We start from the raw sequence: 72089 nt of genomic DNA on the forward strand, positions 1-72089 counted from the left end.
AGTCACAATCAAGCAGAAAGAAAATCACCACGGTGAAGAAAATTATTTTATCAATTATGTGCGTCCTGACCATTATGATGGCCTTAGCAGTGGAAGAAAGATTCTACAAGTTCAATTTGGTTCAAGACATAACACCGCCATATATAAATAAGCCTGTTTTATTTTTTCCAGTCACAATCTAGCAGAAATACAATCACCATGGCAGTGAAGAAAATTACTTTATCAGTCATGTTATCCTGTCATCATACGGCTTCAACAGCGGAGGAAAGGCTTTTGCCTTTTTTTTTTTTTTTTTTTAATTCCTCTATCAGTACGATTTGTTCCTAGACATATAACCACCATATATAAATATGCCTCTATTATTTTTCGCAGTCACAATCTAGCAGAAAAAAATCACAATGGCGGCGAAGAAAATTACTTCGTCAATCATGTGCTTCTGCTCATCATGATGGCCTTAGCAGTGGGAAAAAGAACTTTTCTTTTTATCTTTTCTCTACCACTACGATGTGATCCAAGAGACGTAGCCAAATATGCCTCTATTATTTTTCGCAGTCACAATCTGGCAGAAAGAAAATCACATGCGAGTGAAGAAAATTATTTCATCAGTCATATCATCCTGACAATCATGATGGATGGAGAAAAGACTTGTTTTTTCATTTATTCCTCTACCAGTACGATTTGTTCCGAGACATATAACCACCATATATAAATGTATAAATATGCCTCTATTATTTCCCGTAGTCACAATCTAGCAGAAAGAAATTCACCATGGCGGTGAAGAAAATTATTTCGTCAACAATATGCATCCTAATCATCATGATGGCGTTAGCAGTGGATCAAACCCCCAGCGCCGCTGCTGATCAGGTGGCACCCTGTCCACTGTATTGCTATGATATGTGCTTCTCTGTTAACCGTCGGGACGGATCGGAACTTGCTTCAACTCGGCAGGACGACAAATCGAATGTTAATTTCAATAGCTTTGGTGGCCATAATCCACGAGATAGTTTGTGATAAGGTGCTGCGCGAAACTGGGGACATCTTCAATGCTACTGTGATTCTTTTCCTTCCCCAGGTTCACTCTTAAGGGCAAGTATATCTATATATATATATATATATACATGATGCGTGGCTGGAAAGACCTTGAATACTAGAGATAGGTAAGAGACAATTAGTGCTCATCATCTATTTGCACTACGACTTAGTGGTGTTATGTATATTTGTTATATGAAGAAGTTATATATGTTAATGATTTCACCGTAATTTTATATTTATGTTTTACCGGTATAAGTTACCCAAAACTATCATAAAATCTTTCGATCGAGATCTCAGTTTGGGTCAACACAAAATACAACTTTTGGTTTTCTGCCTGTTTTATATATATATATATAGAGAGAGAGAGAGAGAGTGAGAGGCTGGTTACTGTGGATGAAGTCGCCTAGCACATGGTGGCGAGAATCATTCATTCATAGTTACATTCATTTTACGTCGGTGGATGACTTTTCCCCTTCATATGGTGGATGATTTCCCTCGTTATTGAAATTTGGTGCATACGTATATATATAGTTTATATGTTGCTTATTTCAAATGTTTGTGAGTATTGTTGGAGTGTGTTAAGTATTTGAAATAATAATAAATTTGAAAAAATATAATTTTTTTTATCTCTAATTAATTAAAATGGCTAATTAATGGTAAATCTAATTCTTTAAGATGTTTGTCTAAAATATTCACGATATAGCTAGGAAGATATTTCAAGTATCACACATGGATTACCGGGCAATTCCAGATTGATATAGCCCATTTGATAATCCAAACTAGGAAAATAACAAATTTAACTTTGCATTGTTCGCGAAATTTTAGTTCTTTCGTTTGCCTCTTTGATTGCTCAAATGATATTTCCTCTTTGATTAATCAATAATATCCACAATCACAAATCTTACTTTTTGCAGGCCAAAATTTTCTTTCACAAATATTTTTTTTTCCCCTGAAATATTGATTTTGTAATGAAAATTGTTGGTTTTTGTTACTAATTCTAGTGGACAAATTACACATAATTAAGTAAACAAAAATTAAAAAAATAAATAAAAACATAAATAAAGGATCAATTGTTAGTAAGTAAGACCCAAATCGTCTCTAATTGAAAGCATAACTTGTTTTAAATGTCAAGCGTTATCAAGAGAGGGCAATGAGCTAATCAATATGGTGTCTCATAGTACTAAAAATTCTCTTCCTCAGTCCACAGAGAGAATTTGATCAAAATCAATATTGAGGACTAAGCTTAGTTAATTCTGCAAGTTGCCTCCTAGAGATTGCACTTCATGAATTCTATTCAAATGATGTATATCATACGATAAAGTTTGTCCAGCAAGAATTGGCATAGTGATCGCTTTATAACGTTTCACTGGCTTCATTGTTTTTCACTGTACTGTACTTTATTACTACTGTGTAGTCACTCTAAATTGAGAGTATAGAAGCATGTTGGCCTAGTAAAGAAGAAAAAGGAAGCTGCAATAGGTGTTTGGGACAGAAGCTTGGGCGCTGCAACCTTGCTCTATGGCCCTGCGATGCCATGATGAGTTACATGATTTGCAGGAACTTCGAGAAAGAAGCGTAACAGCCCAGACCATCCGCGTTCGATATTCTCTTCTTTGGGCCTGGAGAATCCTCTTACAATCTAGTCCTCAAGGTTTTATCAAAATGAGTCGTATGGGAAAGGTATCCACACCACCTTATAAGGCATGCTTCGTTTCCCTTTCTAACCGATGTGGAACTTCACAATCCTCCCCCCTTGGGGTCCAGCATCTTCGCTAGCACACCGATCCGAGTACTGGTTCTAATACCACCTGTAACAGTCCAGACCACCCGCGTCCAATATTGTCCTCTTTGGGCCTAGAGAATCCTCTTACAACTCAAGCCTCATACGACGTGTTTCCATGAGGAAAGTAAAACCATGAGGGGTAGAATTGGACTCACCACCTAGCTTCCAAAGCGGACAATATTGTAATTGGGCCTGGGAGGTCCGAGCCAGTGGAACTGGCAGGTGAAGGGGTGGGACCCTTAACCATTACGAAGCGTTTTGATAAAACCTTGAGGGCTGGGTTGTAAGAGGATTCCCCAGGTCCAAAGAGGACAATATCGGACGCTGGTGGTCTGGGCTGTTACACCAGCGCCGTAACATTGCAGTGAGTTTGTCTTATAAAAAATATCCAGCATTGCAGGCACTGCAGCACTTTCCCTATGGCAGCACAGCACTACTGTTACTTAAAATGCAAGTGTTATAGTAATGAATAGGATATTGTTCCTCAAGGATTGTCAATTGTAACTTCCAAAATTAATTTCAATCAAAATTAAAGGATTGCTTAAACTATAACAAATTAAACTAAATAAATTATCAAATTAAAAGTAATGGGCAATTCTATTATTAAAAGCTCAAGGGTTTTGGATTTTCTAAGATTAATCCTATTAGAATTAATGGACCAATATTTATTTCCTATGTTGAAAATGTTGACAATAAATTTTACTAAGGTGGTTACTAATAATATATTCTAATAAACAAACAAATTATATTTCTATTTCATTTTGAATTTATTAGAACTCATTAAGTACAAAAAATTAATTGTGTTATGCAGGGTCTCATAGATATCTCTATTTTATAATAATTATATGGTATTTTATTAAAGATTAATTTAATTATAAATTATTAAGTTCAAATCAAATTATAAATCATGGGATTGATGGCCAAACAATTATAAGCATTAAGAACATATTAAAATACTCATCAAAGATGTGGAATAAACACCAATTTCGCTAAAACTAGAAAAGAATTCAAGTATTCATAATATTTTGCACCGTAGCCCTAGAAAAGAAATTTAAAATATCATGAAGTTAAATAAAATCCTAAACATATTGAATAGTATAAAGAGAAAAAAATGACACAACGATTTAGGAAGAATGATGATGAATACCATATCCAGATTCATCTTCTCTTCGTTCTTTGCTTTCTGACATGTCTTCTATCTCTCTCCGACCATTCAAAAGTTCATTTTAATGATTTATTGATCCCTATTTATAATTCTCCTATACTAGGCTTTTGGTTCCTAATTTGATTAAGGCTCTCGCCAAAAATTCCCATTGTAGTGTCGTGGCGCTGGACGATGACGAAAAGAACAAAAATATATGAGAAGCCAGTGCGGCAACCCTAAGAATGTAGTGTCATGGCCCTAAATCTTAAGAATTGCACTGAAAATGCTCTCTGCACAGAGCTGTGGCCCTTGCTAGACAAAGCTATGACCTGCTGAAGTTCGAATTACATTCTTTTCAGTCCAAGACTCTTCTTAATGCATCCACCTTCACTCTTATCTTTTGATCTTTGATATTTCCTACAACATAAACATAAAAAGCTATGAAATTATTCACGAGAACTCACAAAATATTGAATGAAATGTGTTTGAGTTATGCACATCAAATCCATTTATTAGCTACGGCATTTCCAATTTCCAATTTTGTTAAATGACTTTGTTGACATTGTTGAGATATACCTTTTCTTATGGTATTTTTCACGGTAGTGTATGAGAGATAGGGTTTGTTCTTCACCTTTTTTAGAGACCCAAGGTGCCATTTGTTGGAGATATAAGCAAGCTTGTAATTTATTCTAGTGATTAATACAATGACCTTCTTTGTTGTTTACCCATGGACATAGATTGTTGCCGTGACGATCGAATGTAAATAGCTTGTGTTTTTCTTGTTCTTCTTGCATTTATTTTTCCTATTCTTGCTTTATGATTGTTGGTTGTTGCTCTAGTGTTAGGACCCGTGCAAAATTCCCCACCGGAACCCTAGACAAGCCCTGATCCCAGGGAAATACCACCGAACCTTCCAACGGAAAATCCGGCAGCACCTCCCCTAAGGGTAGGACTAACCAAAAATTACCTGCACTGAAAACACACTTCTATACTCATCCCCTTATTCCTCCCGCAAACTACAAATTGGTTCCACAAATTTCAGCACTTCAAAAGAAAACAGAGGCAACCCAGTGCATAAAGAACAACACGTCCAATACAGTATACAGAGCATTATACAAATACATGCGGAATTTATAAAATGACAGATAAGGAAGCAATACAAGATAAAGAGGAAAAAGGGAAGAAATACTTCTTGGACTTTGGCAACGAACTGAGACGTCGGGCTCACCCGGGACAATCAACGTCTCCAACCTAGACCTAGGAGAACGGAATTTAAGAGTGTGAGATGCTAATCATCTCAGTGAGTGACCCTATCTACTATACAATATAGTATCTGTAACACCCCGTCCCAAATCGCACCGGAATCCGTGCACGTTGACTGAGGTTGACCGTTGACCGAGCGGGTCAAAAGTTGACTTTTTGCTCCAGTTGGAATTTCGAGTTGACCAGGGTACCGTGACGAAGTGCACGATGCCCTGAGTTCGTAGACTGGTAGCACGTCGAAAACGGAGCTACGGTTTGAAAGTTATGGACGAAACAAGTTGCGGTCCAAATTGTCCAAGGGGTGCCGGGGTTGACTTTTTGTTTATGGGGACATGGGCTTTGACTCATGCATGGTTGTGAAGTGCTCGTCGATACGAGTTCACAGACTAGCAGCACGCTTAAAACAGACATCCGGTTAAAAAGTTATGGACGTTTGAAGTTTACCGGAGACCGTAATATTTTAATGTTTTTGGGTTGGTGAATAGTGAAACACCATGTGTCAGCTTCTGATGGGTCCACGTGGTATTAACAGTGTCACACAGGGGTTTTTATTTGATAAAATTCTCGGGGAAGAGAGAGAAAGAGAGAGAGAGAGACCGCCGGCCACCGGAATTTTTCCACTGTTCCGGTCACGTTACTGTACACGCACCGGCCAGAAAATTTCCCCTCCCCATTTCCGGGAAAACCTCCAAATTTCACGGCGAACGACCGTCGGACGCGCCCGGATCAGACGTCCGAAGATCGGCGGTGAGTTTTACCCCTCCACCACCGGCCACCGCAAATCGACCCACTTCCGGCCATTTTCCGGCCACACGGGCCGTACACGCTTGATCCTCTCCTCAAGTTCGGCAGACCCACCAAAAATAACGGCCATCGGACCACCGACGCCCCGGGATCGGAGCGTTTTCCGGCGAGGGGCCGGAAAACTTCAAACGGTGATTTCTCCGCCATCCGTCCTCCGTTTTGCTCACCACCGGTCCCGTTGGATTGCTCTCCGCACGATCTACAAATCTGCAAAATTTCACGACCAACAGCCACCGCACGCACCGCCGCTGGTGACGGTTGCCGGTGACCGCGGCGGCTCGCCGGAAAGTACTGTTCCGGCGAGTACCCAGTTTTCCGGCAGCTCCAGTCCGCTGTGTTCAACCTCCTGAACCTGAATCCGGCTTCCGTTTCCACCAATTCGCGACGGTTTGGGAGAATTGCGGAACCGAAACCCGTAAAGCTTTCGGGCGAGATTCCGACCCCGTCGGGTCCGATCATCGGAAAGTAAGACCGAATCCGTGATCCTCATCACGCGAGCTTCGATTCGGTATATAACTTGTAACCCTTAGATATTGTTTGGTGTTCGCTCCCCGGGTACCCATTTGGGAATTACCCGAATAAAATATTAATATTTTTGGTATTTGTACGTGGTTTTCAGTATTAATTTTTCCGGGCATAATTGGGTTAAATATTTTACGAAAATATTGGTTTGAATTTTATAAATTATGCCCGCTGTATTTTTATGGTTGCATCTCGTACTTCGAGAAAATTGTGGTTTGTTGATTATCGCTGTTTCGTACCAGGTTGTTGAATAAAAATATGTGGGATGGTGTTTTGTGAAAATTTGGTATACTTCCCACGGTGGTTATTGGAAAAACGGTACGGTTGGTTATTATTGTTTATTTTTAGACGCACTCATACAGTATTGGTGTTCTGGTGTATGGTGTATGGACACGTGGTAGCACGCGGTTATTATGTGGTTTAGCGTGCGGTTATTACTTCACCCGTGAGTTGCCATTGGACCGTGGGCAGGCAAGGTTATTGTTGTGCACAGCCGCCCCCCTCCTTGGCCGGGTTGATGGTTTTAGCAGCGGTACTGTCGGGACGCCGAAGTGACCGTTGCAGGTTTCTCTTTTTAACCCCCCGCCAGTCGGTGCTCGGGATGCTGGGTATCGGAGGGCATCACCAGTATATGGTGTGGTGCATCGGTGTAAATTGCAAATAATGGTTCAAACCCCAAAGGTGTTCAAAATTATTTACTATAATTTATTATATTTTTATTATATATTTGGGGTATGTTTTCTATTTATTTATTATTTATCAAATGGTTTAATCCCTTGGTTTTTGGGAGGTATGTACATTGGGTTTTGCGAAAGGGTTTTAAAAAGGGAACATTTCAAACGGAGCGATTGGTGAGAGTTTTAAGGGAAATTATTATTTTCCAACAGTTATTATTATTATTTATTTATTAATTGTTGGTATGTGTTCTATTCCTTAATTGCTATTACTATTATTTTTATTATCACAAAAGGCGTTCAGTAGTTCGGGTTACTCACGGAGATGATTAGCATCTCACACTCTTAAATTCCGTTCCCTTAGGTGCAAGTGGTGGTAGACATTCTTCCGAAGCGAACCAAGTTTTCCGCTGCTGTCGTGTTTTGAGAAGTACTTCTGTACTTTTTCATTTCAATGTATTATTTCTTTCAGCCTTGTTGTATTTCTGTTGTTTAGCACTTCTTAAAGCTCTGTATACTATTGGGATACTTCTGTTTTATTTATGCACTGGATTGTTGTTGCTTTTGAGAAGTGCTGAAATTTGTGGAAAAAGTTGTAGTTTGCGGGAGGAATAAGGGGATGAGTTTAGAAGTGTGTTTTCAGTGCAGGTAATTTGTGGTAAGTAAATCCCTTAGTGGAGGCTCTGCCGGATTTTCCGTTGGAGAGTTCGGTAGGGTTTCCCTGGGATCAGGGCTGTCTAGGGTTCCGGGGAAGGAATTCTGGACGGGTCCTGACAGTATCACGGTAATAAGTAGATAAATAATAATTATTTGAAAATAATGATTTCTCTTAAAACCCTTACAATTCTTTCAGTTGGAAAAGTTCCCCTTTTAAAACCTTTTCACAAAATCCTTTGTTCGTATTCCCAGAAAACCAAGACACCAATTAATTCACTAAATATCAAATAGAATATAATAAGTCAAGCATCCGACAATTTTAATTTAAAGGAAATTAATTTATTGAATAATTAAGTAAAGAGAAAATTAAACCAATTTAAGATCCCCAACCAAATAAATACCAGAACAGTAATAATTATATTTTTCGTTCCAATACAATTTCAAAACATTTTATTTTTAAAACAAAGTTCTGAAAATCAGTTGATGCACCCACTATATACCAGTGGCGCCAACAGTACCCAGCGTCCCCAAGGTACCGCCAGACAGGAGGTTATAGAAAGAAACCGGCATACGGTCGCGTGGCGTCCCACTGCGCCGCTGCTAACCTGGTGTCCCGGCCATGGGGGGTGGCCTACCCTCATCCGATGGCAACCACAGGACAATCTCATAATATCACCTGCGTGCTAATCACACCCACCTGCGCGCTAATCACATCACCTGCGTGCTAATCACACCCACCTGCGCGCTAATCACAACCGTGTGCACACTAACCATATCACAAACAAACAGAACACCAGTACGTGCACGGTGCATCTAAAAATCAGAAAATCCACATATTTAATTTATAAATCAAAACTCACATTTTGCATAAACATAGCGGGTATAGTCCATCCGCTTGAACCCGGAAATCCTCCGTAATTTCTTTATAATCAATACCATAAATTCCATGATTTTCAAATCCACCAACCCCCACATCCACCAATTCAAATATTCACATTGTCCCAATAGCATAAATAATTTCTCGAAATATAATAATGAAATCTCATAATATTCCATGGGCATATTTTATAAAAATTGAAATCACCAACATAACCAAATATTTTCTTTGAAATATTTGAAAATCAAATCATGCCCAATTTAATATTAAAACCACAAGAATTTCAAAGTTCTCAACCCATAAAATAATTTCACAATGCATAAATTTGTAAAATGCACATTTTCTTAAATCCAATAATTTCACAAATAATTCCACAATAAATCAAATATTTACTTGGCACATAGAAATTAAATTCCAAATATTTAAATCACACATAATATTCACCAATTAAATTCCCAAAATTAATTTGAAGGTGGGTCACTCACCTGGAGCACGCAAAAATCCTAAGATCCACCACGGGATCAATTCCATGACTCACCGGTGCTCCTAGAACAAATTTCACAGACAGTCAAATAAATTAATGTTTTAATCGGGTAAATAATACCCGGTACCGGGGGGGGGGGGGGGGTCAAACACAAACTTTAACCAAAATAGGCGAATAATATACCGAATCGAAGCTCGTGGGACGAGGATCACCAATCCAGTCTCCATCGACCCCAATTCCGCCGGAGGTGGCCGGAATTTGGTCGGGAAGCTTCGGCCGGTTTTGATCTTGAGAGATCTTTCAAACGGTGGGGATTTTGGGCAAACTAACCCCGGAAATGGACTTAGAGGGGTCAAAAATGGTTCGGGCTGGGTTGGACAGAAACGGAGAAAATCGCCGGAAAAATTTCACCTCACTGCCGCGACTTCGCCGGCCAGATCTGGGCGCGTCCGGCGGCGGCTGGCCGGGGAATTTGGTGGCCGAGATCGCGCGGGGATGGGCTACACCGGTGGCCGGTGCGTGTGGCACTTCGACGACTGTAATCCGGCCAACCGGTCGGTCAACAGGGAGAGGGGGAGAGAGTCAAAGGAGAGAGAAAGGGAGAAAAAATTTTCTGCATTTTGTTTTGACGGGCTCGGGGAAGAAGAAGGAAAGGAAGGGAAAAGAAAAAAAGAAGAAAAGGAAGAAAAAGGTGTTTTCCCACGTGGGGAAAAAAGAAAAAGAAAAAGAAAAAGAAAAGAAAAAGGAAAAGAAAAAGAAAAAGAAAAAGGAAAATAAAAATCAAAATAATTAAATAATTAAATAACAATATTATTATTTAAAATAATAATAAAATAATTTGATTTTAAACATGGTTGACATGTGGCATTTCACCATGGTGACAGATGGTCACCTTCAGTAAGTCACACGTGGCACATCGTTACGCGTTTAAAAATAATAATAAAATAATACAGTATTTGAAAAACTTTACAGGTCCATAACTTTCAAACCACATGTCCAAATCGGACGTGCCGCTAGTCTACGGACTCGTATCGACAAGTACTTCACAACCATGCATGAGTCAAAGCTCAACCTTGCATGAATAAAAAGTCAACTCTGGCACCCCTTGGACAGTTTGGACCTCAACTTGTTTTGCTCAAAACTTTCAAACCGTAGCTCTGTTTTCAATGTGCTACCAGTCTACGAACTCGTGCCAACGTGTACTCCGTAATGGTACCTCAGTCAACCTAGAATTCCAACCGTGACTTTTTGACCCCTTCAGTCAAAGGTCAACGGTCAGCCTCGGTCAACGTGCAAAAATTTCCGACATGGTTCGGGACGGGGTGTTACAACCTCCCCCCCTACAAAAATTTCGTCCTCGAAATTTCTTACGTCGCTGAAGTCGCTCTTGGAAAAATCATAACATAAAACAAATAATAAAATATAATAAAGTATGCACTCTCGTAATGGAGGTACGTACGATAACTTCTACACGCTACGTAATCCATGATTCCAACTGTCGCCGACACTCTGCTACCAATACAAACCAGGGTGGTTGCCTATATTGGCCGTCCGATCCCCTGGACTTGTAGGCAACATGATTATGGAGCTAGCTCTACATGGACCACATTGGTTCGCCGCTTCCATATGGTGCAGTATAATATCAAACAATATAACATACAAATACATGTACAAACATAAACAAAATACTTGAATAAAACACCTTTAATTTCAAATACCACTTTGAAAAGCATTTAATTCTGATAATCAATCGGAAAAATATTTTGACACCCCCGAAGATTAGACTTATTCAAACTCGGGAAACGAATTTACTCCGAGATGAAGGGAAAGAACGCTTTAAGACGGGTAACACGAAAGAATAGATGCGGATGGGATGCACAACAATGCACAGTCCCTTAGGAATACTAGAACCTAGAGCTCTGATACCAACTGTCAGGACACATCCAAAGTTCCCCACCGGAACCCTAGATAAGCCCTGATCCCAGGGAAATACCACCGAACCTTCCAACGGAAAATCCGGCAGCACCTCCCCTAAGGGTAGGACTAACCAAAAATTACTTGCACTGAAAACACACTTCTATACTCATCCCCTTATTCCTCCCGCAAACTACAAATTGGTTCCACCAATTTCAGCACTTCAAAAGAAAACAGAGGCAACCCAGTGCATAAAGAACAACACGTCCAATACAGTATACAGAGCATTATACAAATACATGCGAAATTTATAAAATGACAGATAAGGAAGCAATACAAGATAGAGAGGAAAAAGGGAAGAAATACTTCTTGGACTTCGGCAACGAACTGAGACGTCGGGCTCGCCCGGGACAATCAACGTCTCCAACCTGGACCTAAGAGAACGGAATTTAAGAGTGTGAGATGCTAATCATCTCAGTGAGTGACCCTATCTACTATACAATATAGTATCACGGTAATAAGTAGATAAATAATAATTATTTGGAAATAATAATTTCTCTCAAAACCCTTACAATTCTCTCAGTTGGAAAAGTTCCCCTTTTAAAACATTTTCACAAAACCCTTTGTTCGTATTCCCCGAAAACCAAGACACCAATTAATTCACTAAATATCAAATAGAATATAATAAGTCAAGCATCCGACAATTTTAATTTAAAGGAAATTAATTTATTGAATAATTAAGTAAAGAGAAAATTAAACCAATTTAAGATCCCCAACCAAATAAATACCAGAACAGTAATAATTATATTTTTCGTTCCAATACAATTTCAAAACATTTTATTTTTAAAACAAAGTTCTGAAAATCAGTTGATGCACCCACTATATACCAGTGGCGCCAACAGTACCCAGCGTCCCCAAGGTACCGCCAGACAGGAGGTTATAGAAAGAAACCGGCATACGGTCGCGTGGCGTCCCACTGCGCCGCTGCTAACCTGGTGTCCCGGCCATGGGGGGTGGCCTACCCTCATCCGATGGCAACCACAAGAATGAAATCTCATAATATTCCATGGGCATATTTTATAAAAATTGAAATCACCAACATAACCAAATATTTTCTTTGAAATATTTGAAAATCAAATCATGCCCAATTTAATATTAAAACCACAAGAATTTCAAAGTTCTCAACCCATAAAATAATTTCACATGGCATAAATTTGTAAAATGCACATTTTCTTAAATCCAATAATTTCACAAATAATTCCACAATAAATCAAATATTTACTTGGCACATAGAAATTAAATTCGAAATATTTAAATCACACATAATATTCACCAATTAAATTCCCAAAATTAATTTGAAGGTGGGTCACTGGAGCACGCAAAAATCCTAAGATCCACCACGGGATCAATTCCATGACTCACCGGTGCTCCTAGAACAAATTTCACAGACAGTCAAATAAATTAATATTTTAATCGGGTAAATAATACTCGGTACCCGGGGGGTCAAACACAAACTTTAACCAAAATAGGTGAATAATATACCGAATCAAAGCTCGTGGGACGAGGATCACCAATCCGGTCTCCATCGACCCCAATTCCGCCGGCGGTGGCCGAAATTTGGTCGGGAAGCTTCGGCCGGTTTTGATCTTGAGGGATCTTTCAACGGTGGGGATTTTGGGCAAACTAACACCGGAAATGGACTCAGAGGGGTCGAAAATGGTGGGATAGAGGTATGGGTCGGGCTGGGTTGGTCGGAAACGGCGAAAATCGCCGGAAAAATTTCCCCTCGCCGCCGCGACTTCGCAGGCCCGATCTGGGCGTGTCCGGCAGCGGTTGACCGGGAAATTTGGTGGCTGAGATCGCGCGGGGATGGGCTACACCGGTGGCCGGCGCGTGTGGCACTCCGGCGACTGTAATCCGGCCAACCGATCGGTCAACAGGGAGAGGGGGAGAGAGTCAAAGGAGAGAGAAAGGGAGGAAAAATTTTCTGCATTTTGTTTTGACGGGCTCGGGGAAGAAGAAGGAAAGGAAGGGAAAAGAAAAACAGAAGAAAAGAAAGAAAAAGGTGTTTTCCCACGTGGGGAAAAAAGAAAAAGAAAAAGAAAAAGAAAAGAAAAAGGAAAAGAAAAAGAAAAAGAAAAAGGAAAATAAAAATCAAAATAATTAAATAATTAAATAACAATATTATTATTTAAAATAATAATAAAATAATTTGATTTTAAACATGGTTGACATGTGGCATTTCACCATGGTGACACATGGTCACCTTCAGTAAGTCACACCTGGCACATCGTTACGCGTTTAAATATAATAATAAAATAATACAGTATTTGAAAAACTTTACAGGTCCATAACTTTCAAACCACATGTCCAAATCGGACGTGCCGCTAGTCTACGGACTCGTATCGACAAGCACTTCACAACCATGCATGAGTCAAAGCTCAACCTTGCATGAATAAAAAGTCAACTTTGGCACCCCTTGAACAGTTTGGACCTCAACTTGTTTTGCTTAAAACTTTCAAACCGTAGCTCTGTTTTCAACGTGCTACCAGTCTACGAACTCGTGCCAACGTGTACTCCGTAACGGTACCTCGGTCAACCTAGAATTCCAACCGGATCAAAAAGTCAACTTTTGACCCCTTCGGTCAATGGTCAACGGTCAACCTCGGTCAACGTGCAAAAATTTCCGACATGGTTCGGGACGGGGTGTTACATCTAGTGTGGACTATTGCTTTGCCTTTATTTTAGCTGCATAGCAATTGGTTTTGTATTAGATTAATTTTGTTTTGGATGATGATGATTATTTTTATTAATTCTATAACCCACCACTTCTATTAACCTTTTTCTTTTTTGCAAACATGAACATATATATATTCCTCCTACTAATCCTTTACCCATTTCCACATGCAATACTAATTGCCTCCTACTTTTCCTTTTACTAATTAAAGAGTGGTTATTTTTATAATTCTAAAATAATTTTTTACAATTTCATTCTTTATACACTACTATATAAATATATAAAAAATATAAAATTGCTCAATACAGTAGTGTTTATTCTTAAAATATTCCTAATACATACCATCCCAAAACTACATATCTCTTATAAATAAAAATTCTTTTTACAGTTCTAAAATAACTATATACAGTCTCTCTATACAATAGTATTTATTCTTAAAATATTCCTAATACATACCATCCCAAAATTACATATCTCTTATAAATAAAAATTCTTTTTATAGTTCTAAAATAACTATATACAGTCTCTCACTAAAATTTTTTCTTTTTTTTCTTTCTCATTATGAATTAGGGTTAATTTCCTTTTTTTTTTTTCCCTTACTTTTCTAATAGTATAACAGGTTATTTATTTGAAAGCAAAAAACCAACGAACAATGGAGGGTAATGGTGATTGAGTACTCGATAGTATGGTTCTTAACAACTTTGAAAATGTTCAGTCGTATACTACTGAATGTTTTAAAGTAGTTCAGTTTTGTACTATTTTTTGAACTTTTTTTTTCTTGTACAATGTTTGATCGTAAATTTTTAAATGTTTTTAAGATTTTCAATCTTATACTTTTGAACTTCTTTAAAATTGTTGAGTTATATTTTTTAACATCTTAAAAGTTGTAATTTATTATTTTGGAATGTTCGGTCATAAATTTCTATACATATTCAAAATGTTCGATTATAAACTTATAGACATATTTGGAATATTTGAATTTGTTCAACCCAACAATTTTGTAATTTTTTTGTAAAGTATATTTTTAGATGGTTCGATTATAAACTTTTGTTAAACTTTGATGCCGTTCAGTTGTAAACTTTTCAAGTTGTTTGGTTGTAAACTTTTTTACAACTGAAAATGTTCGTTTATAAGCTTCTAAAAATATTAAATATCTATATATAATGTATGGTATTTAATATCTATATATACATACAATGTTCGATAGATAAAAGCTAAATATCTTAATAATATTCGGATGAATGTTTCTGAACAATTAAAAAATGTTTAGTTTTAAACTTATAAATAAAAGATGAATCTTAATATACCAGACCAAATACAAGAATGTTGTTCCGACCTGGTCGTTGGTAAGTGATTAAAAAAAAAAAAACTAAAGTAATCATCACAAAATAAAAAAATAAAGAAAAAATTAAATACATCTTGCTGTTTTATATTTTTGAGCTTCCATAATTTTTGAATAATTGTTGTATCTGCAATCCTAATTTTTAATGGAATATAAGTTAGATGGATATATGTAATGTATTATTTGAGAGGAAGAATGAGACTGTATAAAGAAATTACTTAAATAGGTATAGTTAACAAATATCTTTAATAGTAATTTTAAATAGGGATAAAAATATAAATCAATGATTAAACTATATAGAGTTCAAATGGTAGTGCAACTAGAAATTCCCCCAATTAAATCCAAAACAACACCTATTAACCCAAACTACCTAATAAACCATCAAGTTATGCATTTACATCATATATCGTGCTCTACAAAACGAAAAACCCTGTTACATATACCAACAACTCTGTTAAAATTAGGAAATCTGTGATGCAAAAACATTCATAATATATATACACACATTCCTATTTTCAAATCTCAACATTCCTATCAAAGATGCCCGCTCCAAATGTGGAAAAGAAAATCTCAACTAGAAAAGGAAATTGCATCAGTACAAACAAAGTGATTGGAATGCTAGCAAGAGAAATGAAAAGGATGAAAATCCATGAATATTCTTTCCTAAGCACAACGAGAAGTGTAGAGCAAAAAGTTATCATCATAGTTGTAGGGGAGAAAAAGAGGGTGGAAAGACCTACTCATCTTCGTAGGCAAAGATTTTAAGAAATCCTCTTCTGCATATCTTGAGGTAAGGATTCCTAAGAGGAGACGAGTGAAATTGCATATGATATTATGTAAACTTTAAACAGCTCTTTACTCAAAAATATGGGAAACCCAGAATCCTCATTGCTTCCTCCAGAAACTGTAAAAGCTGCAGCAAACATGATAGTAACAATGAGAGCACCCACAACTGTACAAGAAGTTGCTGTCCCTTTAATCCATTTTTCTCCCTCTATCATCAATTTCTTGTGGTCTCTAGTAAACTTTGGGCTCATGCCATAAAACTTAAGTTTGCATGCTCTATAATCCAAGGAGGCACAATTGACTCCACATCCTATATTTTGATCATGCAAAAAAGAAGAGAAAAACAAATGTGATAGCAAGTTTACCAATTAAAGATTTTTTTTTTTTAATGGAACACAACATAAATTAGCGTTTGAGAATCATTGGATTACATATATAATAAAGAATTATCTTGGCTGCTAATTGTAAGAATTATGCTAATGTTGAGATCAATAATTTATTCTTCTTTTGTTCTTCCTCTAGTTTAATTTTTGAACGGCAGGGTTGATGTTAGTAGGCTAAAACTAACTTTTGTTGAGTATTTTATTTGTTTCATAATTTGATTTTTTTCAACGTTTATTTACCCTTCAAGAAAAACTTGCCACATATTGGGAGGAAGTTAAGTGTCTCACTGTCCCTATATAATCATTCATATGTCTTCTCCCAATTCGTGATAAGGGCAAATTTTTCGTATGTAATTTCCATGACTGTATACATTTTTCTAAAATACATCAGAAAAGATGTTGAAAGCCAATTGAAGCAACAAGCTTGAAAAAATCTTACGGAAAATATGCAAGAAGGCCAATTTAGAGAAGCCAGCCTAAAGACTTTGTGCATTATGAATTTCAAGTTCTAAAGTAAGTATTTTAAATGAGTTAGATGTGCCAAACCTATGACATGAATGAATATTAATTTTGTCTAGGATAATATTAATATACTAAAATAGACTAATAACTAATTACAAAAATATGAAATGATGAGAGATGACCTTAAACCATTGTAATTTTCTTTGCATTTCTAAAGCTGCTCTAGAAATTTGATTAAGTTGCTGATAAGGTGTCAATAGTCCTTCCATATGCAACATGTTGTTTCCATAGCTATCTATGGTGGTTGCAGCTGCTAATTTCGAGTCTGATCTATGTAAAAAGTTAAAAATGTTTGCTTGGCGGTATAGGATTGCATGCATAAATATGTTCCTCTATAACTCATAACAGTTCTCCACCAACTCTGGATTTGCTTTTCACATACTTACTATATAACTCAACATTCCCTCGATCAACAGCTCAAAACAGAGCAACGTCTACAGAACAAGCTTGAATTTGGATTTCATCGAAACTTCTAGTCATTGAACACATTTGGTGTAGAAGTTGTAAGGTTTGAACATGGAACAATTTCATGCCATATAAATATTTAAGCCCTGAGTTGGTAGCAAAATAAATTCAGCTATTTGTTTCTAAAAGAATAGATCAATAATTATGAGAAAGTAGGTGAGATAAAGATCATATCTAACATTTTAAGAAATTTTAATGCCAATCCTTGGAATGACCAAAATCATGATGCGAATCCTTCTCTGTTAAATAAGTACAAAACTTTAATAGATATACTGTGAGTAACTTATTAACTTATCACATTACAATAGTATGTCTGAAGTCGCCAACATATATGATGTAGTGAGGAGTAGAAATCTTTAGGGAATGGCTATGAAATTAAACGTACATAATTGTATTTATACCTTTGTTTTCTCTAAACATTACTTGCATGCACTCTAAAGAGAGTGGTAATTGCAGGAGATGCCAATTATAAGCAGGAGTAATATATAGTATTGCTTCAAATGCTTTTATTATTAAGAAAATGCTCTTATTACAAGTAAAATGAGCTGTTTTATGCAGTATTACTAGACTTATGATTGCTTTCATTATAAGAAATAATAAAGATATAAGCACCTAACTCCTATGAACTATAAATGAGTTTTCATCTAAGTAAATCCCTTCATCTTTTAACCATGAAATATATGCTATACTTAGTAAAACAACTTGTTAACAGAGCAACTTGGCTCTGTTTGCAACGTAAGGATCAACCACTTGTGGCAAATCATTGTTTCTTTCTATAGATAATTTTGACTCTGAAATTAGTTTGAATATCTTCAAACATAATCCGAAATAATGCAGGTTAAAGTGTAAACATACTTGAAAATCTGATAATATTCATGTTATTGGTTAACCGACACAGATTGTTGAGCTCTATACAGATGTCATTGATGGAAAAAGCTGGATCATTATCAATACCTATGAAGAAGAAAAAGAAAAGTCAATATTGTACATTATAAGCTATCTGTCATAATTAAGATTATAATATACTAGATTTCAACCATTACCTGACAGTGTTAGAAGAAAACCAAAAAATAAAAACAAAAATAAAAATAAAGGCCATATGATTTCAAATTCTAAAAGAAGGTATAAGATACTAATGGTCATATATCCATGTTTGCCAAAATCTGAGCCTGCACCTTGGGAGAAATGCGGAAGGTAGATTTGCCAATGCCTATAAGGGGGATCGTCCCAAACTGTTCTGGAGTAACAGCCAACCTTGAACATTGCTTGAGTAGTTCCCAAGCAACATCTATAGTACACAATCAAATTATCAATAGTGACAACACGTGAACATTGCTTGAGTAGTTCCCAAGCAACATCTATAGTACACAATCAAATTATCAATAGTGACAACACTAAAACAAGTAAAACTATGGATATCAAATCAGCTTATCAAATTCTGGATCCATGTCAATAACACATTGTCACATAACATCAGTAAAATATAAATTGACATAAATCTTGCTGAAACTTTACATATATATAGCATTGCAAATGAGCATACCACCATCAATGCCATTCTGCGGCAATACTATATCAAGCGGTGTCACAGTATAAAGATACCAAACCATTTTCATATGACCATAACGAAAAGCCAGTGCAGCAGGAAGCATGTCTATAACATGAATGGTGAAGACTTTTTTATTCTTTCTAACCATGCATTAAGCTATTTTAATGCTTGCATTATAGGTAGCAGCTATAGCAAGAGCTGTGAAACCTTCATGTCTTTTATTTCCAAGTCTTCTTGTCAGGATCTATCCAAGATCTCTCACCGTAACCCTAAACAAGCTCTAATCCCAGGGAAACCCTACCGGACCCTCCAATGGAAAATCTGGCAGAACCTCCCCTAAAGGTTGGACTTACCACAAATTCCCTGCACTGAAAATACACTTCTATATACACCACCTTATTCCTTCCACCTCAATACAATTTAATTTCACAAATTTGCAGCACTTCAAATAAATAACAGGAAATCAGTGCACAATTAATTAAGTAATACATCCAACATAGTATACAGAGCATTAATAAAATTCTAAGTGATGATTATTACAAACAGAGTAGAAAGAAATATTACATAATGAGGAATGAAGAAAATGAAACTTCTTGGTCCTTCAAAAACGATCAAACTATCAAGCTCACCCTGATCAAACAATGTTTACCATATGAGCCTAAGGGAACAAAATTTAAAAATATAAGATGCTAATCATCTCGGTGAGCGATCCAGTTTACTAAATAATAATAATTAAGTAATTTAGTAATAAGTTAATAAATAAATAATAATTAAATAAATAAATACATAAATGGTTTAGTAATAATAATTGAAAATAATTTTCTCTCAAAACTCTCATAGTCACTCAGTTGGAAATGTTCCCTTTTTAAAATGTTTTCGCAAAACCCAATGTTTTATGCCTCAAGATTCAGAAAATAATTAGGTCAAATAATTTACAAGTAAAACACAACAAATTAAGAATCCAAAGTTAAAATGGAAATAATAATAGAAATGAAAATAGACTTTTATAACAATTACTAAAAGAATAATAACATATCATAAACAAATAATACAAAAATATCAATGAAACTCATATTAAGATAATTCAGAAAATAATTAAATAATTAGAATAAATCAATTAATTGAGTAATTAAGTAAAGGAATAATTAAATCAAATTAAAACATTCATTTAAAATAATTGATGAGAATGGAATAAAATAAAAGAAAATATAATATATTAGAATTGATTTCAAAATACCGAAACAATTTGAATAATAAAATCATAAAAACATTTTCATAAAAATTGTGTAAACTTTTAAATTTAAATAAATAAATAATAAAACACTGTTAAATATATTTTATTAAAAATAAGATTTTAAAATATTTTATATTTGAAAATCATGTCGTGAAAACCATTTGATGCATCCACGATATACCAGTGGTACCAACGGTATCCAGCATCCCGAGCATCGCCAGACAGGAGTTTAAAGAGAGAAACTGACATAAGGTCACATGGCATCCCACCACACCGCTGCTAATAGGCGTGCTGGCCATGGAGGGGGGTGGCTACGGCCGATATCAACTTGTCGACTCTCGGTTCGATGGCAACCTCAGGACAAACCCATAAATCACCTACGCACTACTCACACCCACCTGCGCGCTAATCATATCCATATGTGCACTAATCATATTCACATATACAGAACACCAGTACATGTGTGGTGCGAGCATGCGTATCAATCAAGATCCTCTACATGATTAACTCCACTACTCACACGTGCACCTAAAATATCAACATTACACAAAATCGATTAAACTAATATTTTAATAGGGTAACTCACAAAGGGGTACCCGAGGGAGAGAACACAAACGACAACCAAAATTTACAAATGATATACTGAATCGAAGCTTGTGAAGTGAAGATTACGGATCTAGTCTTACTTTCTGAAAGTCGGACCCGTGGTGGCTAGAATCTTATCGGAAAGCTCTTGGATTTTAGGCCCTTGATTCTCACAATCCGTTAAGAATTGGAAAAGTGGACACCGGATTTGGGTTCAGGGGATCGTAATTAGCGGGAGAAGATGGACGGTGTGATTGGGAACTCACCGGAAATCGGTTTTCCGACGAGCCGCTGTGGTCACTGGAAACCATCACTACCAACAGCGCATTCGGTGGCCACTGGTAGTAATTTTTGGAGAAATGTAGATCAAAGGATTGGTGGACAGATGGAACCAGTGGTGAGGCAAACGAATGTCGGAATAAGAAGAAATCTGGGTTTGAAACAACTGGCACTGCCGCCGAAAAAAGCCTTAATCAGGGCGAGTCGGGGGTCAGCTAGCCATGGGATTTGTTGGGATGGCCGCAAATGAGGAGGTGGAGGTGATGGGGTGGTTCGTGTATGGAAACGATCGCCGAAAAATGGCAAATCGGCGGTGGCCGATGGTGGTGGCCTTTCCCTTTCTCTCCTCGTCTCTTTCTCTCTCTCTCTCTCTCCTCCCCCCACACACGTGGTCTGGCCAATAAGAAACCATCTTATGGGTGCCACTGTGCACTTACAGGAGTGGCTGAGATTTTGCCACGTAGCACGTACTGTGCACACATTTTACACGAGCATAAAATAATAATAAAATAATACGGTATTCAAAAAACTTTACAAGTCCATAAATTTTCAAGGAAATATCCAAATTAGGTGTGCTACTAGTCTATGAACGCGTATCGACGAGTACTTCACAGCCATGCATGAGTCAAAGCTCAAATTTGCACGAACAAAAAGTCAACTTCGGCACCCCTTGGACAGTTCGGACCACAACTTATTTTGCACATGACTTCCAAACCGTAGCTCTGATTTTGACGTGCTACTAGTCTAAAAACTTGGGATGACATGTACTTTGCAACAATACCTTGGTCAATGCAAAATTCCACCCGAAACAAGAAGTCAAAATTTAACCCTCTTGATCAACGGCAGTCAAACCCAATCAATCTCAGTCAACATGAAGAAAATTCCGATGTTGTTCGGGATAGGGTGTTACACTTCTTCAAACATTTTATCCACCGATGTCTCCACTGTTCTCATATGCCCAGTAATGGATACAACATGAAAAGCTGTCCTTCCTGAATATTTAATCCTTGCTTTAACTACATTCGGGTTTTTGGCAATTAACTCATTTGTTGCATGCGAATCACCAATCCATACAGCATTGTAGAGGGACTCAACCAAGTTGAATTCATCACTTGAAATAGTCACTGCAAAATAATAATAATAATAATTTAGTCCAATCATATAATCTAAGGTAACTCAAGGGGGAGAACCTTGAGTTATTTTTTGACCCAAGGTAACTCAAGGTAACTTTAATAATAATAATAAAGTCATCACATAGTTATTTTTTTTACCCAAAAAGCTATCACATAGTTTAAATAGAATTAGTTAAAAATATAGATTATAAAATAAGTCTTCAAATTAATTTTTGCAAAATTATTAAAAATTAAATTCTGCAAAAAGAAAAATAAGAATAAAATACCTAAAGATAATTTTATTTTACTATGGGTATAAAGATAATTTAAATTTCCACAAAAAAATAAATGATTTATTAGACACTTGATGCATATTTTTGTATTTATTTCAAGCCACATAAAATATAAATGAAATATTCTCTAAGAAAATGAAATTTAAAAAGCAATGCGAGAGTTTTCACAGTTTGAAAGTTTAAAAGTTTGAAAGTGTAAGTTGTAACCATCTCAAAATTTATTTGGTCACAATCTTTATACATAGAAAGTAAAATAGTTTACAAAATAAGAGCACTGTAAAATACTAAATAGTATATGCTGAAATTGTTACGTTTATTGTATTTTCAGTCTTGTTAAGTTAATTATGCAATCTTTTCCGAGCCCCAAAACAAATTATTTCACAGAGTGAAAAATAAAATCTTAATTTATAGGGATTTCATTCAGCTAGTTTACACCATTTGGGCCCAAGACGACAGCCCAATCCACTAGTAATTACTTTCAAATTATTATGTCTCACTTTCCTTTGTCAAGACTTTTAAAGAGAGAGAGAGAGAGAGAGAGAGAGAGATTAGTTTGAAGCAAAAAATAAAAAAATAAAAAATAAAAAAAACGATTGTTATGGTATGCTGCTAACCGTTATTGGTTGGCGATTCAGAGCCCACAGCCCACCATACTTTTGGCTCTGACAAGCTGTGGCTTAAAGTTGGAAGCCAAAGTCTCCCAAGCAATTTTGGCAGAAGTGAGATATCTGATCACAGGAAAAAGCATCTGGCCAACAACAAATCTGGATGACATGGAGAGCAGCAGCGTTCTTCTTCCTCCAAGCTGTGTACAATTCGGCTTCTCTTCCGTCACCATTTTTATGATCACCACCATCTTCATGATCTTCTGCTTTTGGAGGTTGATCACTACTCGGCTCCACAATAATGTCCCAAATATGCAAGAAAAAAATGAAAGACGGAGAAAGTATGAGAAAGGAATGTGATAGGAAAGTATTATGGAATCACATAAATTTTTATGGAACTCACTCAGTCTCTTTCGCTGTTTACCTCAGAGTTCGACCGGAAACCTTTAACGAGGAGTGATTTGTCCGATAAACCTCTGGTATCGGAGAGGATGATGATGAAGAAAAATTAAAAAAAAAAATCTAAATTATTTTTATAAGATTATATACAGTTTATTTTTACATGCTAAAAATAACTTCTTTTAATTTTTATGACTTGCAATATTATTCATTAATATATATATATTTTCCCTTCTTAGTACTTATTAAAAATTTTAAAGTGGAGAGTTTATCAATAATTGAATGTTATTATATAAAAGATGATGTTTTTTTTTTATTTTTTATTTTTTGGGAAAATAAAAATGGGTTTTATGTCAAAAACAAAAGGTAATCGTCAGTTGTTGTGAGCAATTGGAAACGCGGTGCTTCTTCCCACGAGAAAACTCGATCCCGAATCAAACCAAAACACTTCCAAATCTCTTGCCAACTCTCACAAAAACTAGTAGCAAACTAGAACCTCTCAAGCTTCATCACTATCACTCCACCACTACAAATGGCTACCAAAAAGTTGATAAGCGAGCTCTTGCAAAGAATCTTGAGATTGAAGAGGTTGAAAATACCCAAGGAAATCCAACCTTGAAAAAAATACCAAAACACTGTCACTTAAAAAAAAAATAGTAAACAGAGCGGAAATTTCTATCAATTTAATCAGATCAAACCCTTTTGTAAATTTAGAAAAAAGAAAATTTTCTAATTTTGGATTCATTTCTTTCTCTAAAAAATTCTCAACAAACGGAGACTAGAAATAAAGAAGTAGATTGAATTCAGGCTCATTAACAAATCACCACGCCCCAAGCTTGCCTGCACTGTTTCAATCACTCGCTGCTATCATCGTCAATGCAACAAATAATTTATTATATAAAATACTTCCACATATCCTCTCCCTCAAATCTCAAAGTCGTCACGTTCATCTTCACTGCTATTTCTTTTTTTTTTTTTTTTTTTTTTTTAACCTTCAGCTATCAGAATCTTAACTCTCTGATTTTAATTTTTTGGTTTGCTGAAGCTTCAGTTTGCAATTCATGGCGAGCTTATCGAATTGTCCGTCCCTGAAGCACGGCATTTATCTATGGTGTCATTCCTAATTTGCGATTTCTAAATTGAATCTTAATTTGAGATAATTAAGAGAGTAAAGCAAATAAAAAGACACAAATTTCCTCTAAAAAATATTGTTTTTAATTGTGCCCCTCAGACCAAGTTTTGTGGATCCGCCGCTGATTCCACAATTTGGCACGAAAATTTTTCAATTTTAGACTTGCAACCGTGTGCAGAGCAAAGATATATATATTTGACATTGAGGGTGGGGGATTCAACCCATCTGCTTTATATATATATATATATATATAATATTGACGATAGAGGATTTCATCTCGAATCATTACTTAAGAAAGCGATCCCCGCAGGGACACCAAAAATACATTGCTAAAAAGCGTCTCATGCATGGAACAATTTAAGATGACAATTATATATTGGTGGTTGATCTTCAGCATTTGAATCTGATCAGGCCTGTAAATAAATAAATCCCCCTTTCTAATTTAACATTTGTGGAAAAAAAAAAAAAAAAAAAAGCGAATGAAAAGTGTTTATATATATATATATATGTTTATAGTAATATAATCTTAAAAGTGTCTTTAGACATTAATTCCACATGAACTTTCAAATAGGCTCGATGATATGCCCCTTCATCTCCATTATTCGAAAGAACAAATGCATACACATGAGATATATATTCTTTATGAAACTATACATGAAAATCCCAAACCAATTTTATTACAGGGACATTGAACACACAAAAAAAATAAAAATAAAATAAAAATAAAAATGGTTACCTATTTCCAAATCTTAGCTTTCTTACCAAAGACTCCTCCATAAGTAGAACGGAAAATATCAACCAGAAGACGAGATTGCATAAATGCAAATAAAGTGGCTGGAATGCTAGCAAGACAAATGACAGGAATGGAAATCCATGAATATCTATCCCTCAGCACAAGGGGAAGTGTAGCACAAAAGGCTACCATCATGGAGACGATGGAGAAAAAGAGTGCAAAAAGACCAAACATCAACTTTCTAGGCAAAGATTCAAGGAAATCTTGTTCTGCATATCTAGAGGTAAGGATTCCCAAAAACATCAAAACTGAAGTAGTGGAGGAAAATAGTGATAGGGCATCTGATATTATGAAAATCATAAATGTATTTTTATTCAAAAAAATTGGAAACCCGGAATCCTGGTTGTTTCCTCCAGGGACTGTAAAAGCTGCAGCAAACATGATAGTAATAATGAGAGCACCTACTACTGTACATGAAGTTGCTGTCTCTTTCATCCGTTTTTCTGCCTCAATCACCAATTGCTTGTGGTCTTCAGTAAATAATTCATCTGGGGTCATATTATTGACCAAGTTTTTTTGGTTTAGAGCCCAAGGAGGTACAATTAACTTCACCTCCTACAGAACACAAATACAAAAATGTGCCAGTGTTATCAACTATGCATAATGTTTTTTGGTATGATAATGGATTCAAGGAGATATTGATTTGTTACAACCCTGTTTTGGTATTATATTTAGATGCACAAAAAGCTTATTGGGAGAGAGCAGACAGTTGACATCAGACTGTATCTTGCCAACTATAGCCGTACTAAGTATATGATTTCATTTTTCCAACAAAGCTCTAAAAGGGGCTTTGAATTTTTTATTTTCTGATTGTATAGGGGCCTTTTTTTGTTTCTTTTGTTAGGGGCCTCAGCTTCTGTCTATCACCGAAAAAAAAAGACTTTTTTTGTTTTTAATGAAAGACTATAAGGTAAGGTATGCAAATCATTTAATTAAATAATTTTTTATGGGTCATTTTTTGATTAAATAATGAATAATTATTTTGGAATCTGATTAATTAGAAGAGTTATAGTTCAGCATTAATGTTTGATTTTTCCATGTAGTACAAAACTTGAAATTAAAGGGAGCCATTTCCAAAAAGAAAAATAACGTATAATTCCATGCATACTGAACTAAAAGAAAAAGATATATATAAAAAGCTTTGGGAGAGACAATATATGACCTGAAACCATTGTAATTCACTCTGCATTTATAAAGCTGCTCCTGGAATACGATTCAGTTGTGGGTTAGGAGCCAACTTTGCTGCAATATGTAGCATGTTATTTTTTTGGTAAGCTACAGCAGATGTTGCTGATAATTTCAAATTAAATTTATAAATAAGGCTAAAAATTTTTGGTTGACGAAATTTAATTGCATGCATAAATATGTTCCTGCAGGACTCGTCCTGTACCACCCCCAGCTCTGGATTTGCATTTAGCATACTTCTAACAAATTCCACATCCCCTCTTTCGACAGCTAGAAACAGAACTTCAATTACATGAAGTTCTCGCATTTTATTTCTATCCAGAGTTTTTATCATTTCGCACATTTGGCTCAGAAGTTTTGAGGTTTGATCATGAACCAATTTCATATCATATAGATCCTTGATTCCTGTGTTCATAGTGAAAAACAACTACAGTTATTAAATTCTTAAAGAACATATAAAAGGGATATTTGCATTTTAACACATATATGCCTTTTAATACGGAGTGATTGCACACATTAATTTTCTGTCTTTATTGTTAAAACACATTTTAATTTTCAGGCCATCGATTTACAATTTTGTTATATGATTTTTTCTTTTTTCATTATTTTGTTTTGGATTTTTTGCTAGAAGTCAAGTCCAAAACAATCATATATATAAGCTTTACGAATTTAAAATTTGTGCAAGTCACGTTGATCATTGTTAATTAGCATTAAAAAAATCAAATTGCATATATAAGAACTTAAAAAAATTGTAAATCAAAGGGTCTAGATTCTAATATTTTAAAAACGAGACAAAAATTGCAACCATTGCAAATTAAACTACAGAATATTTTTCTTAAAAAAAAAAAAGAAAAGAAAAGAAAAGAAAGCTAAAGAATATTAAAGTGCAGTTATTCTTTAATAAATATTTGGGAGGAAATAGATAGACAAAAAAATAAAAGGGCTAAATGTGGCATACCTGAAAGTTTGCGAACATATAATGCCAGTCCCTGGATTAATTTTGACCATACTTTGAGAGACAAATCATTTCCTGTTGAATAATTAAAGATTAATTATAACATATATATATTATATAAAGATTTTTTTTTACAATTTTTTTGCACATTAATTTGATTCCTAATGCGATCCTCTTAGAAGAACACACATGACAATGACTACTTGTAATAACCCAGCTATCCAATTCTTACACAACCCTTTCAATTTCATTTGTTTCTCCATTCATTGCCTACAACTTCAAAAATTATTTTTCATATTTAAATAAAAATATGGTCATCAAGCTCCATGGTTATGAAATTTGAAAAATTAGCCCAATTAATATATGCAATAAATTGTAAGTTAAGGGGTCTCCATTGTAATGTTTTAAAAATAAAAATCTAAACTGTAGATCAACTTTTAAATAAATTTCAAGTTCGAATCCTTTTATACACAGCTCAATCAATTCAATTGTAAGTTAAGGGGTCTCCATTGTAATTTTTAAATAAATTTCAAGTTCGAATCCTTTTATATATTTTCAAGATCCCAAAAAAATAAAAATAAAAAAAAGTGTACAACTTTTATCTATGTACTGTCACCTATGTATAATAATATTAAAAAGGAAAAAGAGAAACAGACAAACAAAAGAAACTGTCATAATTAAAGATTATTCACTTGGCTAGCTTGCCAATATCGTGAAAGGTTGTAAACCAAAACATTTTTCTTTCTTTGAGCAAATTAAATTGATAAGAATTGAAAAACGACATTTAAATTTAATTAAAAATAAAAAATAAAATAAAAAGTATATGTACTAACTGTTATACAGCCATCGTTGCCAAAATCTGAGCTGACATCCACTAAGAAAAGCAGAAGGAAGATTTGCCGATGCATGCACGGGAGGTCGGGGATGGCTGTCTGGACTAGACTCTACAGTAATCGCCAGTTGTTTGCATCTCGAGAGCAGATCCAATGCAACTTCTAATATACACAGCTCAATCAAATCAATAGTATTAATGCTTAAATACTCCATTCTGTTACAAGGTTTTTTTTTTTTTTTTTTGTTTTTTTTTTGGGGTCTTTTCAAATTCTTTTCTGAAATTTTTTAACAATATTCTCCACCATCTGGTTATAGTTATTTTTTTTCCTTGATACTTGTAGCTAGGTAGGCAAGCCAGTAGAGTGTAATTTTGAGTTGTGCTGTATGGTCCTGGACTGGAGCGGGTTCAGGCTGGACATTTTCGGGCTGCAAGGGAATTCGGGCCAGACTAGGCCGATGTGTCAAATTTAAAGATCTTGTGTTTAGCACTACAGGTACCTAGTTGGGTTTTAGGTTCAGGTATCAGATTTGGACTTTGTTTTTAAAGCATAAGTCTAAATTTGGAATCCAAAATTTGATTTTTTTTTCCTTTTTTGATAATCCCAAAATTTTGTTCAAATATATATATATATATATATTGCTTAGAATATCTTTCATAATGAAATAAAAATAATAATTTAACTTATCATATTTACAAAATATAAAATATGACAAACAATAAATAATAAAACATGAAATGTAATAAATATTTTACAATAAATGGAATAAAAACAAAAAAAAATGATAAAATTATATCGAGCTACTTAATTGAGTTGGACTTTGGGACAGCCTGATTTAGATAGGGCTTTTTTGGGTAGATTAGATTGCCCTTTGGACTTTTGATTTTTTTTTCTTTTTTTTTTTTGTTTTAAGGTTTTTATAGGCAAGAATATCTATTTATCATTTGAGAATATATATATATATATATGTATATATAGCCTATTTATTATCACGTTGACCTAATAATATAAAACCAGGATCCTTTGTTTTTTTTTTCGTTTTTTTTTTTTTTTTTTTCCCATGCTAGCATATGCTTGACTTTCAATCTTAACTATTCATTATCAATCTAATGGATAACATATAATCATCTATTTTTATGGCATTACAATGTAATCAATCACCATCGGGTTCATCTAAGTGTTAAAAAATAAAAAGTAAAAAGCATACACAAGTATATACAAAAACAAACAAAGGATCTAAATCCAATAATACTATACTATGGTCTTTAATGTCAATTATTAAACTGGATAAGTTTATTTAGTTGGGATGGACCTAGTAAAATATTATTAATTCGAGCTAATAGGAGGTTTGTTGTATATATCAATTACACTCAACTAACAAGTGAAAGCTTTTTTTTTTTTTTTTAAGCAAAAATAAAAGCTTCTAAACAGAGGGAAAAAAAAACCAATTATAAAATTCATACCGAAACTTTGCATATATATAGCATTGCAAATAACTGTAGCGCCTTCTTGGGGATTACGTACTAGATCCTTTGGACAATATTCGAGCGAAGCAAAATAGAGGTATCGACCCAGTTCCTTATGACCGTAGCGGAAGGCCATTGCAACAGGAAGCATGTTGTAACCCTTAATGGTAAGTAATCGGTGGTTCTGATTGACCATGCATTCCGCTATGCTTCGTGTTGCATTAGATACAATAGCTACAGTAAGAGCTGTAAAACCATCATCATCAGTTATTTCCAAGTCTTGTGGGGACATATTCTGCACTAGTAGGTTCACAAGGCTCATATGCCCAGCCATGGCTGCCACATGAAGAGCAGTCGTCCGTGAAAATGTAATTCCTGCTTTGGCTACTCCAAGGTTCGTATTAATTATCAGCTCTGTTGCATTGTAATTACCATCCCATACAGCATTATATAAGGGCTCGAGTTGATGGACCCAATCAGTCGAAATTGCATTCTCTGCACAGAGAATAAAACAAGGTTTATTTTTTGATTAATAAGAGGTGAGACAATAATTAATTAGTTAACCAAATTCTAAAATTACTTATGCACGATTGAAATTTGGAATTCTTTTTTCTTCTTTTTTGATATTGAAGGTGAGGGATTCAAATTCAAATCATTGTATCATTCGAGGAAACAATGCTGTTACTACTAAATTGTCCTGATAAGAATCTAATAAAATCTAGACCTTAGATGTGCCCTAACTACTTAACAGAAATTGAGTACCAAGATTCAGAAACAAAAGGTTATAATTGTATATTATGTTATCTTGTGCTAAGTAAAATTACAAAGACCATAATAAATGTTACATAAGTAAGCTCACCACACTAGTTAAACTAACAATTCCATATCATTTCACAAAATATATTTACCAATTAATACGTGTTAAAATGTTATTAATTGGCATATGCATATAACTTAAATATGAAAAAATGAACCCTTAAATAGATAAGGGAATTAAAAAAAATAAATCATATAAATATAGACATATTATTTGTCATATTATTTGTTAAATAAATTTAATAAATATATTAATAAAGAGCAAAATATAGATTAGTACCCTCTATTTTCACATTTTTTTAGTTTGAGGTCTGTAAAAAAAAATTTGATAGATAACACCTTCTATTATCTAAACTGTTAAAATCAAACGGTTTCTGTTAAGAAGTGGTCATATGTGAAGTCCCACATCGGTTGGAAATGGGAACGAAATATGACTTATAAGCGTGTGGATACATTTCTCTTGTAAAAGCGTTTTGACAATACCGTGAGGGCTGGGCCTAAAGCAAACAATATCTATATGTGGGTGGACCGGCCTGTTACAGTTGGTATCAAAGCTAGTACCTGGATCGGTGTGCCAGCGAGGACGCTAAGCCTCAAAGGGGGAGGATTGTGAAGTCACACATTGGTTGGAAAGGAGAACGAAGCATGGCTTATAAGCATGTGGATACCTTTCCCTTGTAAACGCGTTTTGACAAAACCGTGCAGACTAGACCCACAGCAGACAGTATCTACATGCATGCAGGTAGACTAGGCTGTTACATCATGTGAGTATCCTATGATAAATAAATCAATTTTTTAATAATTTCATATTTTTTTAAGAGAAATTTATGAGGAAAAAATGGTTTAAAAATTGAAAATACAGAACAAAGGAGGTGAGATGTCTATGCCCTTCTTCTTGTTGATTCCACCAGTACCAGTGGTTTTAAAGTTTACATTTTTAGCAAGAAAATTTCCCTGACATTGATTGGGCGATTTCTACCTCAAATCAACGTCGTAGTGCATCCCATTTCCATGCTTTCACCAAAATGGTTTTCTATGTTTAAGTCATATTTGGTTAAAACATAGAAGTAGAGGAAGGGGAGAACATGTGGAAAAAAAAAATGGCAGGGAGATAAAGCAACATGATGTCCAAGATCATGTACGGAAACAACATCTTCAGCCACTCCATCAAATCTTCTCTTCACCTCCGTGGTGTGGTGGCACAATGCTTCCTGTTGGCAAACATATCGTGCCCGGAAAACCCTTTAAGCATAAATCTAATTAAGCTCTAAACCCTAGACAAACATCAAAGAATTTTCACAATTATACATTTCCTTCTAAATTTTTTAAAAAGCATCGGAAACAAAAATAAAAAATAAAAAAAATAAATTCCAAGCCCCAATTATATTTTTCTCTTGCCCTTTGTGCTTCAACTTCTATATATAAATGATGGGCTTGTTTGGGACAATGGCACTCCCATTCCCACAGCCTTGCGTTAATCACCCTGTTGAGCCAATAGTTCGAAAGGTATAAAATTTTCTACTTAGGATTTTTAAAAGAGTAAATTTTTATTTGCCCCTTTTTTATTTATTTTTTTTTCTTTTCCTTATTTTTAAGTGTGAATTCTAAACAATGTGAAGCATTGGCTTGGCTTTGTGGAGTGGAGGATTAGGTTTCTATACGTCCTTCGGATTATTGGCTTGGCGGAATGATAAAGCCTCTAAGATTCTTTTTGTAAGTACAAAACTCTGAACTTGATTCTCATATGGAAAGTCAAGTGCAAGGAGAAGCTTCCATCTTCTCCAAGTCACCGATTTATATCTCCCATCCGATGGACCAAAATGCACCGTTCAGCTTTGGCAATTGTTTACGTAAGCAAAGGGTATCTCCTAGTGGTATAAAGAAAGAAGAAGATGAACATGATCATGATTTGTTTTTGTTATCATATGATTTGATTTAGTTTGAGCTTGGGTTGGCCATAGAAGTGAGGCACGCAAGAAGACGATGAAGATGAAAATGATGAAGGAGATGGATGGCCGAGATAGAATTTGTTTTGAATTAAAACAATACCATTTAGAGTTTTAGGTTTTTTAACTAATTTTTTAAAAATTAATTAAAAAAATATACATATATATATATATATAAAGAAAAATCAATTTTGAGTGTCACATGAATGGCATGTGACATTTTTTTAACTATTTTTGTTAAAAGTTAACGGATATGACTAACATGTAACTTTTTAAAAAATAAAGGGTATTATCTATTGATTTTTTTTTTTTAACAGATCTTAAACTAAAAAAAAGTGAAAATAAAAGGTATTAATCTGCATTTTGCCTTTAAAAGAAACAAAGTAGAATAGATTTTCAGCATGAATTCTAAGTAGTATTTTCGTACATTTGCAATTAATTAGATTTGCTCCACCCAATTTCTTGTTTCTTTTTGATTGTATAAAAAAAAAAAGTGTGCAACATGAGGATTTTGTAGGTCACTTATCCGACTACTACTCTTGTTCAAACACCCAGATACTGCATATGCGGTATTATCATATTTTAGTATTGATTTTACATATTACCATGTGAAACATATGATTTATTTGAGATGGATTAATAAGTTGGTTTTATTTCCAAAAATAAAAATTAGAGAATTGAAATGTGATTCTTCAAAAGTTTTGGGGTCAAACAAAAAATATTTGCTTTTAGTGACAAACATCAATTCTTGCTAAAGATTATTAAATATATTTATTTTAGATTTTAGGGACGAAATTTATTATCTTTTTTTTTTTTTTGGGCCTCAATAATGATTTTGGCATATATATATGTATATATATATATATATGTATATCCAGTCATAAAACAATGCAAAAAATTTTGGTTGAAATGAAAATGATTGATTTAGCCTATATATAGCTTGGAAATAAAAGAGATTTATACTACAAACCTTTATTAGAAACAAGTCATTAAATTGTTTCCATGAAAATAGCTAGATAATTTACATATACTAAATCCTATACACTTTCCTAAATTTACGTGATGAAACTTGGTATTGCCAAATAATTAATGATGACCATGCATCATTTTTTCTTTTTATTTTTTATTTTTGAAAAATAGTTGGCCCTAGCTTTGTTCATTGATTGTTAAAACTACGATTTCTCTCGTAGGGGTGTAAATAAACCGAGTTGAGTTGAATATTAACATTATCAAATTCCACTTGCATAATTTTATGAGCATTTAAACTTTACTTAAACTCATAAAATTATTTGCCCAAATTCAGCTTGGCTCGTTCATAAAAAACTTGAATATTCTAACCTGACTTATTACATTATAATAATTAAAAACTTGAATACTTGTTTTCTTAAAATATAAATTTTAACATTAATAATTATTAAATTTCAGTTATTCTATTAATTTTATTATAAAATTAATTTAATTTTAAAAATTTTATAAACTTAAAATATGTGAAGTCCCACATCGGTTGGAAAGGGGAACGAAGCATGGCTTATAAGCGTGTGGATACCTTTCCCTTGCAGACGCGTTCCCATGAGGGAAAGTAAAACCGTGAGAGGTAGAATTGGGCTCACTACCTAGCTTCCAAAGCAGACAATATATCGGTTGGGCCTGGGAGGCCCGGGCCAGTGGGACTGGCAGGTAGGGGTTGAAAGAGGATTCCCCCTAACCACTGAGACGCGTTTTAAACCCTTGAGGGCTGGGTTGTAAAAGGATTCCCCAGGCTCAAAGAGGACAATATCTGCATGCGGGTGGTCTGGGCTGGGCTGTTACAGATGGTATCAGAGCCAACGAAGCATGGCTTATGAGTGTGTGGATACCTTTCCCTTATAGACGTGTTCCCATGAGGGAAACTAAAACCGTAAGGGGTAGGATTGGGCTCACCACCTAACTTCCAAAGCGGACAATATCTCGGTTGGGCCTGGGAGGCCCGGGCTAGTGGGACAGGCAGTTAGGGGTTGGAAGAGGATTCTCCCTAACCACTGAGATGCGTTTTAAACCCTTTAAGGCTGAGTTGTAAGAGGATTTCTCAGACCCAAAGAGGACAATATTTGCATGCTGGTGGTCTGGGTTGCAGACGTTTTCCCATGAGGGAAAGTAAAACCGTGAGGGGTAGGATTGGGCTCACCACCTAGCTTCCAAAGTGGACAATATCTCGGTTGGGCCTGAGAGGCCCGGGCCAGTGGGACAGGCAGGTAGGGGTTGGCAGAGGATTCCCCTTAACCACTGAGATGCGTTTTAAATCTTTGAGGACTGGGTTGTAAGAGGATTCCCCAGACCCAAAGAGGACAATATCTGCATACTGGTGGTCTGGGCTGGGCTGTTACAAAATAGATACAATATTATTTATGCATTATAAATACTCTTGCATTTTAAAATGTGTGATATTAGCCTTACTCAATTACTGGCATTAAAAGCAAACTCCGATTTCTCAGACCCAAAGAGGACAATATTTGCATGCTGGTGGTCTGGGTTGCAGACGTTTTCCCATGAGGGAAAGTAAAACCGTGAGGGGTAGGATTGGGCTCACCACCTAGCTTCCAAAGTGGACAATATCTCGGTTGGGCCTGAGAGGCCCGGGCCAGTGGGACAGGCAGGTAGGGGTTGGCAGAGGATTCCCCCTAACCACTGAGATGCGTTTTAAATCTTTGAGGACTGGGTTGTAAGAGGATTCCCCAGACCCAAAGAGGACAATATCTGCATACTGGTGGTCTGGGCTGGGCTGTTACAAAATAGATACAATATTATTTATGCATTATAAATACTCTTGCATTTTAAAATGTGTGATATTAGCCTTACTCAATTACTGGCATTAAAAGCAAACTCCGACGCTGCAGTAGACCTTGGAGGTGTTAAAAGATCCAGTGCCATGTTGAAAAGTACAGAAAAAGTTTTGCATTTGTTTTGGCTGCCAAACTAATATATTTCTATTCTTTTCAAGCAAAAGAGTTGGTAAAATTAATATCCAAATATTTATAAAGCTTATTTCGCAAATAACCAACTTTTGATTTTTGTATTCCTTTCTTTGCAAGTATTATCCAAAAAATATTCATTAGATTTTGAAGGAAGTAGAGTAGAAGTAGGTCTTGGACAATTGCTAAATTTTGATGCATAAGTATTATATAAAATAGTTAACAATATCAATATCATTTGCATAAGTAATAATGTTTAAATTCAAATTTGAAGCAATATCATTCAATAGCACTTTCACTTCCTTTAGTTTAATTATAGGATTCATTATTGAAGCTAAACTGAAAATTCAGGGTAAACATTTCCAATATTTTTTAAACTTTTCTTCTATTTTTTCAAAAAGGTTAATATCATGTAGACTCTCTCTTTTCAAAAACATATCCTGTGTTTTCAAATATTTCAAGAATAATCCTATCATTAGTCATTTTTCGTTAAATTGAACTTAAAAAAATATTAAAAGGGTAATTAAACGTTGTTAAAAGTCTGAAAAGCTGAAAGTTTCAGAAAAATGCAATATATTATATATAAAAATAAATAAAAACAAAAAAAATGTATTTTAAACAAATTAATAATTATTATTAAAAAAATAAATTAATAATTATTATTTTAAAAAAATAATAGTTATTATATTTCATACAATGGGGGGGTGGGGGAAGAACCAAAAAAAAAGGCATTGCTGATCGCTCGAACGGAGTCACCTTGTTCTTTAAATCCCATGACCAAGAAATCACCACCAATCATGTAAGAAGAGAGCCTGGAATCCCTAGAAATCACAACTTCATCAGAGATTTGTAAACCCTTTGCCACACTTCTTCTTTTGTCTGCGCCTAAATCCCCATATTCTTTTGTTTTGCGGGTCTTCGCTTCTTCTTTTTTTTTTTTCTCTTTTTTTTTTATTTTATTTTTTTCCTTGTGAGTTTCTTCTTGTTGGTCATTTTCGTGCATAGGAGGTGAGCAGATTCGGCATTGTTTTGGTCCCAATCACAGTGTAATCATTTTGGCTGGTGAAATACTCAGATTGGTGAAGAAGAAAAGGGGAAAAACTTAAGATTCTCCGAATTCCGATCGGCTAAGTAGAAAATTTCTTTTTTTCTAATTTAATAAATGACAAAAATAAAATAAAAATACAAGCACCTTATATCTATAGTTGGAGCTTAATGACATGTACATGAGATATGTCTAAGGAAACGTAACACAGACATTCATATACTAATTTTATTATTACAAGGAAATTTAAAAAACAAAAAAAACAAAAAACACAAAAAAAACAAAAAAACAAAAAGTACATATAATATACATATACGATCTATTTCTAAATCTTAACTTTTTTATCAAACATACTTCCATAAGTGGATTGGAAAATATCAGCCAGAAGAGAATACTGCAGTAATACAAACAAGGTGACTGGAATGCCAGCAAAGGGAAAGACAAGAATGGAAATCCATGAATATTTGTCTCCAAGCACAATCAGAAGTGTAGCACAAAAGGCAACCATCATCGAGACAAGGGAGAAGAAAAGAGTGAAAAGACCAATCCTCAACTTCCTTGTCAAAGATATAAGGAAATCTTCTTCTGCCCGTGTAGAGGTACGTACTCCCAATAACATCAAAACTGAAGTTGTGGAGGAAAAGAGTGATAGCGAATTAGATATTATGAAAATTGTAACACCCCGGTCCGAAATACACCGAAAATTTATCAAATTTGACCAATGTTTATTGTTGTTGACCTAGAAGAGATCAAATGTTGAATTTTTGTTCCTGATGGAATTCCACATTGACCGAGGTACCGTTTAAAAGTACACATTGTCACGAGTTCGTAGACTAGTAGCACGTCGAAAACGGAGCTATAGTTTGAAAGTTATGAGCAAAACAAGTTGAGGTCCAAATTGTCCAAGGGCTGCCTGAGTTGACTTTTTGTTCATGCAAAGTTGAGCTTTGACTCATGCATGGTTGTGAAGTACTCGTCGATACGAGTCCGTAGACTAGTGGTACACCTGATTTGGATATTTTATTGAAAAGTTATGTACCTGCAAAATTTTTCAAATACAGTATTATTTTAATATTATTTTTAAATATGTGAACAGTATGCCACGTGTGACTTAATAAAGGGTGCCATGTGTCACAATGAGGAGATGCCACATGTCAACCATATTAAATACTATATTATCTTAATATTATTTATTTATTTTATTAGTTTATTATTTTTATTATTTAAATTTTTTTTTTCTTTTTTTCCTCACATGGGAAAAACACCCCCCAGCCCCCCCGAACCTTTCTTCTTCTTCTTTCTCCTTCTTTCTTTCCCTTTCCTTTTTCTCCTCTCGGATCCTTGCCATTTCTCAAATTCGTGTCACCGGACGCGCCGGCCAGGGAAGGAGCCCATTCCCCTGCGACGTGTTTTAACAAAACCGTGCGGGCTGGGCCCAAAGTGGATAATATCGCATGCGGGTGGACTGGACTGTTACATATGGTATTGGTTGGAAAGGGGAACGAAGCATGGCTTATAAGCGTGTGGATACCTTTTCCTTGCAGATGTCAGGACCCGTCCAGAATTCATTCCTCGGAACCCTAGACAAACCCTGATCCCAGGGAAACCCTACCGGACCCTCCAACGGAAAATCTGGCAGAGCCTCCCCTAAGGGATTTACTTACCACAAATTACCTGCACTGAAAACACACTTCTATAAACATCTCCTTATTCCTCCCACAAACTACAAGCTGTTTCACAAATTTCAGCACTTCTCAAAGCAACAACAGTCCTGTGCATAAATAAAACAGAAGTATCCCAATAGTATATAGAGCTTTAAGAAGTGCTAAACAACAGAAATACAACAAGGCTGAAAGAAATAATACACTGAAATGAAAGAGTACAGAAGTACTTCTCGAAACACAACAGCAGCGGAAAACTTGGTTCGCTCCGGAAGAACGCCTACCACCACTTGCACCTAAGGGAACGAAATTTAAGAGTGTGAGATGCTAATCATCTCAGTGAGTGACCCTAACTACTGTACACCTTTAATATTAATAATATAAAAAAAATAAAGGAATTGTGTTAACCAGTACCGAACAATTAAATAAATAAATAATATTTGAAGTAATAATTTCTCTCAAAACCCTCACTATTCACTCCATTGGAAATGTTCCCCTTTTAAAACATTTTCACAAAACCCGATGTGCGTACTCCCCGAAAACCAATGAACCAAATAAATTAATAAACAACAAATAAACAAATAAATACCCCAAATATAAATATTCTGTAATAAATTAGTAAATAATTTTTTTTGGAACACCTTTGGGGTTTTAAACTTTAATTGCAATTTACACCGACGCACCACACCATATACCGGTGATGCCCTCCGATACCCAGCGTCCTGAGCACCGACTGGCGGGGGGTTAAAGAGAGAAACCTGCAACGGTCACTTCGGCGTCCCGACAGTACCGCTGCTAAAACCATCAACCCGGCCAAGGAGGGGGGCGGCTATGCGCAACAATAACCTTGCCTGCCCACGGTCCAATGGCAACTCACGGGTGAAGTAATAACCGTGCGCTAAACCAGATAATAACCGCGCACTACCACGTGTCCATACACCATACACCAGAACACCAATACTGTATGAGTGCGTCTAAAAATAAACATTAATAACCAACCGTACCGTTTTTCCAAAAACCACCGTGGGAAGTATACCAAATTTTCACAAAACACCATCCCACATATTTTTATTTAATAACCCGGTACGAAACAGCGATAATCAACAAACCACAATTTTCCTCGAAATACGAGATGCAACCATAAAAATACCGCGGGCATAATTTATAAAATTTAAACCAATATTTTCGTAAAATATTTAACCCAACTATGCTCGGAAAATCAATTTTAAAAACCACGTACAAATGCCACCAAAATACACCTTGCTCATGCATAATAAATTAAACCATAATATAATTCATAAATAAATCACACCACATGAGCATAATTTAAATACCAATTTAAATACCAATTAAATATAATTAATTGCCCAAAATAATTTTTGAAGGTGGGTCACTCACCTTGAGCACACAAATCAACTAAGACCCTCCTCGGGATTAACTCCACTACTCGCGAGTGCACCTAAACAACCACAGTGCACAAACCAAAAATATTAATATTTTATTCGGGTAATTCCCAAATAGGTACCCGGGGAGCGAACACCAAGCGATATCTAAGGGTTACGAGTTATATACCGAATCGAAGCTCGCGTGATGAGGATCATGGATTCGGTCTTACTTTCCGGTGATCGGACCCGACGGGGTCGGAATCTCGCCGGAAAGCTTTTCGAGTTTCGGTTCCGCAATTCTCCCAAACCATCGCGAATTGGCAGAAACGGAAGCCGGATTCGGGTTCAGGAGGTCGAAAGCCGCGGTCACCGGCAACCGTTGCCGGCGACGGCGCGTGCGGTGGCCTTTGGTCGTGACATTTTGCAGACTTGTAGATCGTGAGGAGAGCAATCCAACGGGACCGGCGGTGAGCAAAACGGAGGACGGACGGCGGAGAAATCACCGTTTGAAGATTTCCGGCCCCTCGCCGGAAAACGCTCCGATCCCGGCGCGTCGATGGTCCGATGGCCGTGATTTTTGGTGGGTCGGCCGAACTTGAGGAGAGGATGATGGGTGTACGGTGCGTGTGGCCGGAAAATGGCCGGAAGTGGGTCGATTTGCGGTGGCCGGCGGTGGAGGGGAAAAACTCGCCGCCGATCTTCGGAGGTCCGATCCGGGCGCGTCCGGCGACCGTTCGCCGTGAAATTTGGAGGTTTTGCTGGAAATGAGGAGGGCAAGCTTTCTGGCCGGTGCGTGTACAGTAACTCGACCGGAACAGTGGAAAAATTCCGGTGGCCGGCGGTCCTCTCTCTCTCTCTTTCTCTCTCCTCTCTCTCTTTCTCTCTCTTCCCCAAGAATTTTAACAAATAAAAACCCCTGTGTGACACTGTTCATGCCACGTGGACCAATCAGAAGCTGACACCCACCATTTCACTGTTCACCAATCCAAAAATATTAAAATAATACGGTATCCGGTAAACTTCAAACGTTTGTAACTTTTTAACCGGATGTCCGTTTTAAGCATGCCGCTAGTCTGTGAACTCGTATCGACGAGCACTTCACAACCATGCATGAGTCAAAGCTCATTTCCCCATAAACAAAAAGTCAACCCTGGCACTCCTTGGACAGTTTAGACCGCAACTTGTTTCACCCATAACTTTCAAACCGTAGCTCCGTTTGCGACGTGCTACCAGTCTACGAACTCGGGGCATCATGCACTTCACCACGGTACCCTGGTCAACTCGAAATTCCTACCGAGTGAAAAAGTCAACTTTTGACCCCTTTCGGTCAACGGTCAACAGTCAACCTCGGTCAACGTGCACGGATTCCGTTGCGATTTAGGACGGGGTGTTACACAGACGCGTTTTAAACCTGTGAGGGCTAGGTTGTAAGAGGATTCCCCAAGCCCAAAGTGGACAATATCTACATGCGGGTGGTCTGGGTTGGACTGTTACAGATGGTATCAAAGCCAGTACTCAGATCGGTGTGCCAGCGAGGACGTTGGGCCCCAAGGGAGGAGGATTGTGAAGTCCCATATCGGTTGAAAAGGGGAACGAAGCATGGCTTATAAGCGTGTGGATACCTTTCCCATGTAGCCGCATTTTAAACCTGTGAGAGCTGGGTTATAAAAGGATTCCCCAGGCCCAAAATGGACAATATCTACATGCAGGTGGCCTAGACTGGACTGTCACAAAAATCCTAAACCATTTTTTTATTCATAAAATGGGAACCCAGAATCCTTATTATTTCCTCCAGGAACTGTAAAAGCTGCTCCAAATGTGATAGTAATAATAAGAGCACCTACTGTACATGAACTTGCTGTCTCTTTCATCCATTGTTCTCCCTTCAATCACCAATTGTTTGTGCTCCTCAGTAAATAATTCACCTGGGATCAGTCCGTCTAATAAGTTTTTGCGGTCTAGAGCCCAAGGAGGCACAATTGACTTCACCTCTTATAAAACAAATAAAAAATGTTGTCATAAGTTTTTTTTTTTTCATTTTTTTTTTAATGAAAGACAAATAAAGTTGTCAGGATCATGACTAGATATAAACACTCAACAAATATATATGACAAAGATAAAAAAAAAAAATGTAGCACAGAGAAATTACTAGAAGATCAATTAGAAGAAGAAGAAGTTGAAACAAGGTTTGAGGTTTTACGTGGTTCAGCTGTTAATGAGACAACCTATATTCACAAACAAGAAAGGAAGTATAAATGAGATTAATCTTCTAGAGGAATTAAGTAATACAAGCTAAGAATTAGCTTATTAATGTTATCTCACAATACAAGCTGTTTCACGTCGATCGTGATAGCTCTTTCAAAAAAGAGTGCTCTCAGTTCACTCTAGCTCATACTAAACACCACACTGTTAAGTCATGAGATGTTTAGGATTTACTCATATTTTCGTTTTTATTTTATATATGTTGTTCACCATGTTTAGGACTTGTTTATCTTTAGGTTTTTTTCAGGGCTTTATTGTGATTGGTTGTTTAGCTTTCTATTCCTATATGGATATATAGAACTCTATGCCTATTTGATATTTTATGCAAACTTTTTACTTTAATAGTATAAATTATTTTTTATCCCCGATCTTCTTCTCTAAGTTCCTAGCTTTAATCCAAGTCTAATACAGCATCTATCAGAGCTTTAGATTTATGTTTTATGATTTTGTTTGAAAGAAGTTTTTATCTTTTTATTTATTATTATTATTATTATTATTACTTTTATCTTCCGGAAGGCCATTGCAGGCGGAAACATATGGTAAGCCTTAATGGTAAGTAATCCGATGTATGTTCTTTCCTACCATGCATTCCATTATGCTTAGTTTTGCATTACATGTAATAGCTACAGCCGGAGCTGTAAAACATTCTTCATCGAGTACTGATTTCCAAGTCTTGTTATGACATATTTAGCACCAAAATCCTCACAACGCTGATCAGATGCCCAACCATGGCTGCCACATGAAGGGCTGTCCTTTCAAAAGATGTAATTCTTGCTCTTATTGCATCGAGGTTTCTAGTAATCAATTGTTTGTCGCATACAAATCACCTTTCCATACAGCTTTATATAAGGGCTTGTATTGATTCATGTCGTCATTGCGAGAGAGAGTATTGTTTCTAATTAAAAATAAATTAATTCATCAAGAGATGGCCCAAAGTAAAGTTTTTTTTTTTTAATTAAAAAATAATAATAATAATTTTGATTTGTTCTTTTCAGTAATTTAGGGTAGTGTATATATTGACCTTGACTGGGTGCAGGGATCAGGTTAAGCCATGGAACTGTTTGGAACTTCAGGAACAATTCCGGTACTACCTGGGATGGCATAGGCATTCATTGATCTGATCAGTCAATATATAAAGGTTATTAACTAATTATTGTCAAACGTGTAGTGGGAAAAATTAATCCCCCCGCGCGCGCGCGCACACACACACACACAAAAAAAAACAAAAAAACAAAAAAACCAAAAAAACCAAAAAAAACAAAAACGAAAAAAAAAAAAAATAGAAGCAAAAAAAAAATAGTGAAGAAAAAATAATAAGGGAGCTCTTTTTTTTTCCCTGCTTTGAAAATATGGTTTTATAAACCCAAAAAACTCCAAGGACAACATCCTTCAAAAGGAGTTGGCTTCACTGCTACTCTCCTGGGTTACAAAGGAAGAAAAAGAACTAGGAAGATAATTAACAGTAACAAAACCAGAGACATCATTTTGGAGACACCTGTTACAAACAAAGTGGGCTGAGAAATTGTCTTTTCTAGGTGACCAAGTAAACAAAACGTGCTGAAACTTCTTCTTCAAACGAACAAGGTGAAGGAAATTAATGGAATTAACGATGTTACCGGAGAAGTCCACCGGATTCAGAGTAGTGTTCTTTTTTTCTTTTTTCTTTTTTATTTTATTTTATTCATTTGGATCTTGAGAATTGTTTTGATGGATATTATATGCGTGGACCAAAATCTTCAGATTTTATATGGAGTTAAGACTATATTGTTTTTATTTTTATTTTTATTTTTATTTTTTGGTTCCATTGGATGATTAATGGCAATTTTTTCCTTTTTTTCTTTCTTTTTTTTTTTTTTTTCCTTTTGGGATATATTGGGATGGGATAATTTTTGCACAAAATCATGAACTTAGAAAGTAAAGATCATTAGAAGTGATTATTTCCAACTGGAAGCTTTTTTGAAGCTCTAAAACTTTTAGAAATTAAACTGTCTAAATACGTTCTTTTTTTTTTTTTTTTTGGGTTTAAAAATCAAAAACAACATTTTAAAAAATTTATCAAATATGCCTGCCTAGGTCCTGTTTGTATAATTTTTTATTCTGCTTCTTCATAATTTCAAATGTTTCCGATAAACTTTTTAAAAAGTTATACTTTATGAGTATTGACTTTTATAAGGTCTTTCGAATGGCTGAAAATCCTATATGAAATCGTCCGACACTTGTTTCGAGCCTCAAAAACCACAACATTTCAGAAATCGTGTTAAACGAGCTATAAAACTGCAAACAGAGCCTCCAGCTTGAAAAAGACTTGCTATGTTTTTAAATTAACATTGTGTTTTTTACCGGAAGACTTGGGGAAGACTTGAATGCCTACTAGCCTAATTCCACGTGTCTAGCTCATTAAAAAAAAAAATTAAAGTAGGATGGAACAGTAAACAAGACAAATTGAAGGAAAGAAAGTAAGGTATGGCCACCAACTGTTTTCTGTGTGAATATTATGCAGTGACATTAAGACACTGAAATTTACAATTAATTTGATAATGTCCACTCCAAATATTGCACATGCAGTGTCAGATTTCAGTACCACTTCTCTAGACGTTTTGTTAAATGTCTGGAAATTTATTAAATTAAAATAAAAGTAAAAGAATTTTGACCATACATTTAGGTGCTGGGAAGCTTCGATTAAAAGAGAATTCATATGTTTTATGATTTATTGGAGATAGATTAAAAAGCCGGTTTTATTATCAAAAATTTTAAAAATAAAAATACAGAATGGAGAGTGAGTAAATGTGATTCTTCAAAAATTTTGGGGTCAAACAAAAAAATCTTGCTGTCAGTGACACGTCCGTTATATTTAAATTTTAGATTTTAGAGACGAAATGTATTGATTTTTTTTTTTGGGGGTTTTTTTTTGGTTGCCTCAATGATATTGTCTTTTATTTTATAATATATATCTTGGAACTAAGGGGAGAATTAGAACTCGGAATCTTTACAAGAGAGAGGGAGGATTTTATTTAGATCTAGTAAATTTTATTTTATTACATTTAAACTTTATTTATCAATTTTTATTAATTAATTTTAACAATTAAATATCATAATTGTTTTTTATAATATTATTCAATTTTAAAATGCTGATTTTTAATATTTTTTAGCCTTTAATTGTAATAATTAACTAGAAAATACTAACAAATAGAATATTTTGGCAGATATAGAAAACTAAACAAGGTTGATAATAACTTTTCAAAAGTATGAAATTTGAATGTAAATATAACAGAATTGAAGGGTTTTAATGAAATTTATCTAAAAAGAAAAGTCATTGAATTGTCTCCATGTAAATGGCTAGATAATTAACAAATACTTAGTCTTTGTCTAAATTTTGGTGAAGAATAACTTGGCATGCCCAATAATTGTGACACCACATCATTTGCTTTTTTAAAACTTAGCTTAATGGTAATGTTTACACCCCTCCATATGTGAGTAGTGAATTAAGTAACACTAATAATTTAAAAAAAAAAAAAAAACTTGATGGCCCTAGCCTTATTCATTGATTATTAAAACTTCGGCTTCTTGATATAATCTAAAAACAAAGTGATTTTCTTAGCCCAAACAAAAAAAAAATGATTTTTCAAAAAATGAATTTTTCTTTTTAGCAAAAATTGATTATTCCAAATTTTGGGGTCCACGAAAGTTTCATTAGAGATGCTGCCAAGTGACAAACAAAGTTACATTGGTATTAACCTATAGAACTTGAATATAAATAGATAAATCTCCTTTTCTAAATTAACATTTGTCCCCCCAAAAAAAAAAAATAAAAAAAAATCAATAAAACAATTTCATATACGAGTCATAAATCACACTCCCTAATTTAAAATATGTATAAAATTAAAAATAAAAAATTGATAAAAAGCGTTTTATCAATATTAATTAATCAAACAATATAAACAAAAATTTATAGTCTTAAAAATGTTTTTAGACATTGAAATTCCACATGAACTTCCAAATTAGTAGGCTCTACATTTTGCCCCTTCATCTCCATTATTCGAAAGAACAATTACATGTACACATGATATATATATATATATATATATATACATATACATATACATATATATATATATATATATATGTTTTAATGAAACTTAACATAAAAATCCAAAACCAATTTTATTTTATTAGAGGGAAATTTAAAAAATAAAAAATACATAATTATGTTCTTATTTCAAATCTTAACTTCTATAAAAGATTCCTCTTAAATAAATAGACCACAAAATCTCATCCAAAAGAGGAAATTGTATAAATACAAACAAGAGGACTGGAATGATAGCAAGACAAATGACAGGAATTAAAACCCATGAATACTTGTCTCTAACCAGTATCAAAAGTGTAGCAGAAAAAGCAACCATCATGAAGGCAATGGAGATAAAAAGAGTGAAAAGACCAAACATCAACTTCCTAGGCAAAGAGTGAAGGAAATCTCCTTGTGCATATCATGAGGTTAGGATTCCCCAAAACATCAAAGCTGAAGTTGTTGAGGAAAAGAGTGATATGGAATCTGATATTATGAAAATCATAAATATATTTTTATTCAAAAAAATTGGAAACCCTGAATCCTCTTTGTTTCCCCTACTACTGTGCATGAAGTTGCTGTCTCTTTCTTCCATTTTTCTCCTTCGTTCAACAATTCCTTGTGTTCTTCAGTAAATAATTCATCTGGGGTCATATCCTCTTTTAAGTTTTGCGGTCTAAAGCCCAAGGCACAATTGATTTCACCTCCTACATAACACACACACACACACACACACACGCACACACACACAAAAGTGGCAATGTTATCAATTTATTATTTCATTAAATAATTAATAATTATCTTGTCAGCTAATAAGAAGAGTTACTGTTCAGCAATAATGTTTGATTTTTTAATGTATATGTAGTGCAAAACTTGAAATTAAAGGGAGACATTTTTATATATAGGAAAAGCAAATAAAATAAAATTCCAAATATACTAAAATAAAAGTAAGAAAAGAAATATATATAAAAGCTTTGGGAGAAAGAATATGATTATTACCTCAAACCATTGTAATTCTCTTTGCATTTGTAAAGCTGCTCCTGGATTATGATTCAGTTGTGGTTTGGGAGCCAACCTTGCTACAATATGTGGCATGCTATTTTTTTGGATAGCTAAAGTAGATGTTGTTGATAATTTCGAACTCAATTTATATATAAGGTTAAAAATGTCTTGCTGACGAAATTGAATCGCGCGCATAAATATGTTTTTTAAGGATTTGTCCATTGCCAACCCTAGCTCTGGATTTGATAATAAATAAATATAATTTTAAATTTTAATTTTTGATTTAAAGGCTAAAAAAGCAAATTATGATATTAATTTTGGACCAGATTTGATTTAAGTCTAGCTATATCTGAGTATGTATCTTTAAATGCGGAGTGATTGCATATATATTTTTTTGTCTCTTTATAGCTAGAGCTCATTATAATATTTAGGCCTTTGATTTAGAATTATTGTGTGATTTTTTTATCATTATTTTCTTTATAATCTTTAACTAGAAGCAAAGTTCAAATATCCAAATGCTTTACCAGTTTTACAATTTGTACGAGTCACATGATTATCGTTAATTAGCAAAAATAATCCTTGCAAAAAAAAAAAAAAAGAAATAATAATAAGAATAATAAAATTAGATAAAAACTTCAACAACTTGTAAATCAAAGGATTTAGATCATAATTTTTCAAAACATAGGCCAAAAAGTGCAACCATTGCAAATTAAACTAAAGAATATTTTTATTTAAAAAACAATAAAGAACATCAAAAGCTCAATTATTCTTTAATAAGTACGTGGGAGGAAATAGATAAACAAAAGGTAAACTAAATGTATCATACCCAAAATTTTAAAACCGTATAATATCAGTCCTTGAAATTTCGACGACGCTTTGTGACATAAATCCTTTCCTGTTGAATGATTAAAGATTTATAATTTATATATATATATATATATATGAAGTATTTAATATAATTAGAAATTACATATCCTAGTTTATATATAGTACTTAATCTAGTGATCAGTTTCATCAGTTATTATTGTTATTGTTTATACCTGATTTGATCATATAGATTGATAAAGTTTTGAGTTCTTTATGGAGGTTGGCATTGGCACAAGTAGAATCTATACATTTACCTACACAAAAGAAATAGAGACTCATTGTTAAGTAACTGGTTCTGTTTTACATGATATGTGCAGTTGTATAAGACATATATTGTTATTATTAATATTTATCCTAGCTATTGTGATGTAATAGGATTCTTTAGTTTATCTGTGTCATAAACTTGTATTTTTAATTGTGGATTAACTTCAATAATAATATAACTCTACATACATTGTCATCTTTTATATGGTATCAGAGCACCAACAAAAAAAATAAATAAATAAAATATTTCGATCCATCTTCATCCTTGTGAAGTCCCACATTAGTTGGAAAGGAGAACGAAGCATGGCTTATAAGAATGTGTGGATACCTTTCCTGTACGATGCGTTTTGACAAAACCTTGAAGGCTGGGTTGTAAAAGGATTCTCCAGGCCCAAAGAGGACAATATCGGACGCGGGTTGTCTGGGCTGTTACAGTTGGTATCAGAGCCAGTACCCGGATCGGTGCGCCAGCGAGGATGCTGGCCCCAAAGGGGGAGAATTGTGAAGTCCCACATCGGTTGGAAAGGGAAATGAAGCATGACTTATAAGAGCATGTGGATACCTTTCCCGTACAATGGGTTTTCACAAAACCTTGAGGGCTGGGTTGTTAGAGGATTTCCCAGACTCAAAGAGGACAATATCGGACGCGGGTGGTCTGGACTGTTACAATCCTTCTCATGGCTTCCTCACCGATTTCTACTTCCATAGTGCTCCTTCTTCTGTCTCTAATGAGCCCTCTCTCTCAAGCTGTGTTCTTGTGGTTATTAATAGCTCCTATTTTCCATGGCGTAAGCAGTTTGATGTGCTTCTCATAGGCTATGATCTCTATGGTTTCATCAACAGTAATCTTCCATGTCCATTGCCGACTCTTTCTGGTCAATCTCCAAATCCTGACTATTCCTTTTGGATTCACCAAGATTCTCTTCTGCTTGTTACATTGCTGGCTTTTCTTTGTCCTGAAGTTCATCAGATTATGGTCACTTCTGAAACATCCAAAGATGTGTGGGATCGACTTGCTGTAGCTTTTGCAAAACCATCCCGCTCTCGTTTGCTATGAATCAGAGAATGGCTTCTAAACCACAAGGTACTCGGTCTGTCTTGGAGTATTTTAATGATGTTAAAAGTGCAGCATACGAACTCAACCTTTTAGATCACCTGTTGAGTGAAGATGATCTTGCTTTATATATTCTTAATGGTTTATCTACTGCCTTTGAGAGTATTTCTGCCGCATTTCACACCCGCGATTCTTCTATTAGTTTTGAAGAATTACATGAAAAATTAAAAGAAATTGACAATTACATTAAAAGAACGGACACACAGCCTCACAACACCACGATTACTGCACATGTTGTTCAATGCATGCCTCTACCTGGACCATTGTTCTGCCTGATTCTACTCAAAATCTAATTGGCTGTAAGTGAGTTTTTCACACCAAATTTCATTCTGATGGTTCTCTTCAAAAACATAAGGTCTATTTTGTTGCCAAAGGCTTTCATCAATGACTGGGCATCGATTATTTCGACACCTTCAGTCTATCAAGCCTGTTACCGTACGCACTGTCATCTGCCTGGCACTCTCTCAAAATTGGCCCATTCAGCAACTTGATGTTAATAAGGCCTATCAGGACCCATCCAAGATCTCTTCCTGAAACTCTAGACAAGCCCTGATCCCAAGGAGACCCTACTAGACCGTCTTATGGAAAATCCAGCAGCACCTCCCCTAAGGATAGGATATGCCCCAAATTTTACTTGCATGAAAACGCACTCCTATATTGTACCACCTTATTCCTCCCTCCTTACTACAATAATACCCACAGTTGCAGCACTTCGGTAACAAGTCATATGAAACATACATACATATATACAATAGAAATAATTTAGTAGATAACCAACCGAAATATACTATCACAGGTTCACGTTCGCACGCACCACCCACTTAGTACTGCAAATATCAAATACGTTTCAAATATCATTTTACGAATATACCAATGCATAATATAGAAAGAATGGTACAAAACAATCACCACATCAACAATAATAATAGTAAATATTTTAATGATAATAATGATATTAATATAAATTGCCCAGGGACTGCCATATAACCATACATATCTGAGTGCTATCATACTCGCCCAGAGGCTATCATCTGCCTACGGCTATTACATAAACACACCTGCCCAAGAGCTATTATATTTGCCCAAAAGCTACGACTTGCTCAAGATCTATTATACTTACCGATGGCCATCTTTCTTGCCCATAGACTATGATACTTATATGAAGATACTGTATGATAATCATGATGGTGATAATAATAAATGATAGTAACAATAAAAACTATAATAATAGTAATAACGAGAAAAGCAATTATGTAATATTTAGAAAATCAGATTACGAATAGATAAGATAATATGAGGTAAAATAATATTTTAAAATCTGTAACACATAATAAAATATGCACACTCGTAACAGAGATATATACGATACCATCTAACATGTTGTGCGATCCATGATTCCAGCTGTCGCCAGCACTCTACTACCAATATAAACCAGGGTGGTTGCCCATATTGGCCGTCCGATCTCCTAAACTCGTAAGCAACATAGTTATGAGGCTAGCTTTACATGGATCACATTGGATCGCTGCCTTTGTATAGTGCGGTATATACAACATAATATCAAATAATATAACATACAAATATATATATATACGTACATATAAAAGATACTTGATGCACCATACTATATACCAGTGGTGCTCTATGATACCAGCATCCCGAGCACCGTCTGGCGGAAGGTTAAAGAGAGAAACTTACATACGGTCGCTTTGGCATCCCGACAGCGCCGCTGCTTATAACCATTATCCCAACCATGTAGAAGGGCGGCTTATGGCCACTATATCAAACTTGCCTTCCCTCAGGTCTATAGCAACTCACGGGAGACATTACAATTTGCGCGTTTATCATAATCACATATATAGTATAGAACACCGATACGTATATGGGTGCATCTTAAAAACTATAAATTTGTAATATTATAAAATATTAAATTTAGATAAAATATAATCGAATTCATATGCTTTTATCAAATACATAAACAATAATAATAAATAATAAATAATTAAATATACAGATATATTCTTGATCACAATAATTTGATATAATTATTTTTCTCAAACCTTCAATTCAATTTATATCAAACATATCATTAAAACTAAGTAAAATTTACACATAATTAATTCCACAATTTTAAATATTATCCAATAATCCATATATTCTCAAGTATCAAAATCGCATAAATACCGCTGGATTAAATACTTCATTTCAAATCCATATACATCACATTTTTTTTAAATTCATCACTGTACATCCATTAATAGATAAATAAATAATAAAGAAATGCATAAATACAATTTTTTGAGCTCATTAATTAATAGAAATATTTTCATAAATCTTCTTGAAATTTACTTGCACACAATCTCATTTAAATCGCATTATCAAATATATGCACATATTTGAATTTACAGATAACATTCTAATTTACATAACATTTCAACAATGATTTAACTATTATTGACAAAATTCCATATCCATGAATAAATAAATATCTAAAGACATAAATATATTGACAGCCATATAAATATACACTTTTTATCGAATCCATAGAATTTCATATTTTCTTTTAAACAATTGTATAATTGAATATAACAAAAATTTCAATAATATATATATATATATACGTATATTTATATGTTCGCTTACACTTTCTCATATACACATGCACATTATTTTAACAATTAAGTAAATATATACACATGCTTAAAAAATTCCCAATATATATATATATATATGTGCATACATATCAATCTAATCCACATCAACATTATATACCCACACTTATGCACATGCACATACATATACATGAAACACATTTGTATTTACAAACATAAATAGGTATATACACAATACAACTACATTTTCAATTTTTCATATTTATTATACTAATTTATTCAAAAATGACATCTTTCAAAATACTACACTATAATTTGCAATTAACATATCAATTGAAAGCTAAAGAGGTAAGGAATCCATTACTAACCTCCATTGGCCTCAATGTTGCCGGTGGTGGCCACATTTTGCGTCAAAAGCCACTGCCAAGCTCACCTTCTTCGTACGCCACAATGACCTCGAATCAAGGCAAACGGAGCCCACCATCAGCTTCAGGACGCTCAAATTTGGGGAAAAGGACCAAAAATTTGGTCAGAAACAACCAAAATCCTGCAAATTGAAATGGAGGTCACCGCCGACTTTTATGGAGTTTCCAGCGCGTCTCCGGCCGTTCCGCTGATGGCAAGCACCACAGCATTGCCGGTGTCATGGGTAGTCAGTTAAACATAGTGGTGAGGCTCAGGTCAGCCAGATTTATGGCAATTTCCCAAGATGAGCAACGACAATGCAAGGAGAGGAAGGGAGAGTAACCACAGGGAGGAAGAGAAGGAGAGGAAGAAGAAGCTTCGATAGAGAGAAGGGGTATTTTCCCACGTGAGGGAGAAGAAAAAGAAAAAGAAAATGAAAAAGAAAAGGAAAATAAATAAACAAATTTATAAAATAATATTAAAATAATAATATAATATAAAATAATAAAATGATAATAAGAAAATAATGTAATATTTAATTATTGCTGACATGTGGCATTTTCTTGTCGTGACACATGGCACCCTTTCTATGTGATGTTGCTGTTCACGCACACTAATAGATCGATGAATAGTAACAACTGTCTTGGAAAAACTTCACAGGTCCGTAACTTTCAAACAACATGTCCAAATCAGGCGTGCTGCTAGTATACGAACTCATATCAACGAGTAATTCACAACCATGTATGAGTCAAAACTCAATTTTTCAAGGATAAAAAGTCAACTTCGACACTCTTGGACAGTTCGGACCTCAATTTGTTTTGCTCGTAACTTTCAAACCATAGCTCCATTTTTGACATGTTACTAGTCAACGAACTCAGATCAATGTGTAATTTGCAATGGTACCTTGGTCAGTGCAAAATTCCCTTTTGAAGCAAAAAGTCAATATTTTGACCCATTTGGTCAATGGTCAAACTTGGTCAACCCTGGGTCAACGGAAAAATTTCCAACACATTTCGAGACGGGGTGTCACAACGCCTTTCTCAATGGCATCTTTAAAGAAAAAGTGTTCATGACACAACCACCTGGGTTTATTGATCAGACCAAGCCAAGGGATGTTTGCCGACTAAACAAAGCTCTCTATGGCCTTAAACAGGCTTCCCGTGTGTGGTACACAGGCCTCAAGGAGTTTCTCATTCAATTTGGTTTAAAAAATTCTTATGCGGATATCTCCCTATTTGTCTATCACAGCAATGGCCTCACTCTTTATTTACTTGTTTATGTCGATGACATAATTTTAACAGGAAACAACTCCACTCTTCTTTCTACCTTTGTCAAGGCTTTGTCAAATAAATTTTTGCTTAGGGATCTTGGGTCCTTGCATTACTTTCTTGGGATTCAAGTTCTTCCCACATCTACAGGAGTTCTCTTATCTTAATAGAAATATATCACTGATCTCTTAACCTCTATGAAGATGCTTGACTCCAAACCTTGTCCAACTCCTATGGCTGCAAACACTAGTTTGTCTCTTCATGATGGCAGGTCGCTTGACTCTCCTACTGAATACCGAAAGCTTATTGGTTCCTTCCAATATTTGTTGATAACAAGGCCGGATATTGCTTATAGTGTTAATAAACTCTCCCAGTTTCTGCACTGTCCAACTCAGGTTCATGGGGCTACGGCTAAATATCTCCTTTGTTATCTCAATGGAACTCAACATCATGGCTTAGATATTCACAAAAACTCTCCTCTAAATCTTCATGTGTTCTTCGATGCTGATTGGGCTGGTAACAGGGATGACTGCACCTCAACCACAGCTTATATAGTGTTTCTAGGAAGGAACTCGATTTTGTGGTCATCAAAGAAACAAAAAGCTATTTCTCAATCGTCAAGGCTGAGTACCGATCTATTGCTCACACTGCATCTGAACTCCGTTGGCTGGTTTCTCTCCTTCATGAGCTTGGTGTCAGCTCAAGCATTGTTCCCACAATCTATTGTGACAATTTAAGTGCTACCTATGTGTGTGCAAACCCCAAACTTCACTCACGCATGAAACATGTTCGTATAGACTTCCATTTAGTGTGTGATCAAGTTGCTGAAGGAAGTCTTCGGGTCTCTCATGTTTCGAATACTAATCAGCTTGTAGACTTACTCACGAAGCCCCTCAGTATAAGACAATTTCAGTTTCTTTGTTCCAAAAACTGTGTTCTTTCAGGATCACATATTTTGTGGGGGGATGTTAAGTAACTGGTTCTGTTGTACATGATATGTACAATTGTATAAGATATATACTGTTATTATTAATATTTATCCTAGCTATTATGATGTAATAGGATTCTTTAGTTTATCTGTATCATAAACTTGTATTTAACTGTGGATTAACTTCAATAATAATATGACTCTACATATATCTGTCATCTTTTATACTCATCATATATACGTGACAGAATTAAGATTAATGCATTAATGGTCTTGGAACGTTAGGGAGTGACAAAGGCAGTATTTCTCTAAATAATAAATAATTTCAAGTTGGAATCCTCCTATTTTAAGCATATGAAAAAGAAAATAATAAAAAAACTTTTGCCAATGTAATTCCTAAAAAGGAAAAAGAAAAACTGACAAAAAAAAGAAGATCATAATTTAAGATTAGTCACAAAGCTAGCTTGCCAATGTCATGAAAGACAAAACTTCCTTTTTTTTATTTTAGATTTTGTTTTTGAGCAAACTAAATTGATAAGAATTGAAAAACAACATTTAAAAAAAAAAAAAAAAGAAGAGGAGGTACATATACTAATAGTTATATAGCCATCGTTGCCAAGATCTGAGATCACATCCACTTAGAAAGGCAGAAGAAAGATTTGCAAGTGCATACATAGGAGATCGGCCAGAGCGGTCTAGAATAATGGCCAGTTCTTTGCATGCAAACAACAGATCCAGCACAATATCTAATATGATATACATTACTCAATCAAATCAACAATGATAATTTAATAACTCATTATGTAACAAGTTATGTTTTTGATGTCACCAAAAAAAAAAAAAAGTTATGTTTTTGATGATCATGAGTAATATTTATCTGATAATATTATTCTATAATCTTTAATTTAATGGGTTTGTTTAATTCAAACAAATAATATTATTAGGTCAATGCGATAAGAAATTACTATATGTATTTATATATGAAGAGATTCACATTAAGACGATCTCATAATTTTAACATTAAACCTCAAATATAAATTTAATCGATATACTAAAATTTTATTTAGAAAAAATAAATTATGTTGAAACCAATTATTAATAAATATAATTTAAAATCTTAACTTTTTATGGAATTCAATAGCTTAAAATGGAAGTTTTGACATTAATTTTATATTAATAATTCAATTTAAATAAAATTCAATTTAAATCTAATTATATATATATAGGCTATAATGCATACTAGGTATTCGTTATAATTTAGGCATCTAACATTAGGTAGTATGTTGCCTGAAAATAAAAAAATAAAAATTAAAGTGCATGAATTATGGTGCATTAAATGGAACACCAATCAACTTACCAACCTCGAAGATTACCTAGTCTGGATAGCCAACCCGGGAGGCAAGCTTCCTATTCTTCCAAGTGATAGTAATACGTTGCTCCTTTTTGCGGTTGTCGTGTTGGAAACTATTTGGAAAGTCATAAACAAGCTCATTGTAGAAGGAAAACGAAGCTTCCTTGAAGAGGAAGTAAGGTCCATTTATAGGAGAGTTGCTGAACTCTCTTCTACCAGTTTATCCTCTCCCATCCCACCACCCTCGTCTATTTCTCAAGTTGCTCGTTGGACTCCCCCATTTGGTTTCGTTAAATTAATTCGGATGCCTATTTGAGAAGGTAGAGTTATCCAGGTCCATGTTTTCAAGGAGGATTTGCATATCCCAGAAGCCGCAAAAGCTCCAACACTTCTTAGAGCTCTGTAATATTTCTGTATTGTGCAAAAACAATGAACATTCTAGAGCGAAAAGAAGAAGAGAAGCTAAAGAGGAAAAATTTTGTGTGTGAGCTCAGCTACACTTTTTCATTCAATATAACAGTATTTATCCAAAAATGCTTACATCATCCAAAAAGTGATCATTACATTTCTGTTAAAAAAAAAAGATTCTCTCACTTACACTTTCATGCATGTACACACTCTTTTACAAATTATAATGACACTTGGCATATGAGCCAGAGTGGAAATACACCTATGCAGTTCACTTATCCATGTCAGACCCTATCTCCATGTCAGCACAGAGGTTATACTTCAACACTCCCCTGTAACCTCTGTGCTGAAACAACTCCTAGCTTGTCTCTCAAGAAATTAAAATGATCCCTTGATAAAGCCTTAGTATATATGTCTGCAACTTGTTTTTCAGAAGAACAATATGTCAAGTCAATCATCCCATCTTGTAAGGCTTCTTTGATAAAATGATACCTTCTATCAATGTGTTTGGTTTTATGGTGGAAAATTGGATTCTTAGCGATGCCAATAGCTGATGTATTGTAACAATGTAGAGAATTTCACCAAAATCCTCAAGTACAAACCGAAGCCATATTGCTTGTGCAGTTGCTTCTAATGCACTGATATACTCTGCCTTTGCAGTGGAGAGTGCAACACAGCTTTGTTTAATTGAGACCCAAGAAATACTCCACTTCTAAAACTGAAAGCATATCCAGATGTGCTCCTCAAATCATCCACAGATCCACTCCAATCACTATCACAATATCCTATTAAAACAATCTGTTTTCCTTTAACATATTCCAAACCATAATCTAAGGTACCTTTGATGTATTTTAGTACTCTCTTTGCAGTGCCAAGATGTTTATTTGTAGGACAATGCATAAACCTGGCTAGGAGACTTGCTGCATACATGACATCTGGTATTGTAGCTGTAAGATATAGTAGGCTTCCCACAATTTTTTGATAAAGCTCTTCATCTACAGCTCCACTTCCATCTTCTTTGCTAAGCTTCTCATTTGCAATCAATGGTGTGAGAACTGGGTTGCAATTTGTTAAACCAAATTTGTTTAGTAGTGTGGAAGCATATTTCTTTTGATGCACAAAAATACTCGAAGCTGTTTGTACTACTCCCATACCAAGAAAATGATGCAACAATCCTAAATCTGTCATTTCATACCTTTTCATCATGTCTTCTTTAAACCAGTGAAGCATTTCACTATCATTTCCTGTATACACTATGTCATCAACATATATAGCAACAATCAATATGCCTTTTTCCCCCCTGGTCTTTGTATAAAGGGTGGCTTCACTTTGACTCTTTTGGAATCCACTCTTATAGAAGTAGGCATCTATCTCACTGTACCAGGCTCGAGGAGCCAGTTTCAAACCATATAGAGCCTTGTGCAATTTGTATACCTTATTCTCATGCCTTTTAATCATAAATCCATCTGGTTGTTCTATATAAACCTCTTCTTGTAGCACACCATTCAAAAATACTGATTTAACATCAAGCTGATACAATCTCCATCTTTTGTGAGCTGCCAAAGCAATTAAAGTTCTAATGGTGTCAAGTCTTGCAACCGAGGCAAAGGTTTCATTGAAATCCACACCTGGTTTTTATGCATACCCTTTAATTACTAATCTGGCTTTATTCTTTTGAATTGAACCATCTAAATTGAATTTAGTCTTGTAAACCCATTTAACACCAATCACAGGTTTATCTTTTGATCTGTTCACCAGCTCCCATGTATTGTTTTTCTCAATCATCTCCAGTTCATCTGTCATTGCTTTAATCCAAGACTGACTTTGAGCTGCCTCCTCATAATTTTCAGGCTCAATGATACAATTATTGCATTTAGCTAAAATATCAGTAAGACTTCTCCATTTTACTGGTGTATGATCAAAACCAGCATGCAATTTATCAATTTCTGAATGAACAAAACTCATACCGGAACTTCCATACACATTTGACATACCATTCCTGCTGCTTGTAGCTTCTTCTGAACCAAAGACTTATTGTCCTGACTTTTCTGGGGTATGTTGAATATCTTCAAGCACTGGATCCCTTTTTAAGACCTTGCAATTATCAATTTCTGCAGATATTACATTTTGACTCCCATTTTATGCATTTTCCTTCCAATTCCATGAATTTTCTTCATCAAATACAACATCTCTAGACAGAATCAGCTTCTTAGTTATAGGATCAAACACCCTATAACTCTTCTCACAAGTTCCATATCCTACAAAGACTCATTTTATACTTTTAAGATCCAATTTCTATCTTGTCTCAGTTGGAACATGGACATAACATAGAGAACCAAAAATTTTCAAGTGTACAAATCCTGGTTTTCTTCCACTATAGGCTTTAAAAGGTGTTATTCCATCAAGTGCTTTAGTAGGACATCTGTTAAGCAGGTATACGGCTATATGAACGACTTCTCCCCATAGGTAATAAGGCACTTGTTTATCATGCAACATAGCCTTAGCCATTTCAACAACTACTCTATTCTTCCTTTCAACCACTCCATTCTGTTGTGGAATGTATGCTACTGTCATTTGTCTTTGAATACCTTCAAATTCACAGGATTTAACAAACTCAGCAGATATGAACTCCCCTCCTCTATCACTTCTCACACATTTGATCTTAAAGCCACTTTAAAGTTCAACCATGGATTTAAATTTCTTGAAACAGGTAAAAGCTTCATATTTATTTCTCAGAAAGTATACCCAAACCATACGTGTATAATCATCTACTAGAAGCATAAAGTACTAATTCCAGCAAGAGTTTCTATCTCAATTGGACAACACAAGTCAGTATGAACCAATTGTAGTGGCTGACTTGCTCTCCAGGCCTTATTCTTTTGAAAGACTTCTCTATGCTACTTTCCAAATTGGCATCCTTCATATATTTTCATGGTTTCCTCAAGTTTTGGTAATCCCAAAACCATGTCCTTCTTTTTTAACTCCAGCAGTGCATTCAAGTGTAAGTGTCCCATCATTTTATGCCAAGTTTCCACACTAAAATCTATTTGAGCCCTTAGAGCAAGCTGTTCACTTGATGTCATAGTTAGAGGATAACACCGATTTGTCTTTGCTTTAACCTTCACAACCAAATTTTCTAATGCAGGTCCATCATATACACAACACATTCCTCCACCAAACACTAGATAATAACCATGCTCATCCATTTGACTAACACTAAGCAAATTCTCTTTCAAACCAGGTAAATACATCACCTCTTTAATATGCTTCTTGCCTCTGTCTATATCAATCACCAATGTAACTTTCCCAGCTATGCTTTCTAGTATACCAATGGGCATTTGAACTCTACTATATATATTACTTTTAACATCAATCAAAAGATCCATATTCCCTGTCATATGATTGCTACATCCACTGTCTATATACCATTCATTGCCCTTACTCAATTTTTCAAACTCACTAGCTGCATAAAACATGTTGCCTATCAGCTCCATTTTATTTGTACAATTTGCTTTCTGCATATTCTTGGTGATCTTCAACCTGCCATCTATTTCCACTGTGAACAGTATTCACAGAATGAGCTTGATTTCCATGAAATCTTTACTGAAATCTCTGCTTCAATTTCCACTTCTTCTCTCTTGGGGTCCAAGTCTTTTGGAGTTTAGCTGCATTGGAGTGTGTTACTCCCTTGTTTTGTGTTTTAGAGATTGCAGCATGATTGTTCACAAATAAGGCAGAGAAAGCTTTCTCTGTGAAATCAGTGACTTGCAAGTCAAGTCTCTGTTCTTGGCTCTTAAGAATTGCGACCACTTCTTGAAACTCTACTGATTCCAGATCCTTAGTATTTTCTATTACCAAGCATATAGGCTCATAAGCTTTAGTTGAACTAATTAAAACCTTTTGAACCAACCTCTCATTCGATAAGCTCTCTCTGAAGGTTTTCATCTGATTTATCAAATCATTCAATCTAGTAAGATAACTAGATAATGTTTCATCTTCTTTCATTTTAGTATACTCAAATTCCCTTCTTAGACTCTATAATTTCACAGGTCTCACCTGTTCACCACCATGAAATTCTTTGTACAGCAGCTCCCAAGCTTCTTTCGAGGTTTCTGCATTTACTGTCCTTGGAAAGATCTGATCTGAAATAGCACCTTGGATAATGCCCAAAGCCTGTGCATCCTTCATGTAGAACTCCATCATCTGTTCATCATCTTCAACTGCCGAGCTTCCCTCAGCTTTTGCAATTTTCCCCTTAAGCTTTTCATCATGAATTGGAATTCCTTTATCCACGAATCTCCAAAGCCCATAAGATTTGAAGATGGTCACCATTTTAATTCTCCAGAACTCATAATTCTCACCTGAGAATATTGGAGCTCTCACTTCAGATCCAGCCATTGTTTTGCTAACCTTACAACACAAGAAACCAATATTTTTCAATTTTTTAAATTTTTATTTTTATTTTTACCTCACAATGTTTATCCCAGTCTCAGATTCGACCAAGAGGCTTTGATACCATGTTAATGGTTTTAGAGCTTTGTAATATTTCTGTATTATGCATAAACAATGAACATTCTAGAGAGAAAAGAAGAAGAGAAGCTAGAGAGGAAAAATTTTGTGTGTGAGCTCAGCTACACTTTTTCATTCAATATAATAGTATTTATCCAAAAATGCTTACATTATCCAAAAAGTGATCACTACATTTCTGTTAAAAAAAAAAGATTCTCTCACTCACACTTTCATGCACGCACACACTCTTTTACAATTCATAATGACACCTGGCATATGAGCCAGAGTGGAAATACACCTATGCAGTTCACTTATCCATGTCAGACCCTGTCTCCATGTCAGCACAGGGGTTATACTTCAACAAGTGATGCCAAAAGCATTATTCTTTGTCTCAATAATCCACGTTCCCATTCTATCCACTGGTCAGAACAAGTCTTTGTCAAACAAATCCTAGACATGCGTCCTCTATTTTCTTCTGTTACTTTTGCTTGGGTCCCATGAAATAACAACAAACTAGCTCATTTAGCCGCAAGGTGGGGCCTCCTTAATAACTTTTCGGGTCAGCATCCCCCTTTCTTAATTTCCACAGATTTTGTAATGCTTCAGGAGAGTGGTTTCATGCTACTTCCTGAGGCCGTGCTTTGTATTTTGTTCTTTGCCTATGTTTTGGTTTATAAAACTCCCCTTTGATTAAAAAAAAAAAAAAAAAAGCCTATATGAGCTATAGAAAAATTATATATATATATATATAGATATATATTTAGCTGCTAAGTAGAAGCCTTCGTACCAAAACTTCGCATATATATAGACTCACACAAAATTCTAGCAACATGTTCCTTCTTTGTTTGTAGATAATCCTTGGACAATGGCGTAATAGAATAGAGGTATCGGCCCATTTCCGTATGGCCATATCTGAAGGCCATTGCAACAGGAAGCATGTTATCAACCTCAGTGGTAAGTAATCCAAAGTTTTTTCGGACCATGCATTCCGCTATGCCTAGTTCTGCATTACATGTAATAACCACAGCAAGAGCTGTCATACCATCTCTGTCTGTTATTTCCAAGTCTTGTTCTGACATTTTCTGCACCAATATCTTCACAATGTTTATATGCCCAGCCATGGCTGCCATATGAAGAGCAGTCCTCCTTGAAAACGTAATTCTTGCTCTAACTACATTAGGATCCCTAGTAACTATCCAGTTCGTTTCACGACAATCACCATTCCATACAGCTTTATTTAAGGGCTCGTGTTTAAGGACCTCATCAGCCGAAACAATATTCTCTAGATCTGCATAGGGAAAAATAACAGATTAAAGTTTATTTTTAATTAATAGGATTAGCTTGTTAACTTAATTTTTAAATTAATCATGTACAGCATTATTCTTCATTAATTTTTGTTTCCATTTAAACATATATATGCTTATCTATTCGATACAAGCTGCCTAATTTTTTCTTTTTCTTTTTTTTTTTTTTTTGGCTGAGATATAAGCTGCCTATTTCAGTGATATATATATATATATATGGTTTAGTAATTTTTGTTAGATTTCTAATAAAAAAAATACCAATTTAATTAACATGACCTCTAGTATCTAATCATAGATCCCGATTTCGGTCAGCACAGCGTTCCTGGCTCCAATGTAATATCCCCCCCCCCCCAAAAAAAAAGAAAAAAAAGAAAAGAAAAGAAAAATGAAAATCTGATTAGACGTTATGTTTTAGTAATTTTAGATTAATAAATTAACTAATTGAGACCTAGCCAAATAAAGTTAATTTATTCTTTAAAAAATAATTCTTCATATCTTTATATATATAATTTTTTTTTATGTATTTCTTTCCATTGAGAGATAGTACCGCATACATATAATCGGTATCTTATCAGAAAACACTGTTTAAATTTGGTGCGAATTCACAATTTTTCTACATCTTGAATCGCCATAAGAAATTTTTTCCCACAAAGATATTGATTGACTGCAAATGTGCACCAAATCTCATCGCTTGATGAGTAATTATATTGGCAGTATATATATATATATATATATAATTTGACCATGAGGGAGAGCCACGGTCACACGTTCAAATTCAAATTCAGCCATTGATGCCCAGTTAGCCAATGTATCCCAAGCTTCTTTGGCATTGCAGATGTATTTTATAGCTGACAAAGTATCTGGACCGCAGGAAATGTGGATTGCGTGGAGAGCTATGGCATCCTTTCTCTTCCAAGTAGCCTTGTCCTCCGCTTCATCAGGCGTCGACTCCAAAATATCCCCAACACCATGAGCTATCGAGTAGGTTCGAGGCCGAATGCTCCATGCTTCATGGTTTTGTTAGCCCTTAAGAACTTCAGGAACAATTCCACCACTGCTTGGGACGGCACCGTTTTTTCTCGTACACATAGATCTCTTCTGTCTACATATAAATATAATTTAACTAATTATAGTCAAGGTTTAGTGAAACCAAATAAAGTATCCCCACAAAAGATAAATAAAATAACCCAAAAAATCGAAACAGAAAAATTAGTAGCGAAGAAAAAAATAATATGGAAGTTCTTACTTGCCACTTCAGTGATTAAAACGGCACTGTTTTTGGTATTCACAGATCTCTGATCACAGATAATTATTAAAGTTTAGTAGCGTGACAAATTATGTTCGTACACAAAAATGGAAACAAAAATTAGTGAAAGGAAAAATAAAAATAATATGGAAGTTTCCTTACCTACAAGGTATGATATGCTGCCAGAAAAGTCGACGGACATCTTGAGTGTCTTGTGGGATACAGGAGTTGTGTCGATGGACATAAACATAGACCAAAACTTTCCGTTCATATACGTGGTGAAGACTTTTGAATTTTTATTTTTTTATATTTTGGATTGGATTGGATAATTAATGATTTGTTTGCCTTTTAATGTAAGTAGAGCTTCTTTAAAAGCTACATCTCTATTTGGGATAACGTTATCATGAGTTGAAAAACTGCCTCTCTGTTTGAGATAATGTTAGAATGAGGTGTCAATAATTTTTTTTTTTTTTTTAGTTTTTTGAATAAAAAAACAGAGATTTAGTAAATTAATCAACTTGAATACAACAACTAGCCTGAAAAATCTGACTCAGCCACTGTGGGCCAACTTCAAGCCAGGTTTGAAAAGAACGCGAACCAGTAGCATAGTTTGCAATAGATTGGCTACAATGTTGGTCTCCCTATAATTAAAAGAACAAAACAAAAGTCCGATTATTAGAGAGCAGAGTTTTTATATTATCAACCAAAAAACAGAAAAGGCTCAACTGATCACTGATGCCACCTTCATTCACCCAACGAACAGCAGGTAGACAATCAGTTACAATTTCCACACAATGAAAACCCGCTGCCAAATAGAAAAATATTGCCTCGCGGATTGCAATAAGCTCCGCATAGAGAACCGACCATGAACCAGCACAGGGTTTAGCTAGAGCCTCCAACAATTCACCAGTAGCATTCTTGACTACAACACCAACTTCAATCCTCTGAGTGCACTGTTTGAGAGAAGCGTCAACATTAATTTTCAAAACATCCCCCTTTGGTGGTGACCATTTATGCCTAGTCCATTGATGCTTTGTCATGACAACGGTTCATAGCCTCCTTAAATTCCATATGCAAACATGCTACTGTATCTAAAACTATAAAATTGGTTTTGATGTAATTTCCATGCATTATAGCATTTTTATTATGCCATAAACACCAACAAGTCCATGCAAATTTCTTTCAGTGATATTCAGGCAAAAGAACGAAAGTGGAACAATGAATAAAATTCCAATTGCTTCCATACCTTAACCATAGTCCGGCATCCCCATAAACCATGTAACGGAGTCTCTTCTACAGATTTACAAATCAAACACATGCTACTATCAGTAACATGTTGTGAGGCTAATGAAGATAGACATGGAATTGCTTCATGGCAAAAGTGCCAAAGCATCATCTTTACTTTGGTACTTCTAATCTCCAGAGAACTCACACCATGATAAAACCATTACATCACTTGGTCTGCTAATTTTGTTCCCCACACCAAGCTTTCTGGCTTTCCAATACCCTGTTTTAACTGCATAAACACCATTCTCATTATATTTCCATGCAAATCGGTTCGAGTAGCTTCTCCCTTCAATCAGTATGGATTGAATAAGTGATGCTTCATCCTCAGAGAAGATTAAATGAATAAGGTCCTCATTCCAAGTACCAGAAGGTGTTAACAAACAAGCAACTTTGGAATTATGGTCAAGCTTCTGTGGTGATAACACTCATCAGGCCCCCATTCTTGGCAACCAAGAATCTTTATAAATATGTATAGAGCGACCATCACCAATTCTCCAAATGCCACCACTCTCTAGCACTTGTTGTCCCTAGACCAGACTTCGCCATGAAGGAGAAGGACATCTTCCAATACCGACTTCACAATAAGAAGACTTTGGAAAATATCTTGCCTTTAACCCAGACCTCCCATGGGCTTAGGTTGTGTAAGCTTCAGCCAGCTTATCCATGGTACACCTTTCTTTCCTCCATATGAACCCCACTAAAAACGATTCATTTGACTAGTTAGCTCCTCGATTAAACATTTAGGAACTTGAAACAGCTCATGGTATACGTTGGTATTGCTTGTACAACCGCTTTGATGAGGACTTCCTTCCCTCCCACGGGAAAGTAACTTTTCGGCCATTCAACCAACCTTTTCCAAACTCTTGTTTTGATGGATTTAGAAACCTCCTTTTCCCACCGCCCAATGAGAGAAGGCAAGCCTAAGTATTTTTGGTGACCACCGTTTTGAGCTTGGAAAAACTTGTTAATAGAGTCACATATAAGTATTAGGACTAGAACTAATCACAGTTTTCTGCATATTGATCCGCTGACCTGATGCTTGTTCATATTCACTCAAGATGTCCAGAATATGTTGACAGTCATGTTGAGTTGCTTTGGTGAATAAAATTGTATCATCGGCAAAGAACAACTGACAGATAGTAGGAGTAGTGGGCACAATTGAAATTCCATGCAGTAAGGTTGCCATGACTAATTGCTAAAGCAAACTAAATAGTCCTTCAAAACAAATTAGAAACAGATGGGGTGATAAGGGGTCTCCCTGAAGCAAATCCCTACTTGGTTTAAAGAACCCACATTGTTTATCGTTTATTAAAAGTAAGTACCACCTGAAACACAACACAAGACTAAATCAATCCAATTGTGGTCAAAACCCATCTTCTGCATTATCCACCTCAGAAAGTTCCATTCAACCCGATCATATGCCTTACTTATATCCAACTTGATGGCCATTAGACCTTTAGAACCTAACTTTCTCTTCTCAATTGTATGCATATGCTCAACAGCCAGCTGTGTTGAAATATAAACTTGATTTTTTGGGTTATTATTTTGTGGGCCCTGGTTACTTGGGGTCCAAGTTTTCTTAGAGTCCAAGTTTTAGAAACTTCTTTTAGGGTAATTTTATGGTGTTTTATGTAGGTAGGGTTAATTATTAGTATAAATATTGTTATGGTTTTTTCTTGTGTGTACTGAAAAAACCCAAGAAGGTTGAGAACCATTGAATAAACTAGTAGGAACTTTTATTTTTTTTCCCTTTTTTCCCTTTCTTCTGGTGTTTGCATTCTGTTTTGCTGCTCTGTTTTTATTTTTTGCTTCTGGTTTTTGTTTTCATTCAACAAAGTGGCATCAGAGTTGGTATCTGTGTGAACAGTGCATATGTAAACAGTAGCATAAACAGTATCTGCGTGAACAGTCACATAAACAATAGTTGCGTGAACAGTATCTGAGATAAAAAAAAAAATGGCCAATAACGGTATGGTTCCCTTCCAAGTTCCGACACTCAATAAGAATAACTATGATAATTGGAGTATCAAGATCAAGGCTTTGCTTGGCACCCAAGACGTGTGGGATATAGTGGAGAAAGGCTATGTCGAATTAGAGAATGAAGGTGGTCTAACTTAAGACCAAAGAGACAACTTGAGAGACTCAAGAAAGAGAGACAAGAAGGCTCTCTATCTAATTTATCAAGGATTAGGTGATGATACATTTGAGAAGATCTCGGAAGCCAAGCCCGCTAAAGAAGCATGGGAGAAGCTTCAAATCTCCTACAAGGGAGCCGATCCAGTCAAGAAAGTGTGACTTCAAATCTTGAGAGCCAAGTTTGAAACGCTGCATATGAAGGAAGGAGAAGTCATATCTGATTATTTTTCTAGAGTCTTGATGGTGACCAATCAATTAAAAAGGAATGGTGAAAATTTGAATGATGTTAAACTCATGGAGAAAATTCTTAGATCATTAGATTCAAAGTTTGATCATATTGTTGCCATTTTCGAAGAAACAAAAGACTTGGAAGCTATGTCATTGGAGCATCTCTTGGGTTCGTTGCAAGCTTATGAAGAAAAGAAAAAGAACAAGGAAGGAATAGTGGAACCATTGTTCAAGACCCAAATTGATGCAACTAAAGAGGAAACCAGCAGCGGTCTCAATGATCGAAGCCAACAAGGACGAGGCCATGCGCGAGGATGTGGCTGTGGGCAAGGACCTGGACGGGGCTGGAAGTTTGGTGATGATCACAACAGCAACTTTCAAAGAGGAAGAGGTTTTTCAGCACCAAGGTATGATAAGTCCCATGTGAAGTGCTATAAATGTGGAAGATTTGGTCATTATGCTTCTGAATGTAGAACTCCTAGTCATAATAAAATTGAAGAGAGGGCAAATTATATCAAAGAAAAAGGTCAAGAAGAAGGCACGTTGCTGCTGACTTACAAAGACAGTGAGAAAAGTGAAGATAACACATGGTACTTAGATACTGGTGCCAATAATCATATGTGCGGAAAAAAGAATATGTTTTTGGATCTTGATGAAACTGTGAGTGGTAGTGTGTCATTTGGAGACGAATCCAAAGTAGTAGTGAGGGGTAGAGGTAGCATTCTCATTCGGTTAAAGAGTGGAAAGCATCAAGTCATATCAAATGTGTATTATGTGCTAAGTATGAAGAGTAATATCTTGAGCTTAGGACAACTCTTGGAGAAAGGTTATGATATTCACCTAAAAGATCATAATCTTTATATAAGAGATCATGCAAGTAATTCGATAGTTAAAGTGCCAATGTCAAGAAATAGAATGTTTAGGTTCAACATTCAAAGTGACAGTGCCAAGTGTCTTAAGACATGTTATAAGGATGGGTCTTGGCTTTGGCATCTTCGGTTTGGACATCTCAATTTTGGAGGTCTTAAGTTGCTGTCCAAAAAAGAGATGGTGAGGGGATTACCTTGCATTCGTAATCTGAATCAAGTTGTGAAGGTTGCTTACTTGGAAAGCAATTCAAGAAAAGCTTTCCCAAAAAGACGACCTCAAGAGCTCGAAAACCACTGGAACTTATACATGCTGATGTGTGTTGTCCAATGAAGCCAAGTTCACTTGGTAAGAGTAATTATTTCCTTCTTTTCATTGATGATTTTTCAAGAAAGACGTGATTATATTTTTTAACAGAAAAATTAAAGGTGTTTGAGAATTTTAAGAAGTTTAAGGCTCTTGTTGAGAAGGAAAGTGGTTGTTTGATCAAAGCTATAAGATCCGATAGAGGAGGAGAATTCACATCAAATGAATTCCAAAAATATTGTGAAGATCATAAAATTTGAAGGTTTCTAATGGTGCCAAGATCACCCCAACAGAATGGTGTGGTAGAAAGGAAGAATAGAACAATTCTTAACATGGCAAGGAGTATGCTCAAAAGCAAGAAATTGCTGAAAGAACTTTGGGCAGAGGCGGTTGCATGGGCTGTTTATTTATCCAACCGATCTCCAACAAGAAGTGTGTGGGGAAAAACACTGCAAGAAGCATGGAGTGGTAGGAAACCGGGTGTTTTTCATCTAAAAGGGGTTGGAAGCATTGCTCATGCACATGTACTTGATGAGAAAAGAAGCAAATTGGATGATAAAAGTGAGAAGTATGTCTTCATTGGCTATGGCATAAACTCCAAAGGGTACAAGCTCTACAATTCTAAGAGTGGGAAAAAAATAATCAGTCGAGATGTTATATATAATGAAGAAGAAGAGTGGAATTGGGAATTACATGATGAAAGCTATAATTTTTTCCCATATCTTGAAGAGGAAGAAGTGGAATAGCCAGGAATGGAGCTAATGAGAGAGGAGCCGATAACCCCACTAGCTTCACCAACCGTAGGACTTCAAGAAGGCAGAAGTTTAAGTGAAAGAGCTCCATGGTTTAAGAGTTTACAAGAGATATATGAGGTAACCGAAAACCAAGATGATCTCACCTTGTTTTGTTAATTTGCTGATTGTGAACCCGTTAACTTCCAAGAGGCAATGGAAGACAAGAATTGGAAGAATGCCATGGATGAGGAGATAAAAGCAATCAAGAAGAACGAAACATGGGAACCAGCTTTACGTCCACAAAGATCCAAGGCTATTGGCGTGAAGTGGGTATATAAAGCCAAGAAGAATGCCAAAGGAGAGATTGAAACGTACAAGGCAAGATTAATAGCAAAAGGCTATAGTCAAAGAGCTGGAATAGACTATGATGAAGTATTTGCTCCCGTTGCTCGACTAGAAACGGTAAGATTGATTATTTCTTTGGCAGCTCAACATGGTTGGAAGATACATCAAATGGATGTAAAATCTACCTTTCTAAATGGGTTTCTTGAAGAAGAGGTTTATATTGAGCAACCACAAGAATATAAAATCAAGGGACAAGAAGACAAAGTTTTAAGGTTGAAGAAAGCACTTTATGGGTTAAAGCAAGCACCAAAAGCTTGGAATGCTAGAATTGACAAGTATCCCCAGGAAAAGAATTTTATCAAGTGTCCATATGAGCATGCACTTTACATTCAAATTAAAAGAGATGATATATTGATTGTGTGCTTGTATGTAGATGACTTAATTTTCACGGGCAGCAATCCAAGTATGTTTGCTGAGTTTAAGGAGGAGATGATGAGAGAGTTTGAGATGACCGATATTGGGCTCTTGTCTTACTATCTTGGAATTGAAGTAAAGCAAGGAGGTGAAGGCATTCTAATTACTCAAGAAGGGTATGCTAAGGAGGTACTTAAGAAGTTTAAGATGGATGATGCAAATCCAGTTGGCCCACCAATGGAATGTGGAGTCAAGTTATCGAAGCATGAGGAAGGAGAAAGAATGGATCCAACATTTTTTAAGAGCTTGGTTGGAAGCTTGAGATATTTGACGTGTACAAGGTCGGACATTCTCTATGCAGTAGGAGTTATAAGTCATTACATGGAGAATCCAACAACAACTCATTTGAAGGTTGCAAAAAGAATTCTTAGATACCTAAAAGGTACAACAAGTTTTGGTTTGTATTATTCAACTTCCAATGATTACAAGCTTGTTGGATATAGTGATAGTGATTGGGGTGGAGACATAGATGATCGTAAAAGCACAAGTGGCATTGTGTTTTATTTGGGAGATACGGCTTTTACATGGATGTCAAAGAAGCAGCAAATTATTACTCTTTCAACATGTGAAGCGGAGTATGTAGCTACCACCTCATGTGTTAGTCATGCAATGTGGCTTCGAAATTTGTTAAGGAAGTTGGGTTGTCCACAAGAAGAACCAACCAAGATATATGTGGATAATAAGTTAGCAATTGCCTTTCCAAGAATCCTGTTTTTCATGATCGAAGTAAACATATTGATACACGTTATCATTATATTAGAGAGTGCACTGTCAAAGGAGATGTACAGCTGGAGTACGTGAAGTCTCAAGATCAAGCAGCCGATATTTTACCAAGCCTCTCAAGCATGAAGTCTTTGTTAAATTGAGAAGCCTCATAGGAATAACTAATCAAGTTTAAGGGGGAGTGTTGAAATATAAACTTGATTTTTTGGGTTATTATTTTGTGGGCCTTGGTTACTTGGGGTCCAAGTTTTCTTAGAGTCCAAGTTTTAGAAACTTATTTTAGGGTAATTTTATGGCGTTTTATGTAGGTAGGGTTAATTATTAGTATAAATATTGTTATGTTTTTTTGTTGTGTGTGCTGAAAAAACCCAAAAACGGTTGAGAACCATTGAATAAACTAGTAGCAATTTTTTTTTCCCTTTTTTCCTTTCTTCTGGTGTTTGCATTCTGTTTTGCTGCTCTGTTTTTATTTTTTTGCTTCTGGTTTTTGTTTTCATTCAACAAGCTGTACGTCATATGTAATTTGTCTCCCAGGGACAAAAGCACTTTGTTCAGCTGAAATAATATCTGGTAAGAAGTTTTTCATCCTATTCGCAAGAGTTTTTTATATAATCTTATACATGATAGTACACAGACTTATAGATCAAAAGTCTATAACTTGCAGGGTTTCATGCACCTTAGGGACCAAAACAATGTGGGTATGGTTGATGTCCTTCAAATCATCACCATTATTAAGCACACGAAGGCAAGCGATAGTTAGCTTTTCTCCAACCAAAAACCAGTAGTTTTGGTAGAATAAACCCAGAATGCCATTGCAGCCTGGAGCCTTAGATAGATGCATTTAAAATAAGCTAGTTTTAATTTCATCAACAATAAACGGCTTACATAATGCCAAATTTATTGATGCTGTCACCCTCTCTTGCACATCATAGCTTAGATTCATGCCAGTTGTGAAGCCCAAGGAAGTAAACAATGATTGCAAATAATGGAAGAAACTTTCAGTAATGTTATATTGATTTATGGTCCATTGACCTTGCAGATCTGTGATTCCACCTATATAATTCTTTTGAAGTCTTTTGGTGGCATAATTATGGAAGTATTTCATGTTACGGTCACCTTCTCGAAACCAACATTGCCTAGAACTTTGTCTCCACCATGACTCTTCTTTATCCAGCAAATAGTCAATATCTTTTTCAACATTTTGAAGACTTCAAACATTATTTGCTGTAGAAGACTTCAATTGAAGGTCTGATGAGAGTTGATAGCATTGTTTAAGATATATTTTGATATGATTAAAAGTATATTTATTCCACCTCAGCAGTTTATTGGCACACCGTGACAACCCTCGGTAATGTCCTTCATTGTTACAGTTCTAGTATCAAGAGAATTCCATTCCTCCTCAACTATCTTAGTACACTCCTCCTTCCCAGTCCAAACAGATTCAAAATGGAAACTTTTACCCAAGCACAAGCCATTATTATTTAAACCCTCCAAAAACAAACATATGTCATTGTGGTTAGACACCAAATTTGGGATATGTTGCACAAGCGCTCGAGGGAATAATATTTGTCTAGAAACAGAAGCAAAGCATTTGTCTAGATATTCCTTCACATTGGCTTCTCCAATCCGACCATTAGATCAAGTAAATTTATAACCAGTAAATGGAATGGGGCATAAGTAACAGGTTTCAATGGCTGCTCTAAACTGGTCAATTTGATATGCCACATTTGGTCAACCACCTTGTTTATCGGAGGGTGATAAAATTTCATTGAAATCACC

The 72089-nt window shown here is 35.3% G+C and overlaps 2 pseudogenes; both read right to left on the reverse strand.

Annotated features, from left to right (window-relative positions):
* Nucleotides 1-15748: 15748 nt before the first annotated feature.
* LOC125421280 (uncharacterized) lies at nucleotides 15749-19041 on the reverse strand (annotated as a pseudogene).
* Nucleotides 19042-25307: 6266 nt separating this feature from the next.
* On the reverse strand, nucleotides 25308-30270 carry LOC125421518 (ankyrin repeat-containing protein ITN1-like; annotated as a pseudogene).
* Nucleotides 30271-72089: the final 41819 nt, after the last annotated feature.

This window comes from Ziziphus jujuba, chromosome 8 (genome assembly GCF_031755915.1).
Source record: "Ziziphus jujuba cultivar Dongzao chromosome 8, ASM3175591v1".
In the NCBI taxonomy this organism is placed as follows: Eukaryota; Viridiplantae; Streptophyta; class Magnoliopsida; order Rosales; family Rhamnaceae; genus Ziziphus; species Ziziphus jujuba.